Below are 69,634 nucleotides of genomic sequence, written 5' to 3'. Positions count from 1 at the left end.
AAGACGGAGTAAAATTCTGGCAGAAAGAAATATTATAGAAATCATAACCGTATACCACAAACAAAGCAGTCTGTCCACGTAAACGTATTCCATTTTATAAACTATCGGGCAACTGACCAAGGAGAATAGGCAAACCAGCATAAATCTACCGAACTGCCTTCGGCTGAATCTGGCATCCTCTTTGTGTCTCGGGATCAGATCACATCCAATCAACATAATCGGAGGATGATTTTGCTCCTCTTTGGGGCTTCTTATACCTGTTATTCTCGAACTTCGCTTTTGAAAGGAGGGAATCCAGAACTGCTGCTTCAGCAAGATCGTAAGGCACCATCAACACACTGGGCACGAAATCCACATGGGTGAGGGATAGATAGAGGGGAAAAAAGATCAGGATCTAAACCAGGAGACAGTGATATGTTGATAACACAGTCCTACTTTTTTATATCATATTTTCTTGCTGCTACCGCCTCCGTTTCAAATGATAGTTCACTTTAGCTTTGTGCTAAATCAAACTTCTCTTATTTTGACTAAGTTCATAGAAAAATACGTCAACATCTACAAGATCAAATTAGTTTTTTTCTTTCAAATTCTCCATAATGTCAGTGCAATTATTTGAACTAATCCAATAAATGATCAAACCTCTAAGTTTGACTTACAATGGCATAATTTGCAACAGGGGGTAATATAATTGTATCGTGTACAGCTCTAAAATGTAGTGCTTGCACCCAATCAGGATATAGCTCCTGAACTCCCACAACCTCAGTTTCGCTTATAAATCCTGTCTACTCACCCTGTTCAATTAACAAGTTCCTAAACTAATGGACAGCTCTATTATAAAATATTTTATGCTGCCATGAATGTGACACCTTTCACTGGTTTTAATTTAGTGTAACATGAATTTTTTTGGAAGCTGTAACATGAATTGTATGATTGGTTAATAGGGTGTTTAGTTTAAGGAATGAAGTAGTCTGTCATCTTCTCATTTCTTACTTTTTTGTTTGGTTTACATAATGAAATGAGTTGATCCCATCACCACCTTATTCCTCACAAACTAATATCCATTACTAGTATAAGAATGAACTCATGATGCACCATCTCATGTAGTTGAGGTGGTTCTTCACCATAAATCAGCTCTTTACCATCATGCTAACTGACAAAAAAGTAGCTCATGACAAAGGATACGTACCTAGCAAGAACATCCTCCAAAATAGTGCGTTGGCAAGGCGTCACATAGTATATGCACTTTCTTGGACACTGCCCAACAGCGAGCTGAACAAGATCATCTTCTCCATTACCTGCAAATGAAAGGGTTGAACTTTTCATTAGAAAAGGTAAAGGTATGGACATACTTGTAAATTAACTGCTTAATGGAACTGATATGTGGGCTTCTACCCAATTAAGCCAAGTGGTTGTGGTGGACCTACCTTGAGATATTGCACGAGCTGTACCAGTATCATCTGAAAATGAAAATACATGAGGTGCCCTTTTAACACAAGAATATGGACATCCTGCAGTAGCCATCAACAGTTGTAATTTGCCGGATAAAGTTGACAAAATATGTCCACACGATTTGTGGTGAACAACTACATGGAAGGCCTATGTCCCTAATGTATAGACTATAAAGTCTATAAAAACTAGGAAACTGAACGAGCTCGGTTGCATCAAAGGAAGGAACACAATCCTATGTGTAATGTGTTCTGCTTGTAAAATAAGGAGTACAGCATTGTTCAACAGAAATAGTGTGCCAAGAATTAAATTAGAGCAACATGGTGATTAACCTCTTATAGTTAGGGAGATTAGACAATTGATAAACTGATGTGAAACTTTAGTTTTCTGGTGCCAATTCTGACAATAATACCTAATTCAAAGTTTGGCAGCAAACCTTATTTTTATAACAAAACTATGGTCAACAACAAGGCCGATTGACAAAACCCTCATCCTTAACCACTGAAGCAATACAAGAACAAGTACCAGTGCCAATGCATAGAAGTTCATTGACAAATATGTCACGAGCTTCACACTCAGGTTCATCAAATGGGTCAACATTGTTCCTGCACAAAGCACAATATTGTAACATAAGCATATGAGTAGGATTTTCTTGATGCTATTGAAACAAAGATCCCTATTATCTTATTTTTTGATGCACCTCTCAGGCCTAAAAAAGCATGCACAAATGCAGAAATTACAGTGTCATAATGAAATTGAAAAGTGGATACAACAACAACAAAGCCTTTTATCCCAATCAGGCTAGAGTTAATATCCCAATAAAACCCACAAGTCAAGGTTCGGACACACGGATAGCTGTTTCAAGACTAAATCTTAGGGTATATCCTATCGTTTGAAGTCTCCTTTTACTGCTTCTTTATATGTCAGCTTCGGTCTTCCTCTCTTCTCATTAATATCACGCCTTAGGATCCACTACACACATGCGTCTCTAGAGATTTATGTTGGAGATGTCAAAACCATCTCAACCGATGTTGGACACGCTATTCTTCAATTGGTGCTAATCCTAGCATATCATATATATCGTTATTCTATACTTGATCCCTTCTTGTATAGCCATAAATCCAACGCAATATACACATTTCTGCAACACTTATCTTTAAACATGTCATATTTTTGTAGGTCAACATTCTGCACCATACAACATAGCAGGTCTAATTGCCATCTTATAAAACTTGCCTTTTAACTTCTATGATACCCTCTTGTCATATAGAACGCCAGATCATTGATGCCACTTTATCCACCCTGATTTGATTCTATGTAACATTTTCATCAATATCACTATCTCTTTGTAGCATTGATCCTGAATACCTAAAGGTGTCATCAATAGCTTTGATTCTAATGGAGATGAAACCCAAAAGAAAAAGTGAATAAAGAGCATAAAATCCTCGGTAGGTTTAGATTTTTTTTTCTCGAAAAGCGTAGGAGAGCTACGCTTTATAAATATATTAGAAGAGAGGAAGAGGTCTGAAGAAGACCCAAAAATTACAAAAAACCTTCCCATTAGAAAGGCCAGAAACAAGTGTACAAGAAACTATCCATCTGTTCACTAATAATCAGCGACAACGCTCAGCACCTCCCCTAAACATTTGACATTGGCGCCACCAAGAAGGAGAGCCCTTTGGCACCGGCCAATTGCCATTTGTGTCTTTCCTCCTCAGCAGATCTGAGCAGAAGGGTGAAGTCTGGAGTGGCTCCATCAAACACCACCCTATTCCGGTGCTTCCAAACCATCCAGGCTCCCAATATGATGAGGGAATTCAGGCCCTTCTTAATCATCCTAGGAACAATGTCTGAAGATATCTCCCACCAGTCCAAGAAGGAGGTAGCATCCGGTTGAGGGGCTAGACTATGAAGTCCAAATCTTCTTAGCATAGTATACCAGAAAACTCTTGTGAATACATAGGACACCAGCAGGTGGTTGATGGATTCAGGATGTTGGTCACAGAGGGGACAGCAGCAGGATGATTCATGCCTCTTTTCGCCAATCTGTCTGCAGTCCAACATTTGTTATGAGCCACCAGCCACATAAAAAGCCGACATTTGGAGGGGCCCAAGTTCTCCAATTCTTTTGTGATGACCAAAGGAGCTAGAGCCTAAGAAGAGGCCATTATAGGCAGCTTTTGCTGAGTATTTGCCATCAGAGGCCCTGGTGAAGATGTGTCTATCTTCCCTATTCGGCTGCAGACACAAGCTAGAAAGAGAATCCCATAGATATAAATAATCTACCAGGGCTCCCATTGTCAGAGCGCCCTTAATATATGAAATCCACCTTCTGTTTATCATGGCCTCTTGAACAGTTCTCTTGTTAATTATTCTTTTAAGGATTGTGGCCAACAGTCCTGGAGCAATGGTCACTGAGAAAACATACTGATCCTATCAAGCCTTGGGCAGAGCTCCCAATTCAAGTCCCTCCTAAAGCCAAATCCTTCTTCTCTGCAGTCATGGTCACTGAGATTGGCAATGGTTCCAACACTCTGTTCTGGACATATAGGTGGATAAACTGTAGAACAGTAGGTTTAGATTTTGGAATAGATGAGTTGGTAACTAAGCCCACTGGTTAATTCCAGATTTTCCCCTTAAAAATATAACTGCCAAATTGTTGACTGGATCAAACCAAAATATATTTTTTCAACACAAGCAATAATTGTACTTAACGTGATGCATATTATGTTTTACCTCATCCTCTTCTTATAAAGGGGTGTCAATGGCTACTTATATGGTGCAAATTATGATTACATAATGGATCTTTCACTGCATACCATCTGCAATCCCTAAAAAGACGACAGACCCAGTGCTGGCAGCTTTCATATGAGTGAGGTCTGACGAAGTAATAATCCAGACAAACCTTACCCCTGCATTTTTGCAGAGAGGTTGCTTCTAACCTAGGACCTTTGGCTCAATGGAAAAGCTTTTCACCAGTATGTCAGACATGTCCTTCCAAGTATTCTCACCATCTACAAAACCTATAATTATAAATCAAGACGTTCTTATTCTTTTTCTCATATACTCTCCTCTGGCAACCCCATTGCTAGTGAGATATTATCTACTATTTGACCAACTAGGTTTTGAATCAAAATGTTTCAGAATTTGACTGTATTGGTAGTCGTGGTTATCACAGCGCCACGGCGAGGTCGGGCACCAGCTGGACGCCTAGGCGCCTAAGCGAGCACCTAGGCGCCAATTAGACATCAACACTCCAGCAGAACAACACAAGGTCAGTAGTTAGTAACCAATAGCAATTTAGAGATTAAGAATATGAGTTCGTAATTCATAGCAAACAAATATAGGTGATAAATCCACATTGACCATAGCAATCAAACAAACTAAAAGTTTAATGACATAATCAAACAAACAAAGTCAATTACTCAAACATGAATAGAATACCATGGTAACTGGCTATTACAACCTAATCTATCACTGAAAATCCATACCAAAGGAGCAGAGTGCCATTTCTATCATAGTTATCTATACAAACAAGTGTATAAAAAGGCTCATTGCATGATATGTCCAGAATACAAGTTGATCGGAATATTCTCTACCTTTCAAACATCATTTCTTGGTTGCCAGATAACATCTGTGTGTGAAACAAAACAGTGTGACTGATAATGGTATATAACAAGAAGGTGAAAAAACTAAGGAAACACTCCCTCCAGTAAAATTCAACCAACCTTTTAGGTTACACTACATGGAGTCAGATTTCTAAAGTTCCTTCACAATTCTGAAACCTTTAAGGCCACACTCGCACTGTGAATTGTAATTGTTTGGTGATGTTTGATTGTGGTTATTATGATAGCATCCATATGCACTTGTACAAAACACAAGTATAGTACACAGAGTTACCTGATAGGCCTCGATCACTCGCCTCATTATTAAATCTGCATTTTCTGGGTCCTTGCAAACATCAGGATGGAATTCCTTAACCTGTACAGAGCTCCCAATATTGTTAGACCAGAAAATAGCACACAGGTTTGGCTTACCAAAAGCTCACCCCCCCCCCCCCCCCCCCCCACACACACACACAGAGAGAGACACGCAAACAGCTTATAACACAAGAGAATGTTACTTGTTCTTATGGAAATGTTTGTTCCAAACAAGAAATATACAAAAATAAGGAGAAGAGATCATAATGCAGTAGGTTAGAAAATCGGTGAGTTCCTTCCATACCGTGCCACTCGGTGTCTTCTTCCCCTCGTCACGAAGTAACCAACACCCAAAAATGGTGGTTTCACAATCCATGATTAAAGGAGATCATGGAGGTACGCCAAGTTGTTTAGATACACTAGCAAGTACCAATCGACTACTGTAATTTCTAGGATACCTCAAGAGCAAAAATTATGCAGCAGCATAAATCTCCCCATAAACAAGTGAGCGCTACACTACCCGGGCGCGAAAGGCGGCCTTGAGTTCGGCGGCGGAGTAGCCGGCGGCGGCGTCGAGGCCGAGGATCTGGAACGGCGTGGCGCGCGGATCCAGTATCTTCCCCGGCTCTCCTTCGAGGCCTCCACCGAGCGCCGAGACGCGCGGGTGGCGGAGGGACGTGCTGCGCCGCGTAGACGGCGGTGGCAGTGTCCCCGAGCCGAACGGAGCCGCGTGGGCGCGCGAGGGGAAGGACGATGCGACGGCGATCATTGCATCGCTGTAGGTTCTGATTGGCTCCCGCAGTTTCGCCGCTCGCGTGGCTGGGTGCCTGTGTGGGGTGTCCGGGTGTGGCGATCGTCGACCGTCGCTGCGGTGCCGCCTAGTGCGTGGCCGCGCGGGCGTCGGCGGGTGCGTGCGGTGCAAATGTAACGTCACCCTTATTATCGGACTAGTTAGGTGTCTATGCGTTGCTACGGCACATAAAATATTAAGAGGGATCTGTTGTTGCTCGTCCGGGTTGATGACAGGTTAACAATGTTGTTAGGCATTATCATCGGACATCGAGATATGGATAGGAGGATCCGAGACATGAGGAGCGTGACTACATGAGGTTCTACACTGAACTAAACAAGAGCTTAGCGGCTCTCATCTTGAGAAACATGATGGACGTGTACATCTTGCGAAACACGATGGAGATCCCCTTGCATGGACCACAAAGATAACATTAAATAGTACAATTTTCGTGGGTTGCGACGGTACATAAATTATTCAATAAAATGATATTGCACACCAATTACATAAAAATGAATAAATATCTGATAATTTCTGTCAATAACCAATGCATTGTTACTCCCAACTTTACATCGGCTATTTAAACTTATCTCACTATTTAATTTTATATGGTTTATTTTGATAAGATTAGGTGCCAACGAGGGAGGGAAGGGACAGCGACAGCACAACTCGGGAGGAGGGAGGTGTCTCTAAGTGGCCCGATGGAGGTGTTGCGTGGGATGCTCGAGCTAATTGTGTCGGTCCAAAGAGCCAAACTTGTTGTCCATGCAAGACAAACAGGAGCAGGAAAAATAGGTCACAAATGTTGCTTCTGTCATATTGCTCATCCAAGACCTACTTTTAATATTGACAAAGTACAAGGCTTATGTACCCTAAGTCTTTTTTCTCGGATGCAATAACTAATGCATACTAATCAAAATTCTCTAGCAAAGCTGCAGATCGGAAATTGAGCTTCTCCAATTGTCTATGTTGATGGGATAGTCTATGCAAACCATTCAAGTCTATGGAAGCACACTGCACACATAAATATTCTAAAAAAACACTTCCTGACGAAAATTTGAGGATATTCTTGTACTCGCTTTTGTAAAGACAGTAAATAACAAGTAGTTAAGAATAGTACCAGCAAAGACCAATTTATTCATTTGCATCTTCTAAAAACAGATAGATCAGCGCGGACAAGAAACATTTATAGAGAAAGGTCAGCCAAATCGAATGATTTGAAACCGTCTTGTACCATGAATCAGCCCTCTTCTTCTTGTGCACCTCATCCAGTTTTGGGCCAAAGACTGTCGCGTTCTCCTTGTGCTAACCTGCAAATAACTGTTCCTTGGTCCAAACTCCTGCATCTAAGCTAGCAACATATGTGGCTCCAAGTGTTGTGGTCTCTATGTCAGGTAGTCTGGCATAGGGCTGTCTAATAAATCAACCTGCAGGCAGGAAGTAACCAAGCTATCGTCAGTCATCCAATGCATTATATAAATATTTTGTACTACTTGAAGCTAACAGCCTACTGTTGTTAACATGCATAATTTTTCACGCAAGATTGACTGTGTTCTGAGTTGGTCTTAATAAGAGAGAAGCAAGGAGAGTTAGCATCTCAACTTCGCCCATTTCCAACAAGCCAAAAACACTAAATGAAAGCATGGCCTTTTGGAGCAAAAATAACATGTATTGAAAGCACGGTAGTATAATTGGTCATAAATTTAATTATGAAAATATATGGATAAGTCATCTTTCATCTACGACATGCATGAATTCAACAACAAGAACCTAGGTGTTGGATCAATAATTCACCAGTAAAAACTATCAAAATAAAAATACGGAGACTAAGGATAATTATGGTTCATATGCAGCTTGCTAGTAGCAAGAAACCATGTTTTACCTTCTCAAATGGCTTAAGAGTAGCTTCATTTATTGGAAATAATTGTAGCTTCTGCTTCACGGGTGCATGTGAATCTACTTCCTTCATATGATTTATGCTAATGCCTGCAAATGCATATTAAAAATATCAGGATAATAGACTTGTATCTGTTACTGTTAACTTCAACGAGTGTGTTGAACAAAGTTCACCAAATACAAAAACTAAAATCCAGCTGCTAGAATCCATACCAACAACAGTAGGAAGTCTTTCTGATGATAAAAGTCAGTGTCCTTGCATCAACATTACATAAAATTCTCGAGTTAATCGTGTCGTGCTCAAGCTCCTCAGTTGCATCAGCAACTAAAGAAACACCAACCATAGGTGGCATTGATTGCAACAAACTGGTAATTAGCCTTATACTAATATCACATTTCTACTAAGTACTAACACTTAATCCAAAATCTTGATGATTAAAAAAACTCATGTTTCAATGAAACGACTCCCATCCTAAAGTGGTGTATAGTAGTTCAAATGAAAATAGAGCCTTTGCAAGCATCACCATACCTATAATGGACTAAGATTAACTGAAACTATCTATCCATTTTGTGAACTTTTGGAAGCAGAAGAGCAAGCAAATAATCTTGCTAGCAAAGATCCAAATTCAGAAAGAACATTTAGTCACTGATGGCCACTCCAAAAAAAATTTGTGGAATTACCAAAAAATGTACCGATTAGAGGACCACTCCACTCTAGATTGTACAAATCAAGGAGGACTTACCGGACAGATTCATTGACCTCTGAATGATCAACCAATGTATTAAGAAATAGAAATACTTACCCTTCATTGATCAGATTCATTGACCTGGCAGGAAATTGTTGTACACAAATTTATATTTAATAGATGTCATCTAAGTAGAAAGCAAAAGATATTTGCTATTATAGAGCCTTGTCGGTATCGGTGTCGGTGTCGAGCTTGTACCAAAATAATGTTTCACCTCCTCCGTCGTTGCAACATAGGTCGGAAACATTCCTAACAAACAGCTATGTAAGTGCTCTAAACAATCCATAATAAGTATGCATATATTGCCATTTTGTAATTCAGCTCCCTCGTTGAGGAAAACTTGATGTCCAGCCATTCTAATCCACATTTGTAAGATCACTAATAAAAATAATAAAAATATGCATGTTTTAATGAACATATGAACCAGCCATAATCTCATTGTTGGCAATGCAAATTGCCTATTTCGATTGATCAGAAGAGGGTACCTATATTTCGATTGATCAGAAGAGGGCAATGCAAATTGCCTATTTCGATTGATCAGAAGAGGGTACCTGTATAACAAGAAACAGACATGCATGTTTTAATGAACATAAGCAAACGGGCACATAAGATCACTAATGAAAATAATAAAAATAACGAGGTAAGCAAACGGGCACATACCTACTGACTATTAGGAATAAAACATATATTGCTAACAAGGTGTATTTATGTTGTAATTCAGCTTACATAGTCGTGAGCGCCTTTTTCTAAACTTATGTATGATACAATCTATAATTCACCAGTATGCATATATAGGAATGTCGAGCTGCATACTTATCAATAATTCAGTCAGAAATTTTCAAAAAAACACTAAGGACCCTTGTCGGTGTCGAGCTTCACCTCCTCCGCCGCTCGTTCCTGCCTCCCCCCGCCCACCATGCTCTATTGTTCTTGCCTTGTTAGTACATAGATTGTATCATACATAAGTTTAGAAAAAGGGTTTTTATACTTGTCCTTTTACAGATCATGACTTGGACCCTAAGATATTCTATAGTTATTCATGATTTGTTATAGTTTGAAAATTGTCTCCAGATTGTCATGATTCTGCAAATTATCAGTAAATTTTGTAATGTTATAGCTTGGACCTTTTCTTTGGTACTTCTTGGACTCACAGTTCAGAATTAAATCTAAAGAATTATGGTAGAAATTGTCATGCCACAGACTGCACAGTTACAGAAATTGTCAAAAGGAAGGCATCAGGTGAAGGTCGAGGTCAGGGATTTTATTAGGAAGGTTATGTAAAAGACTCACACGTGCCCTTCTATGGGACCAAAAAATAATATGACAAAGTTACTAAAAATGTAACAAAGGCAAACAAAATGAGTACTCACCAGGGACAGGATCCGGCGTCTTCTGCTCCTCCTTGGGGACTTGGACGTGAAAAGGCATTCCCTTGTACTGAATCAGGTCAGGCTGCTTCGGTTCATACCGCTCCCCATCAGGCAGAGAAATGTAGAACCCCAGGACATCTCCTTCCCCGTACCCTTCATCAGCGTACTTGTCCCTCCAAGCCTTAGTCACCTTGGCGCCATCGACGTCACGGTACCCAAACCCATAGGCGTCGAAGCCGACGGGCGTCTGGAGGTCAGCCTTGTTGGTGGCCCATCCAAGGCGGGTGTGGCCGGTGGGGCCGAGGTGCACGACCTTGACCTCGAAGTACCACGCCCCTGCCGCAACGCCGCGGGTCGCGCGCACCATGCGGAAGCCCTTGGTGCTGGCCGCGGTGAGGCGGTCCTCCGAGAGCTCGATGCGCTCGGACTTGAAGACGCGGGAGAGAAGCACAGGCTGGTCGGGCGCGTCGTCGGAGCGCTCGGCGGCGAGGCGGGTCGCGGGGACGAGGAGGAACTCCTCCTCGCCGCCGGCGTTGGGCCTGGGGTTGGAGCCTCTGGCGGCACCGGATCGAGAGGATGGGGCGAGGAGAGAGCATGGATTGAGGCGATTCTGGGGAGAGAGCGAAGACGGGGGCGTGCGCGGCGCTCGCGCGGCGTGGTGGCGGCGAGATTAGCAGGGTGGGGGGAACGGGCGGAGCCGTGGTGAGGGTGTGGACGCCCTCCTTATCATCTTAAGGAGTAGTAGAGATAGATCAGATAGAAAATGGATAAATTTTGAACTATCGTTACAAGGTGCGGTTTTTTAAATAGAAGATACAACTAGAGATATAATAGAGTGCGTCTAAATCTTAGTCCCTCTACCAAATTAGTGAATTCATATTTATTAACATTCATTTCAATATAGACATAAAAACTAATAGCTAAAATGACTAATATTTTAGAACAGAGAGAGTATATCTTATTTACTAAATTCTTTAATAAAATTCTCTAAGATATAACTTATTTATATAAGTTGTATTAGTAAAGTTGTGTCTTGCTTAAAGCTGGAGTTGTGTCTTCATAAAGACATACTGTCGAGGACCATAATTAGGGGTACCCTCAAGACTCCTAAATCTCAGCTGGTAACGCCCATCAGCACAAAGCCGCAAAGGCCTGGTGGGTGCGACTAAGTCAAGGATCGGTCCATTCGAGGGACACGATCACGCCTCACCCGAGCCCAGCCTCGGGCAAGGGCAGCCGACCCCGGAGGATCTACGTCTCGCCCGAGGCCCCCCTCCAGCAACGGACACACCTTCGGCTCGCCCGAGGCCCAGTCTTCACCAAGAAGCAACCTAGGCCAAATCGCCACGCCAACCGACCAAATCGCAGGGGCATTTAATGCAAAGGTAGCCTGACACCTTTATCCTGACGCACGCCCCCCAGTCGACAGAGTCGAAGTGACCACAGTCACTTCGCCGCTCCACTGACCGGTCTGACAAGAGGACAGCGCCGCCTGCGCCGCACCGACTGCTGAGCCACTCGACAGAGTGAGGCTAACAGCGGCCAAGTCCGGCCCTAGGCGCCATAGGAAACTCCGCTTCGCCCGACCCCAGGGCTCGGACTCGGGGTCAGCCCCGAAAGACGACGAACTCCGCTCCGCCCGACCCCAGGGCTCGGACTCGGGCTCAGCCCCGGAAGACGACGAACTCCGCTTCGCCCGACCCTAGGGCTCGGACTCGGGCTCAGCCCCGGAAGACGACGAACTCCGCTCCGCCCGACCCCAGGGCTCGGACTCGGGCTCAGCCCCGGAAGACGACGAACTCCGCTTCGCCCGACCCCAGGGCTCGGACTCAGGCTTAGCCCCGAAGGACGACGAACTCCGCTTCGCCCGACCCCAGGGCTCGGACTCAGCCCTGGCATCAGCCGACGGTCTACGCCTCGTCTGACCCGGGGGCTCGGACTCGACCTCGGAGGAGCCTCCACCTCGCCCAAACTAGGGCACGGACCGACCACGTCAACAGGAGGCGCCATCATTACCCTGCCCCAAGCTGACTCAGGCTACGGGGAACAAGACTGGCGTCCCATCTGGCTCACTCCGCCAAACAAGTAATGATGGCGCCTCGCACGCTCTATGACGGTGGCGGCTCTCAGCCCCCCTTACAGAAGCAAGAGGACGTCAGCAAGGACTCGACAGCCCCGACAGTTGTCCTTCCGCCGGGCTCCAGCGCTCCTCCGACGGCCACGACACCACACGAACCGGGTGCCAAAACCTCTCTGGCTGCCACGACGGCATGTACTTAGGGCGCTAGCTCTCCTCCGCTAGACACGTTAGCACACTGCTACACCCCCCATTGTACACCTGGATCCTTTCCTTGCGCCTATAAAAGGAAGGACCAGGGCCCTCTTACGAGGGTTGGTCGCGCGGAGAAGGACGGGACGGCGCTCGCGTGAGGCCGCTCGCTCCCTCCCGCGTGGACGCTTGTAACCCCCTACTGCAAGCGCACCCGACCTGGGCGCAGGACAAATATGAAGGCCGTGGGATTCCACCTCTCACGCCCGTCTCCCTCCGGCTGCCTCCCCCCTTCGCGCTCCGTCTCGCGCCGACCCATCTGGGCTGGGGCACGCGGCGATAATTTACTCGTCGGTCCAGGGACCCCCCGGGTTCGAAACGCCGATAGTTGGCGCGCCAGGTAGGGGCCTGCTGCGTGTTGACGAACAGCTTCCCGTCAAGCTCCAGATGGGCAGTCTCCAGCAACCTTTCCAGCCCGGGACGGTGCTCCGTTTCGGGAGTCTTGAGTTCATGTCCCTCGGCGGCAGCTACGACATGATACTCCTTCCCCCGTCGTGCGACAGCGACAATGTCGGCCGACAGCCCGCCCGTCGGTGGCGGAATCGACGACGTCTTCCCCGCGTGGTGGAAGAACAACATTCGAGCTCGCCCCGTCCCCTCCCCCACCGACGGAGGAGGAGGCGGGGCAACCAAGGCCAAAGCAGGAGGCGGCACCTCGTCGGCTACCGAGCGAGTCGACGGCGCCGGCGCCCCAATGGGGGGCACGTCGAGCATCAACCTCGCGTCTGAGACGAAGACAAGCGCCGTCTCCCCGCGACACGCCAATCCCAACCAAACGGACGACGCCAGCACGCTCGCGAAGGACTTGCTGAGCGTCACCCTCGTACCTGAGACGACGGTGCAGTCAGTCCCAGACGTGACTTCGTCACCGCCCGTCGACCAAGAGGTACCAACCGATTTCCATCTCACGCCTTTTGGATTCAGCCTCGACCCGCCAAGCGACTTCGCTTTGGTGGACGCTCTCGTAGAGGTGAGTCCAAACCCTCTGGGGTATCGTATGCGGTCACCCTGGGACCGGCTGATGGCCGTCTCGACCTATGGGCCCTCGGGGTCCGAGGAAGATGACGAGCCCGACTTCTGTTGGGATTTCTCCGGACTTGGTAACCCCAGTGCCATGCGGGACTTTATGACCGTGTGCGACTACTGCCTTTCCGACTGTTCTGACGGTAGCCACAGCCTCGACGACGAGGACTGCGGCCCAAGTCGTGAATGTTTCCACGTCGATCTAGGGGGTCCCAACAAAGGCAACCATCTTGGTATGCCGGAGAACGGTGATCTCCCTAGGCATGTGCCTCGCGTTGACATCCTACGGGAGCTAGCTGTGGTCCCCGTCCCGGCGGGGGGTCATGACCCACAGCTTGAGCAAATCCGCGAGATGCAGGTCAGGCTCGACGAGGGAGCAGGAACACTTGAGCCGATCCGCCGGGACATCGGGCAGGAGTGGGCGGGCCAACCTCCGGCCGGAGAAGTGCGTCACCTACCCCAGGGTAACCAGCACCGCATCGCCGACGATGTCAGGGTAAGGCCGCCACCGACTTCCAGTGGAGTCGGCCAGAACCTGGCTGCAGCGTATCCAGGGAGGCCGCCACCGACTTCCAGTGGAGCCATCAACCACCGAGGGGCGGCGTATCCAGGGAGAGCTCAAGAATCTCTTGGAGGACGCCGCGGTCCGACGGGCCGAAAGCTCCACCTCCCGAAGGCAGGGGTACCCCTCAGAACATCGCGCCGCGACTTCCCGGTTCATGCGGGAAGCCTCGGTCCACACCGGGCGCACGCGCAACACAGCGCTTGTGGCCCCAGGTCGCCTCGGCAACGAGCACCATCACCGCAACCGTCGGGCCCACCTCGACGAGAGGGTGCGCCGAGGCTATCACCCCAGGCGCGGGGGACGCTACGACAGCGGGGAGGATCGGAGACCCTCGCCCGAACCACCCGGTCTGCAGGCTTTCAGCCGCGCCATACGACGGGCGCCGTTCTCGACCCGGTTCCGAACCCCGACTACTATCACAAAGTACTCAGGGGAGACGAGACCGGAACTATGGCTCGCGGACTACCGGCTGGCCTGCCAACTAGGTGGAACGGACGATGACAACCTCATCATCTACAACCTCCCCCTGTTCCTCTCCGACACCGCACGCGCCTGGCTGGAGCACCTGCCTCCGGGGCAGATCTCCAACTGGGACGACCTGGTCCAAGCCTTCGCCGGCAATTTCCAGGGCACGTACGTGCGCCCTGGGAACTCCTGGGATCTCCGAAGCTGCCGATAGCAGCCGGGAGAGTCTCTCTGTGACTACATCCGACGATTCTCGAAGCAGCGCACCGAGCTGCCCAACATCACCGATTCAGATGTCATCGGCGCGTTCCACGCCGGCACCACCTGCCGCGACCTGGTGAGCAAGCTGGGTCGCAAGACCCCCACCAGGGCGAGCGAGCTGATGGACATCGCCACCAAGTTTGCCTCTGGCCAGGAGGCGGTTGAGGCCATCTTCCGAAAGGACAAGCAGCCCTAGGGCCACCCACCGGAAGATGCCCCCGAGGCGTCAGCTCAACGCGGCGCCAAGAAGAAAGGCAAGAAGAAGTCGCAAGCGAAGCGCGACGCCGCCGACACGGACCTTGTCGCCGCTGCCGAGTACAAGAACCCTCGGAAACCCCCCGGAGGTGCCAACCTCTTCGACAAGATGCTTAAGGAGCCGTGCCCCTATCATCAGGGGCCCGTTAAGCACACCCTTGAGGAGTGTGCCATGCTTTGGCGCCACTTTCACAAGGCCTGGCCACCCGCGGAGGGTGGCAGGGCTCGCGACGACGATAAGAAGGAAGATCACCAGGCAGGAGAGTTCCCCGAGGTCCGCGACTGCTTCATGATCTACAGTGGGCAAGCGGCGAACGCCTCGGCTCGGCACCGCAAGCAAGAGCGTCGGGAGGTCTGTTCGGTAAAGGTGGCGGCGCCAGTCTACCTAGACTGGTCCGACAATCCCATCACCTTCGACCAAGCCGACCACCTCGACCGCGTGTCGAGCCCGGGAAAATACCCGCTCGTTGTCGACCCCGTCATCAGCGACGTCAGGCTTACCAAGGTCCTCATGGACGGAGGCAGCAACCTCAACATCATCTACGCCGAGACCCTCGGGCTCCTGCGTGTTGATCTGTCCTCGGTCTGGGCAGGCGTCGCGCCTTTCCACGGGATCATCCCCGGGAAGCGTGCCCAGCCCCTCGGACAACTTGATCTTCCCGTCTGCTTTGGGACGCCCTCCAACTTCCGAAGGGAGACCCTCACGTTCGAGGTGGTCGGGTTCCGAGGAACCTACCACGCAGTACTGGGGAGGCCATGCTACGCGAAGTTCATGGCCGTCCCCAACTACACCTACCTCAAGCTCAAGATGCCGGGCCCCAACGGGGTCATCACCGTCGGCCCCACGTACCGACACACGTTCGAATGCGACGTGGAGTGCGTGGAGTACGCCGAGGCCCTCGCCAAATCCGAGGCCCTCATCGCCGACCTGGAGAGCCTCTCTAAGGAGGTGCCAGACGTGAAACGCCACGCCGGCAACTTCGAGCCAGCGGAGACGGTTAAGTCCGTCCCCCTCGACCCCAGCAGCGATGCCTCCAAGCAGATCCGTATCGGCTCCGAGCTCGGTCCCAAATAGGAAGCAGTGCTCGTCGACTTTCTCCGCGCAAACGCTGACGTTTTCGCGTGGAGTCCCTCGGACATGCCCGACATACCGAGGGATGTCGCCGAGCACTCGCTGGATGTCCGAGCTGGAGCCCGACCCGTGAAGCAGCCTCTGCGCCGATTCGACGAAGAAAAGCGCAGAGCCATAGGCGAGGAGATCCACAAGCTAATGGCGGCAGGGTTCATCAAAGAGGTATTCCATCCCGAATGGCTTGCCAACCGTGTGCTCGTGAGAAAGAAAGGAGGGAAATGGCGGATGTGTGTAGACTACACTGGTCTAAACAAATCATGTCCGAAAGTTCCCTACCCTCTGCCTCGCATCGACTAAATCGTGGATTCCACTGCTGGGTGCGAAACCCTGTCTTTCCTCGATGCCTACTCAGGGTATCACCAAATTAGGATGAAAGAGTCCGACCAGCTCGCGACTTCTTTCATCACACCTTTCGGCATGTACTACTATGTCACCATGCCGTTTGGTTTGAGGAATGCGGGTGCGACGTACCAACGGTGCATGAACCATGTGTTCGGCGAACACATTGGCCGAACGGTCGAGGCTTACGTCGATGACATCGTAGTCAAGACGAGGAAAGCCTCCGACCTCCTTTCCGACCTTGAAGTGACATTCCGATGTCTCAAGGCGAAAGGCGTGAAGCTCAATCTCGAGAAGTGTGTCTTCGGGGTTCCCCGAGGCATGCTCTTGGGGTTCATCGTCTCCGAGCGGGGCATCGAGGCCAACCCGGAGAAGATCGCAGCCATCACCAGCATGGGGCCCATCAAGGACTTGAAAGGCGTACAGAGAGTCATGGGATGCCTTGCGGCTCTGAGCCGCTTCATCTCGCGCCTCGGCGAAAGAGGCCTGCCTCTGTACCGCCTCTTAAGGAAGGTCGAGTGCTTCACTTTGACCCCTGAGGCCGAGGAAGCCCTCGGGAACCTGAAGGCGCTCCTCACAAACGCGCCCATCTTGGTGCCCCCGCTGCCGGATAAGCCCTCTTGATCTACGTCGCCGTGACCACTCAGGTGGTTAGCGCCGCGATTGTGGTTGAGAGACAAGAAGAGGGGCATACATTGCCCGTCTAGAGGCAAGTCTACTTCATCAGTGAGGTACTGTCCGAGACCAAGATCCGCTACCCACAAATTCAGAAGCTGCTGTACGCAGTGATCCTGACGCGGCAGAAGTTGCGACACTACTTCGAGTCTCATCCGGTAACTGTGGTGTCATCCTTCCCCCTGGGGGAGATCATCCAGTGCCGAGAGGCCTCAGGTAGAATTGCAAAGTGGGCGATGGAAATCATGGGCGAAACGATCTCGTTCGGCCCTCGGAAGGCCATCAAGTCCCAGGTCTTGGCGGACTTCGTGGCTGAATGGGTCGACATCTAGCTCCCAACAGCTCCGATCCAACCGGAACTCTGGAACATGTTCTTCGATGGGTCGTTGATGAAGACAGGAGCGGGCGTAGGCCTGCTCTTCATCTCGCCCCTCGGGAAGCACCTGCGCTACGTGCTACGCCTCCACTTCCCGGCATCCAACAATGTGGCCGAGTATGAGGCTCTGGTCAATGGGTTGCGCATCGCCATCGAGCTAGGGGTCCGACGCCTCGACGCTCGCGGTGACTCGCACCTCGTCATCGACCAAGTCATGAAGAACTCCCACTGCCGCAACCTGAAGATGGAAGCCTACTGCGATGAGGTTCGGCGCCTGGAAGACAAGTTCTACGGGCTCGAACTCAACCACACCGCCCGACGCTACAACGAGACTGTGGACGAGCTGGCTAAAATAGCCTCGGGGCGAACAACGGTTCCCCCGGACGTCTTCTTCCGAGACCTGCACCGACCCTCTGCCAAGATCGACGACACGCCCGAGCCCGAGGCACCCTCGGCCCAGTCCGAGGCACCCTCGGCTCGGCCCAAGGTACCCTCGGCCCCCGAGGGTGAGGCGCTGCGCGTCAAGGAGGAGCGGAGCGGGGTCACGCCTGATCGAAACTGGCAGACCCCGTACCTGCAATATCTCCACCGAGGAGAGCTACCCCTCGACCAAGACGAAGCTCGGCGGTTGGTGCGGCGCGCCAAGTCGTTCGTCTTGCTGGGAGACGGGAAGGAGCTCTACCACCGCAGCCCCTCAGGCATCCTCCAGCGATGCATTTCCATCACCGAAGGTCAGGAGCTCCTACAAGAGATACACTCGAGGGCTTGTGGCCATCACGCAGCACCTCGAGCCCTTGTTGGAAACACCTTCCGACAAGGTTTCTACTGGCCGACGGCGGTGGCCGACGCCACTAGAATTGTCCGCACCTGCGAAGGGTGTCAGTTCTACGCAAGGCAGACCCACCTGCCTGCTCAGGCCCTGCAGACGATACCCATCACCTGACCTTTTGCTGTGTGGGGTCTGGACCTCGTCGGCCCCTTGCAGAAGGCACCCGGGGGCTACACGCACCTGTTGGTCGCCATCGACAAATTATCCAAGTGGATCGAGGTCCGACCCCTAAACAGCATCAGGTCCGAACAGGCGGTGGCGTTCTTCACCAACATCATCCATCGCTTTGGGGTCCCAAACTCCATCATCACCGACAACGGCACCCAGTTCACCGGCAGAAAGTTCATGGACTTCTGCGAGGATCACCACATCCGGGTGGACTGGGCCGCCGTGGCTCACCCCATGGCGAATGGGCAGGTAGAGCGTGCCAACGGCATGATTCTACAAGGACTCAGACCTCATATCTACAATGACCTCAACAAGTTCGGCAAGTGATGGATGAAGGAACTCCCCTCGGTGGTCTGGAGTCTGAGGACAACACCGAGCCGAGCCACGGCCTTCACGCCGTTCTTTCTAGTCTATGGGGCCAAGGTCATCTTGCCCACAGACTTAGAATACGGTTCCTCGAGGACGAGGGCCTACACCGACCAAAGCAGCCAAGCTGATCGAGAAGACTCACTGGACCAGCTGGAAGAGGCTCGGGACGTGGCCTTACTACACTCGGCGTGGTACCAGCAGTCCCTGCGACGCTACCACGCCCGAGGGGTTCGGTCCCGAGACCTCCAGGTGGGCGACCTGGTGCTTCGGCTGCGACAAGATGCCCGAGGGCGGCACAAGCTCACGCCTCCCTAGGAGGGGCCGTTCGTCATCGCCAAAGTTCTGAAGCCCGGAACGTACAAGGTGGCCAACAGTCAAGGCGAGGTCTACAGCAACGCTTGGAACATCCAACAGCTACGTCGCTTCTACCCTTAAGATGCTTTCAAGTCGTTCATATGCCTCGTTCCCACGCAAAGTTTAGTCATCAAGGAAGGGTCAACCTTGCCTCGGCAAAGCCCGACCCTCCCTCGGGGGCTAAAAGGGGGGAACCCCCTCTGCGCCAAAATTTTCAATCAAAAAGGCTTCCGCGTTCCCCCGGCTATGTCGGTAGCAGGACCCCAAGAAGCGAACGCGGGTGCATGTAAGTGGCAAGGCTGACCGAGCCGAGGGACTCCTACGCCTCTAGGTTACGGATACCTCACTCGTCACCTACCACGAAAAATGACTCCTACTTGTGCAAGCCACCCTGCTACTGACGAACGGGGCCGGACACGCAAAATGAAAGGAAAAGGGGCACGACTTTATACTACGATAATAAAGTGTTCGAGCCTCAGCGGCCGCAAAAGACACACGTGCATTCAAAGGAAACTGCTCCGGCAGAATTAGGCGTCGCCCGGGGAAGGAGCCGCGCCTTCGGCTTCGTCCCCGCCTTCGGCGAAGTCCACCCCGGCTTCGGACGACGGCGCAGGCGGGAGGATCTCTGCCTCGAAGGTGGTCGCCAGCACTGCACTCGGGCCCGCGGCGGCCGCGTGAGCCTCTGGACTTCAGCCAGGGCGGCTTCCTCTTCGTCAGGAAGGCAATACCCCTCGCTGACCCGCTCCAGATCCACGACGTAGTGGGAAGCAAGCACGACGAAGGCCCGCCTGACGCCGTGGTGTAGCGCCTCGCAGAGTCTGCCGCGCACGTGGTCACCCAAGGCCTGCAGGCGACTTTGAGGGGAGCTTCCTAAGGGGACGTCGCCGAAGCCAAAGACCCGGCAGAAGTCCGAGATGGCCTCGGACATGGCCGCGTGGTTGGCCTCCCTCTGCTCGGCCGCCTCGGCAAGCGCCCTGGTGGACTCATCAAGGGCAGACTCGAGCTCTGCGAACGGCCAGAGCGCAAGGCCTCAAACACAAGAGGAGGAAACAAGCTGGAACGAAAACCGAAAACAGCCAGGACATACCACCGGCTCGGGCACACTGCTCCGAGGCTGCGGCTAGGTCTGCTGCAAGGGCTCCGGCCCGGCTTTCAGCCTCGGCAGCCCGGCCCTGAGATTGATCTCGCTCATCGACGACCTGGTCGAACTCCGACTGCCGTCGCTGCACCTCTGCGCGTGCCGCTGTTGCCTCTGCTCTCAGATCGGCGCAGAGCAACCGAAGGTCCGTCACCTCGGCGCCCTGCTGGGAGAGGCGCGCAGTAGCCCCGGCGAGCAAGGTCCTCAGGGATCGCAGCGAGCCCTAGACATCAACCTCGTGGCGAATGAACGACGACTTGGCGGCGCTCAGATCCGTCAGATCCTGAGGGAAGGAAGCGGGGCGTCACAAAGGACGCCTTGATCACAAAAAAAGTATGCCTGAAATCATTACCTGGAGGATCATGGGGACGTCTCTGCAAAAGACCTCCAAGGATGACCGGAGCGACCCCACTGTTGCTTCGGCACACTCACGGAGCTCGTCCCAAGACTGCTCCTCCCGCTCATCGTCAAGAACGAAGAAGGGATCCGAAGCCTCACGGGTCCGGAACCGAAGCAACTGGCGCCGCCCCTCGGAGCTCCGCCGCGCAGGGACAAGGCTGCTGCTTGGTGGGACGGGCCGCGTTTCCACGCCCCCCTCCTCCGAGACACCAAGCGCCGACGCCTCGGCCATCTCAGCGTCGGCGGCGACAGGTCGCTCCCCGACCGGGACGGCAGCAGCTTCAGCAGCAGCTGGCGCCAGCGCCGGCGGCATGTGTGGTGGGCCCGAAGCCACGTCCGCGCCAGCCGCCTCCCCCAGCGCGACGACCACCTCGACAGAAGAGCCAGCCTCGGGAACTCGCTCCACGGCGACTGGCGCCGCCTGAGCCCCCCACTGTGGGGCGCCTTGCGAGAAGGTCAGCTGAACGGCGAGGCCCGGCGCGGCACCGGCTGCGGAAGCCGACGCCGTCTTAAGGACTTTCCGGGGAGCCAGATCGGTCAGGCCATGGCTTCGCTTGCTAAGGAGGAAAGGAAAGTCGCGGTCGGGACGTACAAATGAGGAGCCAGGACGAAGACGTTCTAAGGTACTTACCCGCTCCGGGCCATGATCAACCGTGCCTGAGGAGAGGTTTCTCGGATCTCGACCCCCGAAGGTACCGCCGAGGTCCGCCTCGCCGCCAGCTTCGGTACCATCCTCGCCTTGGGCACCTTGGACGCCCGGGAGACGGACTGCCCAAGCGCTGCCACGGTGACCTGAGGGTCGCTCTCCTGCGCTGCCGGCGTGGGCGACGGCTCTCGGGGAACAGGCGCCTCGGCCTGACTCCCCGGGGTCACCTCAACTTCCCCAGCCGAGGGGTCGAGTACCCCCTCGGTCTGCCCCCGCTCTCCGGGCTGGGACCTCGGCGTCTCGACCCCGGGAACTGACGGCGCCAGCCCGCTCGGGGGCTGGCTTGACGACTCCTGGCCTAGCCTCAAACCCGGGCTGAGGCCAAGGCGGGCAGCCATGTCGTCATCCTCGTCATCGTCTTCATCATCGTCGTCGTCGTCAGGCGTTTCCGGCGACGGCTCCCTCGGGAGTCCATCCCTCTCCTGCCGACGACGGAGCTTTTCCAAGGCGTCTCGGGCCCGCGCCCGCTCGCGGGACCGAGCCTTCTTCGCGTCCTTTTTCTTCTTCTCCTCCTCCACGGCAACCCGCCGCGCCGCTCGGTCCACCGCGTCCTCCGGGACCCGTGGCCGGGAAGGCTTGTGACACCCTACCTCCTGGAGACAGATGAAAAGTCTCGACCGTAAGGACCAAGGGCAATCTGACGCAAGGAGAAAGAAGGAGCGGACACTCACTAGGGACACACACCCGTGGTCGGGGCACATCAAGGGCTGAGAGAAGGCGCTGGCGTCCGGTTTCCCCAACGCGACGACCACCCGCCCGTGGAGAACGTCGATGGGAAGGGGATCCGAGGACATCCGCGAGCCCTCCAAGTCAGCCTCCAGCATCATCTCCCAAAGCGGCAACCGCCGCTCCGCCAAGGGAAGCACCCTCCGGCGATGAATGGCGGCAATCACTCCCGCGGCGGTGAGCCCTCCTTTCCGCAATGCCTCCAAGGCCTTGAGAAGGGGCTCGAGATTCTTCTGTCTGTCGTGCGGGGTCCCGTAGCGCCAAGCATCGGCGGCGACGGTGACCACTCGCTGAGAAAACGACGGGAGCCTCTCGTCGTCATTCCGGAGATAGAACCACCGACGCTGCCACCCTTTATTCGAGGACGCAAGGACGACGGGAATATACTGCGACGCTCGCGACTGCCTCAGCTGGAGGATGCAGCCGCCGGCCCGCACTGCTGCGCGGACCCTTCTCTCCCCCGTCAGCGAAGCAAAAAGCTCCGCGGAGAAGAAATGAGTCCACAAGTCCCAGTGGGGGTCGATCCCCAAGTATCCTTCGCACACCGCTATGAAGATGGTGGCTTGCGAGATGGAGTTGGGGCTGAGGTTGTGCAACTCCACCCCGTAGTTATGCAGGATCGCCCGCATGAAGCGGCTTACCGGCACACCGAATCCCCGCTCGTGGAAGGAGACGAAGCTCACGACGTACCCCGGCGGCGGGGACGGGGCGGCTCCGCTCGGGGGGGGGGGAATCCACTCCGGCTGCCTCTCATCAGAGAGAGGGCGAAGTAAACCCTCAGCAACGATGTCCTCCAGGTCATCCGCCGTGACCGTGGAGAAAGGCCATGGGTCGCGCGGCGAGACAATGGTCACCCGGTCGGCCATCACCGAGCAGAAGGGGTGGCGGCGGAAAGGACTGGGTGGGTGGTTTCCTTTTCTCTGGCTAAAACTCTCAGGTTGCGAAAACCTAAGAAGGAAGCAAGAAGCAGTGCAAAGAACCGTCACCAGACCCTCCCCCGGGTATATAAAGACCAAGGCGAGACCCGTTCAACGCGTCACCCGAACCCGCCGCGGGATTCAAAGACTCAAAGCGAAACGACCGTTCCTCGAACGGCTCGCGCACGCGCAACGGTCGCCTCGCGAACCACTCGCCCCGTCGCATTAACTCCGCGGCGGGACAGGCGGCGCCTCAGGCAGGAGAAGCAAGCGACGCTTCGCCTTCGCCATAATGACCGCGTCAAAAAAGGTACGCCACGTCATTCGATTTCGTATCCTTTTCCTTTTCCTCTTTCTCTCTCTTACAACAGGGACCGGGAAAGGGGGATACCCCGAAAAGGATCCTTCTCCGTGAAGGAAACAGGCCCCGAGCCTCCCTACTGATCAGAGGTTCAAAGGCTGGCCCCTCGGAGGGGTTTAACAGCCGCCTCAGAGCACTTGGGTTCCGCGCCCACTACTGGTCAGAGGTTCGAAGGCCGGCCCCTCGGAAGGGTTCAACGGCCGCCTCAGGCCGCTCGGGCTCCGCGCCCACTACTGATTAGGGGTTCGTAGGCTGGCCCTCGAAGGGTTCACAGCCGCCTCAGACACAGAGCGAGGGATGACCCTGGGTACGTTCGATACATAACCAAGGCTCGGGCTACGCTCCCGAGGTACCCTAGTACATTTCCGAGACCAGTGGGAACGATCTTGTAACGGAATCCCATCAGAGGGAGGCATCGAGCCCTCGGACCCCGTCGAAAGGGGACCGGGTCCGGCAGATCACCCGCAGGTACTTTTGGAGCGTGCCTCCGGGCCTCTAGCCGACCCCTAACAAATGGGGCATGGGCGTCCACTCGGATTACCCATCAGCAGCTCACCGAAAATGCCATGTTCGGCGTCCTCCGAGGGCAACATGGCGCTTTCCCCCCCTCCTCCTTGCGGAAAGGCGACGCAGGGGCGTATGTAAAAAAGTCGAGTCTGTCCTTGATCGTCCTCTCGCCCTGTGCAGAGGCTCGGGGGCTGCTCTCGCAAACCCGGCTCCGGCCAAACCATTGACAGCGTCAACATACCAGCCCGAGAACTTGGGACCCGACCGTGCACCCGGGCTACGGCCAGCTCGCATGAGGGAACGACCAGACCAGCCGAAGCATTGCGCGAGGCATTAAGACCTCGGAGGAGTCAAACCACTCCTACGAGGCCTCGGGGGCTACACCCGGCGGGTGCGCTCGTGCGCACCCACCGGAACAAAACGCAACCGAGAAAGGCTGGTCCCCTTGCAAAAAAGTGCGACAAAAGCCTCCAAGCGAGTATTAACACTCCCTTCGAGGCTCGGGGGCTACTGTCGGGGACCATAATTAGGGGTACCCTCAAGACTCCTAAATCTCAGTTGGTAACCCCCATCAGCACAAAGCTGCAAAGGCCTGATGGGTGCGACTAAGTCAAGGATCGGTCCATTCGAGGGACACGATCACGCCTCACCCGAGCCCAGCCTCGGGCAAGGGCAGCCGACCCCGGAGGATCTACGTCTCGCCCGAGGCCCCCCTCCAGCAACGGACACACCTTCGGCTCGCCCGAGGCCCAGTCTTCACCAAGAAGCAACCTAGGCCAAATCGCCACGCCAACCGACCAAATCGTAGGGGCATTTAATGCAAAGGTGGCCTGACACCTTTATCCTGACGCACGCCCCCCCAGTCGACAAAGCCGAAGTGACCACAGTCACTTCGCCGCTCCACTGACCGGTCTGACAAGAGGACAGCGCCGCCTGCGCCGCACCGACTGCTGAGCCACTCGACAGAGTGAGGCTGACAGCGGCCAAGTACAGCCCTAGGCGCCATGGGAAACTCCGCTTCGCCCGACCCCAGGGCTCGGACTCGGGCTCAGCCCCGGAAGACGACGAACTCCGCTTCGCCCGACCCCAGGGCTCGGACTCGGGCTCAGCCCCGGAAGACGACGAACTCCGCTCCGCCCGACCCCAGGGCTCAGACTCGGGCTCAGCCCCGGAAGACGACGAACTCCGCTTCGCCCGACCCCAGGGCTCGGACTCGGGCTCAGCCCCGAAGGACGACGAACTCCGCTTCGCCCGACCCCAGGGCTCGGACTCAGCCCTGCCATCAGCCGACGGTCTACGCCTCGTCCGACCCGGGGGCTCGGACTCGACCTCGACCTTGGAAGACAGACTCGATCTCGACCTCGGAGGAGCCTCCACCTCGCCCAAACTAGGGCACGGACCAACCACGTCAACAGGAGGCGCCATCATTACCCTGCCCCAAGCTGACTCAGGCTACGGGGAACAAGACCAGCGTCCCATCTGGCTCACTCTGCCAGACAAGTAATGATGGTGCCCCGCACGCTCTATGACGATGGCGGCTCTCAGCCCCCTTACGGAAGCAAGAGGACGTCAGCAAGGACTCGACAGCCCCGACAGCTGTCCTTCCGCCGGGCTCCAGCGCTCCTCCGACGGCCACGACACCACACGAACCGGGTGCCAAAACCTCTCCGGCTGCCATGACGGCATGTACTTAGGGCGCTAGCTCTCCTCCGCTAGACACGTTAGCACACTGCTACACCCCCCATTGTACACCTGGATCCTTTCCTTGCGCCTATAAAAAGAAGGACCAGGGCCCTCTTATGAGGGTTGGCCGCGCGGAGAAGGACGGGACGGCGCTCGCGTGAGGCCACTCGCTCCCTCCCGCGTGGACGCTTGTAACCCCCTACTGCAAGCGCACCCGACCTGGGCGCGGGACAAACACGAAGGTCGCGGGATTCCACCTCTCACGCTCGTCTCCCTCCGGCTGCCTCCCCCCTTCGCGCTCCGTCTCGCGCCGACCCATCTGGGCTGGGGCACGCGGCGATAATTTACTCGTCGGTCCAGGGACCCCCCGGGTTCGAAACGCCGACACATAGTGTCTTTGTTTTTTTACATTTAACCCCTAAACAAAATACAGTGTATCAAGATGTATTGCACATGCTCTAAAGGGATCTATATATTTAGAGACATTAAGGACAATTTAATAAGGATATATAGGGGCACAGCGGCTGAGAGTCTTCGTCGTGTCCTTCTCCGGCAAAACAAGTATGCTCGCCTCTTCCCTTCACTTCCTTCTATACAAAACCTTGGGAGTGGGGAGGCAAGGGATGGGGGTCCTTGGTTTGCTGCCTATGGTACCCGTTCGATGGCTCAACATCGCCTGTCTACATGACATTTCCCTTACCACAGTGTCGACTCGGTATGCTTCTACCACTTTTACGTACATGTCATCCATCCTTCTGTCGTTGCAAAAAATATTGTGTTATTTCTCTATTGTTTTGGGTATTACTTTTTTAGTTGTGCTAAGGATTGAACATGATTTGGGTGTGTTAATACTTTATTTATTGTCTGCACATAGTTTATGTTCTTCTGATTATGGCTCATGGATTTTGTAAAATATGTGTTAGGATTTGGAGATTCATGCGGGCACTACCACTGGGTGCTCGTCCCTTATGTTCTTAGCTCTTGCATGTATTATGTCGTTTCTGAGACTACATTGACGTAATGGACTCGATGGTGTTTGAGGTTGTTGAATTGGATGTGGCAGTAATGATTTGTCATGCTAACGGTAAAATGAAAAGTTATTTGTTGGTTTTAAACGTTAGTAGTCGCTAGGAAGTACCATAATTTGTATGGAGTGCATCCAATTTTTATTGATGTCCGACTTTAGCAACCACTCAATATTTTGATCTATCTTTTTTATATAAGTTTGAGTTCATGTGACTTATTTTAGAAACTTGAGCTCACAAACTTTCTCTTGTCACATAGTTTATGTTCTTCTGATTATGGCTCATGGATTTTGTAAAATATGTGTTAGGATTTGGAGATTCATGTGGGCACTACCACTGGGTGCTCGTCCCTTATGTTCTTAGCTCTTGCATGTATTATGTTGTTTCTGAGACTACATTGACGTAATGGACTCCATGGTGTTTGAGGTTGTTGAATTGGATGGAGCAGTAATGATTTGTCACGCTAACGGTAGAATGAAAGGTTATTTGTTGGTTTTAAACGTTAGTAGTCGCTAGGAAGTACCACAATTTGTATGGAGCGCATCCAATTTTTATTGATGTCCGACTTTAGCAACCACTCAATATTTTTGTCGGCGGTTCGAGACCGGGGGGTCCCTGGACCGACGAGTAAATTGTCGCCGCGTGCCCCAGCCCAGATGGGTCGGCGCGAGACGGAGCACGAAGGGGGGAGGCAGCCGGAGGGAGACAGGCGTGAGAGGTGGAAATCCCGCGGCCTTCGTGTTTGTCCCGCGCCCAGGTCGGGTGCGCTTGCAGTAGGGGGTTACAAGCGTCCACGCGGGAGGGAGCGAGCGGCCTCACGCGAGCGCCTGCCCCGTCCTTTCCCCGCGCGGCCAACCCTCTGTAAGAGGGCCCTGGTCCTTCCTTTTATAGGCGCAAGGAGAGGATCCAGGTGTACAATGGGGGGTGTAGCAGTGTGCTAACGTGTCTAGCGGTGGAGAGCTAGCGCCCTAAGTACATGCCATCGTGGCAGCCGGAGAGGTTTTGGCACCCAGTTCGTGTGGTGTCGTGGCCGTCGGAGGAGCGCTGGAGCCTGGCAGAAGGACAGCTGTCGGGGCTGTCGAGTCCTTGCCGACGTCCTCTTGCTTCTGTAAGGGGGCTGAGAGCCGCCGTCGTCATAGAGCGTGCGGGGCGCCATCATTACTTGTCTGGCGGAGCGAGCCAGATGGGACGCCGGTCTTGTTCCCCGTAGCCTGAGTCAGCTTGGGGTAGGGTAATGATGGCGCCTCCTGTTGACGTGGTCGGTCCGTGCCCTGGTTTGGGCGACGTGGAGGCTCCTCCGAGGTCGAGGTCGAGTCTGTCTTCCGAGGCCGAGGTCGAGTCCGAGCCCCCGGGTCGGGCGAGGCGGAGACCGTCGGCTGAGGCCAGGGCTGAGTCCGAGCCCTGGGGTCGAGCGGAGCGCAGTTTGTCGTCTTCCGGGGCTGAGCCCGAGTCCGAGCCCTGGGGTCGGGCGGAGCGGAGTTCGTCGTCTTCCGGGGCTGAGCCCGAGTCCGAGCCCTAGGGTCGGGCGGAGCGGAGTTCGTCGTCTTCCGGGGCTGAGCCCGAGTCCGAGCCCTGGGGTCGGGCGGAGCGGAGTTCGTCGTCTTCCGGGGCTGAGCCCGAGTCCGAGCCCTGGGGTCGGGCGGAGCAGAGTTTTCTATGGCGCCTGAGGCTGGGCCTGGCTACTGTCAGCCTCACTCTGTCGAGTGGCACAACAGTCAGAGCGGCGCAGGCGATGCTGTCCCCTTGTCAGACCGGTGAGTGGAGCGGCGAAGTGACTGCGGTCACTTCGGCTCTGTCGACTGGAGGGCGCGCGTCAGGATAAAGGTGTCAGGCCACCTTTGCATTAAATGCCCCTGCGATTTGGTCGGTTGGCGTGGCAATTTGGCTAAGGTTGCTTCTTGGTGAAGACTGGGCCTTGGGCGAGCCGAAGGTGTGTTCATTGCTGGAGGGGGCCTCGGGCGAGACGTAGATCCTCCGGGGTCGGCTGCCCTTGCCCGAGGCTGGGCTCGGGCGAGGTGTGATCGCGTCCCTCGAATGGACCGATCCTTGACTTAGTCGCACCCATCAGGCCTTTGCAGCTTTGTGCTGATGGGGGTTACCAGATGAGATTTAGGAGCCTTGAGGGTACCCCTAATTATGGTCCCTGACAGTAGCCCCCGAGCCTCGAAGGGAGTGTTAATACTCGCTTGGAGGCTTTTGTCGCACTTTTTTGCAAGGGGACCAGCCTTTCTCGGTTGCGTTTTGTTCCAGTGGGTGCGCGCGAGCGCACCCACCGGGTGTAGCCCCCGAGGCCTCGGAGGAGTGGTTCGACTCCTCCGAGGTCTTAATGCCTCGCGCAATGCTTCGGCTAGTCTGGTTGTTCCCTCATGCGAGCTGGCCATAGCCCGGGTGCACGGTCGGGTCCCAAGTTCTCGGGCTGGTATGTTGACGCTGTCAACGGTTTGGCCGGAGCCGGGTTCGCGAGAGCAGCCCCTGAGCCTCTGCACAGGGCGAGAGGACGGTCAAGGACAGACTCGACTTTTTTACATACGCCCCTGCGTCGCCTTTCCGCAAGGAGGGGGGAAGCGCCATGTTGCCCTCGGAGGGCGCTGAACATGGTGTCTCCGGTGAGCTGCTGGCGGGTAATCCGAGTGGACGCCCGTGCCCCATTTGTTAGTGGTCGGCTAGAGTCCCGGAGGCGCGCTCAAAAGTACCTGCGGGTGATCTGCCGGACCCGGTCCCCTGTCGACGGGGTCCGAGGGCTCGATGCCTCCCTCTAATGGGATTCTGTTACAAGATCATTTCCGCTGGTCTCGGAAATGTCCTAGGGTACTTCGGGAGCGTAGCCCGAGTCTTGGTTATGTATCGAACGTACCCAGGGTCATCCCTCGCTCTGTGTCTGAGGCGGCTGTGAACCCTTCGAGGGCCAGCCTACGAACCCCAGATCAGTAGTGGGCACGGAGCCCGAGTGGCCTGAGGTGGCCGTTGAACCCTTCCGAGGGGCCGGCCTTCGAACCTCTGACCAGTAGTGGGCGCAGAACCCAAGCGCTCTGAGGCGGCTGTTGAACCCCTCCGAGGGGCCAGCCTTCGAACCTCTGATCAGTAGTGAGGCTCGGGGCCTGTTTCCTTCACGGAGAAGGATCCTTTTCGAGGTATCCCCCTTTCCCGGTCCCTGTTGTAAGAGAGAGAAAGAGGAAAAAGGAAAAGGATACGAAATCGAATGACGTGGCGTACCTTTTTTGACGTGGTCATTATGGCGAAGGCGAAGCGTCGCTCGCTTCCCCTGCCAGAGGCGCCGCCTGTCCCACCGCGGAGTCAATGCGACGGGGTGAGTGGTTCGCGAGGCGGCCATTGCGCGTGTGCGAGCCGTTCGAGGAACGAAACACGGGCACGCGGTCTTCACGCCGTGAGAGAGGGTTCTCTCGCTGCCCCTGGATGGGCGTGAGCTTGGCTGACGACCTGACCGCTGCTCCTGCCCGCCTGCCACCGCCATTACTACCGGCCCATTTTTGGCCGTATTGACCGTCGCGCCTGGCTGGCACTGCTGGGTCGTACGCAGGGTTGCCTCAAGTCGTGGTACTGGTTCCACAGTCGAGGAGGCGTGGTAGTGGTGCGACCGGCGGTGCAGTCGCTCGCACGTAGCAACCGACGCGCCGGTTGCATGACGCGTGGGCCTAGGCCTCCATGCTGGGTGCGTTGGAAGTCGGAGGGGTGTGCCCACTTGGCGCGGTTGCATGCCGCCTGCATGGCTGCCCGCCCTTTCACCCGCTGGTCTGGGCGAAAGTGGTGGAACGCTTGTAACCGCTGGGCGGTTGCATGCACCGCGCACGGTGGTTTGGCTTCTTCTACCCTGGGCCAGTTTGCATGACGCGTGGGACCCAGCCCCCGCGCCGTAGGGGGAGGAACTTGGAGGGTGTTGGAGAAGACTCAGCCCACGACGGCTGGGGACGCAAGTAGGGAGAGTCGCCTTTAAAAGGAGGGTGACCCCCTTGGAAAGTGACCATGTCTTCGTGCTCCCTTATGCATCGTGTCTTTCCACCTTCCGAACCCCCGGATGGGGGACACCCGCGATCCTTCCGCCTTGTCGTTGGAGGAACGCAACTCCGTGGAAGTTGGTACCTTTCAGCCATCGTTCGGCTTCAAGGATTTTCATCAGTCAGCCCGGCTGCATCCCCTCGCCGGTGGTCACCCAAGACGGTGACCACCAGCCCCTGGGTGGGGAGAAGCAAGCTGGGCTGCGATCTTGGTCCCGCCCTCAGCTTCAAGGATGTTCATCATCCTCGCTGGGGCGGAGGCCGGGCTGAGCCAGAGCCCTACCTCCCGCGCGGGTTCGTGGGTCAGCCTCTCCTTCAGCATTCGAGGGAGAGGGCGCTCACTGGCCCTGCGAGAGGGGCGGACTTCGACAACGCGGGGCTGGTCGATGGCGGGCGTCGTCAGCTTCAGCGCGTTGGGCTCGCCGGCTTGGCTCCTGGTGCCCCCTCCTGCCGCAAGGGCGGTTGTCGCGCCGCACGCACGGGAGGACCGCCCAAGACGTCGCGCGCTGCTAGGGCGGCGTTCGTGTTTTGGGGCTGTCCTGACTTTGCACCAGTATGGCGCATCCGCGCGGGGGTCAGTACTCCACTCGTCCAGGAGGATTTGAGTGGGGATCTGCCGGAGGGCTGACGGCCCCTGTCATCGGTGCCGAGGTGGGGCAGCTCGAGAAGTCCCCGTCGCCGACGGGATCACCGCCACCATCCGCGCTTCGGGCCTCTGGCTCTTTGTACTTGTCCTTGCCCCTCGAGCGTCGGCGTGGGCAAGGGCAAGGTTGCAGCGGCGTCCGCCCTGAGGCCATCGCTGCTGCAGTTCGGACACCCGTAGCGGGGGTCGTTGTCGCTGCTGCTGGAGCGGGCGACGGTGAGCCGTCCGTCGGTCTTCTGTTGCTCCGCAGGCCCCCCAATCGTGTGGGGTTGTTCGTACCTGTGGAGGTGGAACCGGGGTTCCGTTTGTAATGGCACCTTGGATGCCGATCTTTTGTTCATTGTGGCTGTCAGGGCCTGAACATGTATGTATTTTTGGCGCGGAGCCATGTTTTTTTTCCTCATTTTCGAGCACTAAGACTCGCCTGTTGGTTATCTGAACCGCTTCACCAAGCGCGAGTCACCCCATGCAAAGGTGACGAGTGAGGTATCCGTATCCCGGAGGCGTAGGAGTCACTCGGCCCGGTCGGCCTTGCTGCCCGAGGCTTCTCTTGCTTAGTTAAAGGAACCCCTTGGCCGCTCTTTGATGAGCCGAAGCCAGGGGTAGCGGTGTCAGCACGGACAAAGGCAGAGTTGGATCGAAAAGAAGACTTGGTCGGCCAGAGCCTGGCCGGGTCGTCCACTGGCGGGACCGACGCCGAAATTGAGTTGCCGAGGCCTCGGCCCGGGCTGATGTCTTCGGGGGACAGCTGGTCGAGGCCTCGGGGTGACCGGCCGAGCCGTCTGCTCGAGCCGGATTCCTGGAGAAGACCCTGGCGGCGATGGCCTAGGCGTGGTGATGATGTCGTCCTTCAGAGTGGAGATCCTCGGACCGCATCGCCGTCCGAGGCTAGGTCGGACCTCGCCGAAGGTGTAGTTGACGCCGAGGGTGCTGATGCTCCCTTCAACTGTCAAGATCCGAGCCTGTAGGATCGGATTATCTTGTAGCATGTGTTTTCTGCGGCCGGCGGGGCCCAAACACACCATCGTCGTGTTGTAAAGTTGCGCTTCTTTTCCTCTTGTTTCGAGTATCTGGACTTTTTTTGTCGGTAACAGAATTGTCTGTGCGAGCGAGAGTTGCTTTTCACGGAAGGTGATGAGTGAGGTATCCGTATCCCGGAGGCGTAGGAATCCCTCGGCTCAGTCGGCCTTGCCGCTTACGCGCACTCTTGCCCATCCATAGGGTTATATCACCGACGCAGTCGAGAAGGCCCGAAGAATCGCTTCGGCAGAGGAGCTTTCGAGCGTGAAGACTTGTTCGGTCCGCGGAATCACTTATCCGAACGCGAGTTACATATCGCAGAAGGTGATGAGTGAGGTATCCGTATCCCAGAGGCGTAGGAGTCCCTCGGCTCGACCAGCCTTGGCTGCTTACGTGTACTCCGTCATTTTCAGGATCCACTTTCGAAGTAGTCGAAAAGCACGAAAGACATTCTGGCAGAAAGGATCTTTTTTCGAGGAAAATTTCGACGCAGAGGGGGTTCCCCCCTTTTAACCCCCGAGGGAGGGTCGGGCTTTGCCGAGGCAAGGCTGACCCTTCCTTGATGACTAAACTTTGCGTGGGAACAACAAGGCGGAAGGATCGCGGGTGTCCCCCATCCGGGGGCTCGGAAGGTGGAAAGACACGATGCATAAGGGAGCGCGAAGACATGGTCGCCTTTCAAGGGGGTCACCCTCCTTTTAAAAGCGACTCTCCCTACTTGCGTCCCCAGCCGTCGTGGGCTGAGTCTTCTCCAACACGCTCCAAGGTCCTCCCCCTACGGCGCGGGGGCTGGGTCCCACGCGTCATGCAAACTGGCCCAGGGCAGAAGAAGCCAAACCGTCGTGCGCGGTGCATGCAACCGCCCAGCTGTTGCAAGCGTTCCACCACTTTCGCCCAGACCAGCGGATGAAAGGGCGGGCAGCCATGCAGGCGGCATGCAACCGCGCCAAGTGGGCGCACCCCTCCGACTTCCAACGCACCCAGCATGGAGGCCTAGGCCCACGCGTCATGCAACCGGCGCGCCGGTTGCTACGTGCGAGCGACTGCAAAGCCGGTCGCACCACTACCACGCCTCCTCGACTACGGAACCAGTACCGCAACTCGAGGCAACCCTGCGTACGACCCAACAATGCCAGCCAAGCGCGACGGTCAATACGGCCAAAAATGGGCCGGTAGTAATGGCGGTGGCAGCCGGGCAGGAGCAGCGGTCACGTCGTCAGCCAAGCTCACGTCCCATCCAGGGGCAGCGAGAGAACCCTCTCTCACGGCGTGAAGACGGCGCGCCCGTGTTCCGTTCCTCGAACGGCTCGCGCACGCGCAACGGCCGCCTCGCGAACCACTCGCCCCGTCGCATTAACTCCGCGGTGGGACAGGCGACGCCTCTGGCAGGGGAAGCGAGCGACGCTTCGCCTTCGCCATAATGACCGCATCAAAAAAGGTATGCCACGTCATTCGATTTCGTATCCTTTTCCTTTTTCCTCTTTCTCTCTCTTACAACAGGGACCGGGAAAGGGGGATACCCCGAAAAGGATCCTTCTCCATGAAGGAAACAGGCCCCGAGCATCACTACTGATCAGAGGTTCGAAGGCTGGCCCCTCGGAGGGGTTCAACAGCCGCCTCAGAGCGCTTGGGTTCTGCGCCCACTACTGGTCAGAGGTTCGAAGGCCGGCCCCTCGGAAGGGTTCAACGGCCGCCTCAGGCCACTCGGGCTCCGCACCCACTACTGATCAGGGGTTCGTAGGCTGGCCCTCGAAGGGTTCACAGCCGCCTCAGACACAGAGCGAGGGATGACCCTGGGTACGTTCGATACATAACCAAGGCTCGGGCTACGCTCCCGAGGTACCCTAGGACATTTCCGAGACCAGCGGGAACGATCTTGTAACGGAATCCCATCAGAGGGAGGCATCGAGCCCTCGGACCCCGTCGACAGGGGACCGGGTCCGGCAGATCACCCGCAGGTACTTTTGAGCGCGCCTCCGGGCCTCTAGCCGACCCTAACAAATGGGGCACGTGTGTCCACTCGGATTACCCGCCAGCAGCTCACCGGAGACACCATGTTCGGCGCCCTCCAAGGGCAACATGGCGCTTTCCCCCCCTCCTCCTCCTTGCGGAAAGGCGACGCAGTGGCGTATGTAAAAAAGTCGAGTCTGTCCTTGACCGTCCTCTCGCCCTGTGCAGAGGCTCGGGGGCTGCTCTCGCGAACCCGGCTCCAGCCAAACCGTTGACAGCGTCAACATACCAGCCCGAGAACTTGGGACCCGACCGTGCACCCGGGCTACGACCAGCTCGCATGAGGGAACAACCAGACCAGCCGAAGCATTGCGCAAGGCATTAAGACCTCGGAGGAGTCGAACCACTCATCCGAGGCCTCGGGGGCTACACCCGGCGGGTGCGCTCGCGCGCACCCACCGGAACAAAACGCAACCGAGAAAGGCTGGTCCCCTTGCAAAAAAGTGCGACAAAAGCCTCCAAGCGAGTATTAACACTCCCTTCGAGGCTCGAGGGCTACTGTCGGGGACCATAATTAGGGGTACCCTCAAGGCTCCTAAATCTCAGCTGGTAACCCCCATCAGCACAAAGCTGCAAAGGCCTGATGGGTGCGACTAAGTCAAGGATCGGTCCATTCGAGGGACGCGATCACACCTCGCCCGAGCCCAGCCTCGGGCAAGGGCAGCCGACCCCGGAGGATCTACGTCTCGCCCGAGGCCCCCCTCCAGCAACGGACACACCTTCGGCTCGCCCAAGGCCCAGTCTTCACCAAGAAGCAACCTTGGCCAAATCGCCACGCCAACCGACCAAATCGCAGGGGCATTTAATGCAAAGGTGGCCTGACACCTTTATCCTGATGCGTGCCCTCAGGTCGACAGAGCCGAAGTGACCGCAGTCACTTCGCCGCTCCACTTACTGGTCTGACAAGGGGACAGCACCGCCTGCACCACTCTGACTGTTGTGCCACTCGACAGAGTGAGGCTGACAGTAGCCAGGCCCAGCCTCAGGTGCCATAGGAAACTCCGCTCCGCCCGACCCCAGGGCTCGGACTCGGGCTCAGCCCCGGAAGACGAAGAACTCCGCTCCGCCCGACCCTAGGGCTCGGACTCGGGCTCAGCCCTGGAAGACGACGAACTCTGCTCCGCCGACCCTAGGGCTCGGACTCGGGTTCAGCCCCGGAAGACGACGAACTCCGCTCCGCCCGACCCCAGGGCTCGGACTCGGGCTCAGCACCAGAAGACGACGAACTTCGCTCCGCCCGACCCCAGGGCTCGGACTCGGGCTCAGCCCCGGAAGACGACGAACTCCGCTTCGCCCGACCCCAGGGCTCGGACTCAGCCCTGGCCTCAGCCGACAGTCTCTGCCTCGCCCGACCCGGGGGCTCGGACTCGACCTCGGCCTCGGAAGACAGACTCGACCTTGACCTCGGAGGAGCCTTCACGTCGCCCAAACCAGGGCACGGACCGACCACGTCAACTGGAGGCGCCATCATTACCCTACCCCAAGCTGACTCAGGCTACGGGGAACAAGACCGGCGTCCCATCTGGCTCGCTCCGCCAGACAAGTAATGATGGCGCGCCGCACGCTCTATGACGACGGCGGCTCTCAGCCCCCTTACGGAAGCAAGAGGACGTCAGCAAGGACTCGACAGCCCCGACAGCTGTCCTTCCGCCAGGCTCCAGCGCTCCTCCGACGGCCACGACACCACACGAACCGGGTGCCAAAACCTCTCCGGCTGCCACGATGGCATGTACTTAGGGCGCTAGCTCTCCACCGCTAGACACGTTAGCACACTACTACACCCCCCATTATACACCTGGATCCTCTCCTTGCGCCTATAAAAGGAAGGACTAGGGCCCTCTTACAGAGGGTTGGCCGCGCGGGGAAAGGACGGGGCAGGCGCTCGCGTGAGGCCGCTCGCTCCCTCCCGCGTGGACGCTTGTAACCCCCTACTGCAAGCGCACCCGACCTGGTCGCGGGACAAACACGAAGGTCGCGGGATTTCCACCTCTCACGCCCGTCTCCCTCCGGCTGCCTCCCCCCTTCGCGCTCCGTCTCGCGCCGACCCATCTGGGCTGGGGCACGCGGCGACAATTCACTCGTCGGTCCAGGGACCCCCCGGTCTCGAAACTCCTTGGCCGAGCCGAGGGTGCCTCGGGCTGAGCCGAGGGTGCCTCGGGCTGAGCCGAGGGTGCCTCGGGCTGAGCCGAGGGTGCCTCGGGCTGAGCCGAGGGTACCTCGGACTGAGCCGAGGGTGCCTCAGGTTGGGCCGAGGGTGCCTCGGGCCGAGCCGAGGGTACCTCGGGCCGAGCCGAGGGTGCCTCAGGCTCGGCCAAGGCCTTCTCGGGCTCGGGCGTGTCGTCGGTCTTGACGGAGGGTTGATGCAGGTCTCGGGAGAAGACGTGCAGGGGAACCGTTGTTCGCCCCGAGACTATTTTAGCCAGCTCGTCCGTAGTCTCGTTGCAGCGTCGGGCGATGTGGTTGAGCTCAAGCCCGTAGAACTTGTCTTCCAGGCACCGAACCTCATCGCAGTAGGCTTCCATCTTCGGGTCGCGACAGTGGGAGTTCTTCATGACTTGGTCGATGACGAGTTGCGAGTCACCGTGAGCGTCGAGGCGTCGGACCCCTAGCTCGGTGGCGATGCGCAACCCGTTGACCAGAGCCTCGTACTCAGCCACATTGTTGGACGCGGGGAAGTGGAGGCGTAGCACGTAGCGTAGGTGCTTCCCGAGGGGCGAGATGAAGAGCAGGCCTGCGTCTGCTCCTGTCTTCATCAGCGACCCGTCGAAGAACATGGTCCAGAGTTCCGGTTGGATCGGAACTGTTGGGAGCTGGGTGTCGACCCATTCAGCCACGAAGTCCGCTAAGACCTGGGACTTGATGGCCTTCCGAGGGGCGAACGAGATCGCTTCGCCCATGATTTCCACCGCCCACTTTGCAATTCTACCCGAGGCCTCTCGGCACTGGATGATCTCCCCCAGGGGGAAGGATGACACCACAGTTACCGGATGAGACTCGAAGTAGTGTCGCAACTTCCGCTGCGTCAGGATCACCGCGTATAACAGCTTCTGAATTTGTGGGTAGCGGATCTTGGTCTCGGACAGTACCTTGCTGATGAAGTAGACTGGCCTCTGGACGGGCAATGCATACCCCTCTTCTTGTCTCTCAACCACAATCGCGGTGCTAACCACCTGAGTGGTCGCGGCGACGTAGATCAAGAGGGCTTCTCCGGTAGCGGGGGGCACCAAGATGGGCGCGTTTGTAAGGAGCGCCTTCAGGTTCCCGAGGGCTTCCTCGGCCTCAGGGGTCCAAGTGAAGCACTCGGCCTTCCTTAAGAGGCGGTACAGAGGCAGGCCTCTTTCGCCGAGGCGCGAGATGAAGCGGCTCAGAGCTGCAAGGCATCCCGTGACTCTCTGTACGCCTTTCAAGTCCTTGATGGGCCCCATGCTGGTGATGGCCGCGATCTTCTCCGGGTTGGCCTCGATGCCCCGCTCAGAGACGATGAACCCCAAGAGCATGCCTCGGGGAACCCCGAAGACACACTTCTCGGGATTAAGCTTCACGCCTTTCGCCTTGAGACATCAGAATGTCACTTCAAGGTCGGAAAGGAGGTCGGAGGCTTTCCTCGTCTTGACTACGATGTCATCGACGTAGGCCTCGACCGTCTAGCCAATGTGTTCGCCAAACACATGGTTCATGCACCGTTGGTACGTCGCACCCGCATTCCTCAAGCCGAACGGCATGGTGACATAGCAGTACATGCCGAAGGGTGTGATGAAAGAAGTCGCGAGCTGGTCGGACTCTTTCATCCTGATTTGGTGATACCCAGAGTAGGCATCGAGGAAAGACAGGGTTTCGCACCCAGCGGTGGAGTCCACAATTTGGTCGATGCGAGGCAGAGGGTAGGGAACCTTCGGACATGCTTTGTTTAGACTAGTGTAGTCTACACACATCCGCCATTTCCCTCCTTTCTTTCTCACAAGCACAGGGTTGGCAAGCCATTCGGGATGGAATACCTCTTTGATGAACCCTGCCGCCATTAGCTTGTGGATCTCCTCGCCTATGGCTCTGCGCTTTTCTTCGTCGAATCGGCACAGAGGCTGCTTCACGGGTCGGGCTCCAGCTCGGATATCCAGCGAGTGCTCGACGACATCCCTCGGTATGCCGGGCATGTCCGAGGGACTCCACGCGAAAACGTCGGTGTTCGCACGGAGAAAGTCGACGAGCACTGCTTCCTATTTGGGATCGAGCTCGGAGCCGATCCAGATCTGCTTGGAGGCGTCGCTGCTGGGGTCGAGGGGGACGGACTTAACCGTCTCCGCTGGCTCGAAGTTGCCGGCGTGGCGCTTCACGACTGGCACCTCCTTAGAGAGGCTCTCCAGGTCGGCTAAGAGGGCCTCGGATTCGGCGAGGGCCTCGGCGTACTCCACGCACTCCACGTCGCATTCGAACGCGTGTCGGTACGTGGGGCCGACGGTGATGACCCCGTTGGGGCCCGACATCTTGAGCTTGAGGTAGGTGTAGTTGGGGACGACCATGAACTTCGCGTAGCATGGCCTCCCCAGTACTGCGTGGTAGGTTCCTCGGAACCCGACCACCTCGAACGTGAGGGTCTCCCTTCGGAAGTTGGAGGGTGTCCCAAAGCAGACGGGAAGATCGAGTTGTCCGAGGGGCTGGACGCGCTTCTCAGGGATGATCCCGTGGAAAGGCGCAGCGCCTGCCCGAACCGAGGACAGATCAACACGCAGGAGCCCGAGGGTCTCGGCGTAGATGATGTTGAGGTTGCTGCCTCCGTCCATGAGGACCTTGGTGAGCCTGATGTCGCCGATGACGGGGTCGACAACGAGCGGGTATTTTCCCGGGCTCGGCACGCGGTCGGGGTGGTCGGCTTGGTCGAAGGTGATGGGCTTGTCGGACCAGTCTAGGTAGACTGGCGCCGCCACCTTTACCGAACAGACCTCCCGACGCTCTTGCTTGCGGTGCCGAGCCGAGGCTTTTGCCGCTTGCCCACCGTAGATCATGAAGCAGTCGCAGACCTCGGGGAACTCTCCTGCCTGGTGATCTTCCTTCTTATCGTCGTCGCGAGCCCTGCCACCCTCCGCGGGTGGCCCGACCCTGTGGAAGTGGCGTCGAAGCATAGCGCACTCAAGGGTGTGCTTAACGGGCTCCTGATGATAGGGGCACGAATCCTTGAGCATCTTGTCGAAAAGGTTGGCACCTCCGGGGGGTTTCTGAGGGTTCTTGTTCTCGGCGGCGGCGACAAGGTCCGCGTCGGCGGCGTCGCGTTTTGCTTGCGACTTCTTCTTGCCTTTCTTCTTGGCGCCGCGCTAAGTTGATGCCTCGGGGGCATCCTCCGGTGGGCGGCCCTGGGGCTGCTTGTCCTTTCGGAAGATAGCCTCAACCGCCTCCTCGCCAGAGGCGAACTTGGTGGCGATGTCCATCAGCTCGCTCGCCCTGGTGGGGGTCTTGCGACCCAGCTTGCTCACCAGGTCGCGGCAGGTGGTGCCGGCGAGGAATGCGCCGATGACATCTGGATCGGTGATGTTGGGCAGCTCGGTGCGCTGCTTCGAGAATCGTCGGATGTAGTCCCGGAGAGACTCTCCCGGCTGCTGTCGGCAGCTTCGGAGGTCCCAGGAGTTTCCAGGGCGTACGTACGTGCCCTGGAAATTGCCGGCGAAGGCTTGGACCAGGTCGTCCCAGTTGGAGATCTGCCCCGGAGGCAAGTGTTCCAACCAGGCACGAGCGGTGTCAGAGAGGAACAGGGGGAGGTTGCGGATGATGAGGTTGTCATCGTCCGTTCCACCCAGTTGGCAGGCCAGCCGGTAGTCCGCGAGCCACAATTCCGGTCTCGTCTCCCCCGAGTACTTTGTGATAGTAGTCGGGGTTCGGAACCGGGTCGGGAACGGCGCCCGTCGTATGGCGCGGCTGAAAGCCTGCGGACCGGGTGGTTCGGGCGAGGGACTCTGATCCTCCCCACTGTCGTAGCGTCCCCCACGCCTGGGGTGGTAGCCTCGGTGCACCCTCTCGTCGAGGTGGGCCCGACGGTTGCGGTGATGGTGCTCGTTGCCGAGGCGACCCGGGGCCGCAGGCGCTGTGTTGCGCGTGCGCCCGGTGTGGACCGAGGCTTCCCGCATGAATCGGGAAGTCGCAGCGCGATGTTCCGAGGGGCACCCCTGCCTTCGGGAGGCGTAGCTTTCGGCCCGTCGGACCGCGGCATCCTCCAGGAGATTCTTGAGCTCTCCCTGGATTCGCCGCCCCTCGATGGTTGACGGCTCCGGCATCACGCGGAGGAGCATTGCCGCTGCAGCCAGGTTCTGGCCGACTCCACTGGAAGCGGGTGGCGGCCTCATCCTGACATTGTCGGCGATGCAGTGCTGGAAGCCCTAGGGCAGATGATGCACTTCTCCGGCCGGAGGTTGGCCCGCCCATTCCTGCTCGATGTCCCGACGGATCGGCTCAAGTGTTCCTGCTCCCTCGTCGAGCCTGGCCGGCACCCCGCGGATTTGCTCGAGCTGTGGGTCATGACCCCCGGTCGGAACGGGGACCATAGCTAGCTCCCGTAGGATGTCAACGCGAGGCACAGGCCTAGGGATATCACCGTTCTCCGGCATACCAAGATGGTTGCCTTCGGAGGGACCCCCTAGATCGACGTGGAAACATTCGCGACTTGGGCCACAGCCCTCGTCGCCGAGGCTGCGGCTACCGTTGGAACAGTCGGAAAGGCAGTAGTCACACGCGGTCATAAAGTCCCGCATGGCACTGGGGTCACCAAGTCCGGAGAAATCCCAACAGAAGTCGGGCTCGTCGTCTTCCTCGGACCCCGAGGGCCCGTAGGTCGAGACGACCGTCAGCCGATCCCAGGGTGACCGCACACGATACCCCAGAGGGTTTAGACTCGCCTCTACGAGAGCGTCCGCCAAAGCGAAGTCGCTTGGCGGGTCGAGGCTGAATCCAAAAGGTGTGAGATGGGAATCGGTTGGTACCTTTTGGTCGACGGGCGGTGACGAAGTCACGTCAGGGACTGACTGCACCGTCGTCTCAGGTACGAGGGTGACGCCCAGCAAGTCCTTCGCGAGCATGCTGGCGTCGTCCGTTTGCTTGGGATTGGCGCGTTGCGGGGAGACGGCGCTCGTCTTCGTCTCAGACGCGAGGTCGATGCTCGACGTGCCCCCCGTTGGGGCGCCGGCGCCGTCGACTCGCTCGACAGCCGACGAGGTGCCGCCTCCTGCTTGGCCTTGGTTGCCCCGCCTCCTCCTCCGTCGGCGGGGGAGGGGACGGGGTGAGCTCGAATGTTGTTCTTCCACCATGCGGGGAAGACGTCGTCCATTCCGCCGCCGGCGGGCGGGCTGTCGGCCGCCATTGTCGTTGTCGTACAACGGGGGAAGGAGTATCATGTCGTAGCTGCCGTCGAGGGACATGAACTCAAGACTCCCGAAACGGAGCACCGTCCCGGGCTGGAAAGGTTGCTGGAGACTGCCCATCTGGAGCTTGACGGGAAGCTGTTCGTCAACACGCAGCAGGCCACTACCTGGCGCGCCAACTGTCGGCGTTTCGAGACCGGGGGGTCCCTGGACCGACGAGTAAATTGTCGCCGCGTGCCCCAGCCCAGATGGGTCGGCGCGAGACAGAGCGCGAAGGGGGGAGGCAGCCGGAGGGAGACGGGCGTGAGAGGTGGAAATCCCGCGGCCTTCGTGTTTGTCCCGCGCCCAGGTCGGGTGCGCTTGCAGTAGGGGGTTACAAGCGTCCACGCGGGAGGGAGCGAGCGACCTCACGCGAGCGCCTGCCCCGTCCTTTCCCCGCACGGCCAACCCTCTGTAAGAGGGCACTGGTCCTTCCTTTTATAGGCGCAAGGAGAGGATCCAGGTGTACAATGGGGGGGTGTAGCAGTGTGCTAACGTGTCTATCGGTGGAGAGCTAGCGCCCTAAGTACATGCCATCGTGGCAGCCGGAGAGGTTTTGGCACCCGGTTCGTGTGGTGTCGTGGCCGTCGGAGGAGCGCTGGAGCCTGGCGGAAGGACAGCTGTCGGGGCTGTCGAGTCCTTGTCGACGTCCTCTTGCTTCCGTAAGGGGGCTGAGAGCCGCCGTCGTCATAGAGCGTGCGGGGCGCCATCATTACTTGTCTGGCGGAGCGAGCCAGATGGGACGCCGGTCTTGTTCCCCGTAGCCTGAGTCAGCTTGGGGTAGGGTAATGATGGCGCCTCCTGTTGACGTGGTCGGTCCGTGCCCTGGTTTGGGCGACGTGGAGGCTCCTCCGAGGTCGAGGTCGAGTCCGAGCCCCCGGGTCGGGCGAGGCGGAGACCGTCGGCTGAGGCCAGGGCTGAGTCCGAGCCCTGGGGTCGGGCGGAGCGGAGTTCGTCGTCTTCCGGGGCTGAGCCCGAGTCCGAGCCCTGGGGTCAGGCGGAGCGGAGTTCGTCGTCTTCCGGGGCTGAGCCCGAGTCCGAGCCCTGGGGTCGGGCGGAGCGGAGTTCGTCGTCTTCCGGGGCTGAGCCCGAGTCCGAGCCCTAGGGTCGGGCGGAGCGGAGTTTCCTATGGCGCCTGAGGCCGGGCCTGGCTACTGTCAGCCTCACTCTGTCGAGTGGCACAACAGTCAGAGCGGCGCAGGCGGCGCTGTCCCCTTGTCAGACCGGTCAGTGGAGCGGCGAAGTGACTACGGTCACTTCGGCTCTGTCGACTAGAGGGCGCGCGTCAGGATAAAGGTGTCAGGCCACCTTTGCATTAAATGCCCCTGCGATTTGGTCGGTTGGCGTGGCGATTTGGCCAAGGTTGCTTCTTGGTGAAGACTGGGCCTTGGGCGAGCCGAAGGTGTGTCCGTTGCTGGAGAGGGGCCTCGGGCGAGACGTAGATCCTCCGGGGTCGGCTGCCCTTGCCCGAGGCTGGGCTCGGGCGAGGTGTGATCGCGTCCCTCGAATGGACCGATCCTTGACTTAGTCGCACCCATCAGGCCTTTGCAGCTTTGTGTTGATGGGGGTTACCAGCTGAGATTTAGGAGCCTTGAGGGTACCCCTAATTATGGTCCCCGACAATTTTGATCTATCTTTTCTATAAGTTTGAGTTTATGTGACTTATTTTAGAAACTTGAGCTCACAAACTTTCTCTCGTTTGGTCTCTGTATGGAATTATGTCATTCTATAATCTATGTTCGTTCAGTCAGTCGTTGTGAACTCTCTTCTAATCGTTCATTTCATTGTCCGTATTATACCAAAACATATTGGATGGAGTAAACAACAACATAAGTTAGTAAAATAAAAAATATTATACGGAGAGCGGAGACAATCAATAAAAAAATATCGAAATCTTTTTGTGGATAGTTTACGTGAATATTATTGTGAGTCGTCGCAACCCACCACCACCCGACTAGTTTCTACTATATACTTAAAGCATCAGTTTCAACGGTCGTCCTGCGTCATTTTTTTTACAAAAAGTCTCTATATTTTTTCCAAATCAACTCAGCGTAAAATATTAAAAATAATGTAGCAAGTGGGGTTTGAACCCCCACCCTGATAGAGGTGGAAGACATAAGGCAAAGTTGTATAACTAGTGGAACATCATACTCAAGTGTTTATAACATTGAATATAAATTGTACATATGTATATATGATTTTTTTGTAAAAAAAATAATCGTGCTGGGCTGGGCCAGCACTACGGGCCGAGGCTACGACCCAAGCACCGCATGACGCTCAACCGGGTTGGCCCAAGCACTTGTTAAATGGGTTGTGCATCAGACCGACTCACCGGACATGACTCATTTGGCCATCTATACCTGCGCACGATAATGATGGTCCTCGCCTCAGTTGCCACCACCTCGTTCTTCATTCTACTTCTTTTCTCCCCTCATGCCTCAACCTCCGCGCCACTCCATTCTCGGCAGAGGGCGTAGGAGCAAGCGCCTCATCCCCGTATTCGTCCGACACCAGCCCCGACACCGACTCGCGCAGTGGCTATTGCACGTCCACGAGGACGTTTCACATCATGTGCGCACCATCGTTTTCGTCGTCGTCAGACGTCCCGTTCGTCTTCTCGGCCTTTGCCCTGTTCTTCCTCCCCAACCTGCTGCCCCCGCCCATGGTCGCAACCATGAGCCGACTGACGCTCATCGACGCGGGTACGGGGCGAGTCGGTCATGCTTCTGACCTTTTTTCGTGTGTGCCGTTGAGGAGGACATGGTGGCGCCTCCCACGCTTAGGTTATCCTAGCGATGAGGAGTTCAAGTCTGAGATATTGGACAACTAAGACCCGTAGCGTGACAGCAGTCGGCATATGTTACGGAGTTGGTGGTGGTGTTGCGTCGCTTCAGCGGGTCCATGGTTGAGAAGACACTCGCATTCTCTGCGTCCTTCTTGGACTGACGCCTGATGCGGGTGCTTCTTGGTTTGAAGCTGCTCCGGCTGGGCTTCTTTCTCCGCTTGCGTGCTCTCTCCATATATATCTAGCGGTATACCACCTATGTCACCTCCAGATGCCCTAGGTCTTCGTCGTGTCCTTCTCCAGCAACGAACAGGTATACTCGTCTCTTTTTCCCCCTCTTGCTCTACGAAACCTTGAAAGTGAGAGAGACAAGAGATGATAGTCTCTGATTTATTGCCTATGGTACCCGTCCGTTCAAAAAAATATTATGCGAAGAATGGAGACAACTAATAAAAAATCTTGAGATCTTTTTGATGGATAATTTACGTGAGTATTGTTGTCAGCCGTGCGTTGCCGCGGGTAACCGAAAATGGCGAGTTGACAACCCACTTACCAGAATTCCAAATTTGTCGCTAAAAATGTGGTTTATGTCATAAAGCACTACTGTCTTCATCAGCTAGAGAGCCGCCCCCCGAGCCGAGCGTTCCCCTCGTTGCCGCGGGCCGGCCGGAGGTAGGATTCCTTCAAATTCCCGCTGCGTGCGACGGCACGCCGGCGGTCGCCGCTATGTCCCCCTCTCTCGTGCTGGTGCACTCACTCCCGCTCCCTTCTCGCCGCGCGCTCCCCATCCAGCTGCCCCGCCGCCTCGCCCCCAAACACCCGTCCCAGTGGTCGCTCCGCACGCCTCGACGTCTCGCTGTCTTTGCCAGGGCTTCGGCGTCCGTTGTGGTGTCGCCGCACGGCGAGGGAGGTGGTGGCACGGCGGCGGGGCGGAAGAGCACGGGGTATAGGAACCGGTTCCTGGACCTGGCGCGGCTGGGGGCCGTGGCGGAGGGCGCGGCGGAGGCCTTCTTCCGCAGCGAGATCCGGCGGCGGCTGGCCGTCACTGCCGCGCTCATCGTGCTCAGCCGCGTGGGGTACTTCATCCCGCTCCCCGGGTTCGACCGCCGCCTCATCCCAGACTCTTACCTCAGCTTCTCCGCGCTCCCTGCAGGTCTATTCCATTCCTCCCTCGGATTACACGGTGGCGAGCTGTGCATGGGTTTTTGTTTGGGATTCTCATAGCATGTAGTTCTACCTTTGTGCAGATGACCTTGGCGATTTCTCCTCAGAATTGAAGCTTTCTTTTTTCCAGCTGGGGATCAGTCATCAAATTTCAGCATCTATTGTCATGCAGGTTTGGTAATTCTTATCCTTTGGTCCATGATGAGCTTATATTTGCCAGTGACAAATTCTTGCATATTTTTTAGTTACTTCTTAATTTGTTCAATGAACAAAGGAAAATTTGTGAGCTGCATTTTTGTTAGAAAAGGGTAGTTTTATTCTGATATCTACTTAAGTTATGCACAACCAAAATTTATTTTTGAACTCAGGCTCTGGCTTATAAAAGCAAGCTCTTAAAAAGCTCATAAGATGTAAAAAAGGCAGCAACCTAAGCAGTAAGCCTATTTGAAGATTGCCACCGATGTTTGGCGAAGGTCTACATTGCTGTTGTCTCCAGGATATGACTAGGCCACTCGTTGGTCATATTTTTTCCCCTCAAAGATGGACCAGAAACATGTCCAATGAGTAGCCCTAAAAACAACCTGTAAATAAGAAGATAGTATATTTTTGTCAAAAACCAACTCATTCAGCAGAACCAAATAGATCAAATGATTGTGTGTTCGGACACAAACCTGAAAGGTTGCGAATTGCGATCTACTTGTTGAAGTCAAGGAACAAAAAATCAACAGGGTTTCTTGGTGGGCATACCAAAAGCAATTTAAAAACCCTCCAAACAAAGTGTGCTACATGTAATTGGAAAAAAAAAGATGCTGAATAGTTTTTTTGTTGTTGCAAAAGTAACAACTATCATCACCTCTCCAACTGCGCTTACAAGGTTATCTTTAGTTAAAATTACGTCCTTCAGAAACAACCAAATATGCGGTAACTTCAACTTCCATATTGCTTTATAGACAGGCATTGCAAGTTGGATCATTGGGGAGAATGGGGACACAACCTTTCAGTTAGATGCCTCTTTTGATGACACCAATAGGCGCTTTATGCGTAGGATCCAAGAATCTAAGGTTAGAGAGACATTGAAAAGGATGAAAGGGGGTTAGACGATGGGACCTGATGGTATCCCAGTTGAGGTATAGAGATATATCAGGGGCATAGCTTAGTATGGCTAACTAAGTTGTTCAACCATATATTTTGGCCGAACATGATGCTTGACGAGTGGAGAAGTGTATCGGTACTGATATACAAGAATAAGGGAGATAATTAAAGTTGTACTAATTATCGGGGAATTAAGTTGATGAGCCATACTATGACGACCAGGGTGTGCCTCTCTGGTCACCACCACCATTAACACCATTGATGTTGTTGTCGCGGTGATGACAACGGTTGCTGGAGCTAGAGGAGCCACCTGGTTGCTATTGTGGCTGCTTTGGCACTGTAGGGGAGGAGGCGGCGCTAGGCTGCCGCTACTGTGCTGGTAAGACAAGGGATGTGGTAGAAGCCGAGGTAGAGACCTCCTTGGCCATGGTGAGCTCCTCGAGTGGAAGGTCGTTGTGGACGGTCTGAAATGACGAGAATGATGTGATGCACATGATGAAGGTCTTCATGTGCTCGAACCATTTGTTGAGACCGCAAAAGAGAGGTTGAGGACGATCGTATGGTCGAGCATGACTTCGCCAAAGTCCCATAGGGCGTCAGCTATGCCCTTCATCTTGTGGCAGTAGTTGCTGATGGAGGGATTGCCTTGGATGAAGGTGTGCACAACCGCGTCTAGGTGTAGGGCGCAAGTCTTCTTGTTGCCTAGGAAGTGGTCCTCGGTGATGAGCCAGACGTTCTGTGTTGTCACATACGCGAACCATGTTTTGCAGCTTGATGGTGATGGTGCCGAGGAGCCAAGATCGTACAACGTTGTCCATGCACCGGCATACAGGGGTGGAGGCATCGGGGATGTCGAAGTGGACGTGGTTATCGAGGGTGTAGCGCTCCAAGGTGAGGAGGACAAGATCGCACCACTAGGGGTTGTTGGTGGAGGGCGTCCAGGACGTCTGAGACGAGCGAATAGATGTTCTAGACGCGACAATCTGCGTGTAGAGAGATTGTATGTGGAGGCTGGCGACGATGGAGGCTTCATGGATCGCAACGGCCTCGACACCAGAGAAGGAGGCGATGGGGGGCTACACAACTTGAGAGCGACAACGACCATACTCTAGGGCAATGGTGGCAGTCGCACACTCTAGGGCTTCGAAGACTGCTTGTTCTTTCTCTAGGGCTTCAACTGCGACGAGGCCACAGGCACGGGCGACGGCTTTGGCGACCAAATAGGCCCTCTCCTCAGTGATGACAATGTCCTTGGCGCGCTACGCAGCCTCCTCTTGGACACAAGCAGCGATGAGCTTGACCTCACTGGGGGCTGGCGGTGTCGGTGATATGGTGGAGATGAGACGTCAATGAGAGAGAAGACGAGGGTGGAGCATGACAGCTAGGACCACAAGATCATGACCGCCTTCTGATACCATGATAGAAAGACTAGAGATATATTGTAGGAGATATGATGTAACACATATGTAGGCAAGGATAGCTGAGGGTTTATAAAAACAAAACCAATCAACGAAGATCCTTGCCTATTAGAGATCGATCTATCTATCAACGAAGATCTTACCTAATAGTAATTGATATATCTTTCTATCCTAGCCATATAGGCAGGATTCTAACCCAATCAATGGATATCCTTGCCTAATAGAGATTGATCTATTTATCAGTGGAGATTCTTGCCTAATAGAGATCGATCTATCTATCCTAGCCACATAGGAAGGATTCTAACACATGCATCCTTTAAGTTACACCACAAGTTTGGATCTACTCATGTAAGTTTACCAATCAATATGTTCACTTTTATGGACCTAGTTGGAACACCACAAGTTTAAGCCTCTTTTTATGGCACTTGTTTTTTTCATAAAAATGCATATGGTTATTTTGGCACAACTGTTACAATAACTGGTCTCTTTTTAATTTCTATTGAAAAAAACTTAACAAAAGCTATCTGTTTTAGGTTCTCTGTCATGTTCTTCCATCACTTGAAAAGCTCCGCAAGGAAGGATTAGATGGCCATGAGAAGTTAAAAGGCTATATGTGTGTCTAGTTGTCTATCTATCTTGAACCGTGAGACATATTTTTTTTCTTGGAAATTATTTTTCTTTTGACATACCGTTTCATCTAGTTTGAATCCTTTCTTTTGTGTGTAGATGGTGGCTTTCTTTGTGGTTTGCAACTGTGGCTGCTTTTACTGTGTCATGCTTTTCCCTGCAGTATTCAGTATATGCTGCAAGTTACAGGTAAACTATCTTTTTGTTGCAAATTTATTTTCTATAAAGTACTTCCCCACAAGGATGTCGACATGCACCACCATCAGCTCGCTGTTTTGTTCCTTTGTTTTTCATGCTGATGCCTTATCATCTGTAAGGGCAATAAGTAATTTGAGGGACCAAAGTTGCTATTAATCCTAATTTGTTTGAACATTAGGAAGTATGAATACTCATTTAGTATGTTTACAGCTCTATTTTTATTTCTTTTGTTACAGGGTCAAGCATGTAATTATAACAAGTCTTCTGCTTGTTCTTGGTGCAATGTCAATGACATGGATTTGTGACACCATTACAGAATTTGGATTTGGTAATGCTTTACCTCATGCATATTTGTAATTTATTGTTACCTGTCCATGCTCTGAATGTCTTGTGTCTTGTATGAACTTCTACACATGTTATGTCATATATTGATGCTGGTCATAATTAATTGTTTAGAAGAACCTTGATGTGCTATATTTGTCTCAAGACCAATTAAGACCCGGGTTGGAAGAGCTCCGCTCCCTGATTCTTCAGGTCTGCTCCTTGATTCTCCGATAGAGTGATTCCATTGGATTCCTAGGAGGGACCAGAGTGGGAAGCTGATGAGAATCAATTCTCTGCTGATCTCCACCAGAATACAATAGGGAGCAGGGTGAAGTGGGCTTTTTTAGCTCTCAACTCCCAGTATAAATAGAGAAGTGATTCCCTCCTGATCCCACCTGAATCAGTTGGCATTTTGAGCCTTTGACTGGTTGGGAGAATGGGAGTGATTCTCTTCGGAAAAGCTGAAACTGGAGCTCTCCTAAACTACCCCTAAACTGAAGTATTGTGATATATCTTTTTCCCATTTTTGAGCAATTTTGTTTGAAATTTGGGCATAGAAGACTGACCTGGACAGACCATGGGCTTCTGGTTGCAGTACCTCTTAAGGTCCAGGTCCTTTTTGATGTTGCAGTGGATGCCATTGTTGGAAAAGGGGAACAGATTCTGTTCTAGACCGACAGGCGGCTAGATGGTCACACCATGGCTGAAATAGCACCTAATTTGGTCAAAACAGTCACAAAACGAACAGCCAACCAATGGACGGTCAAAAGCAACCCTGAACAGAAGTTGGGTTGGTGACATAAAAGGAGCTCTCACAGTAGAGTTTCTGATTGAGTGCCTTCATATTTGGGATACTATGGACGGTTTACTCTTGCAACCAGATGTGCAGAACCGTTATACTAGGAAATTATCCCAGGATGCATGGCCAACAGGTTGGCTAAAAGAGGTCTCCCTCATCTGGATGCTTGTCCCTTTTGTGATCAGGTTGAGAAAGCCATGCATCACTTGCTGGTTGAATGTGTTTTCACTTGCTAAGTGTGGGCCTTGATATTCCAGAAGCTTGGCCTGTTGTATCTGGTGCCTGATCCAATTGAGTCACTTCTCTGGATGTTGGAGGAAAACTAATGCAGCAGCCCCAAAGGAAATCAGAAAGGGTTTGAACACTTTGATAATCTTGGTAGCTTGGGAGATCTGGAAGTTTCGTCATTGGTTAGTGCGTCCACTCTAACAGTAATGATTGTGTCTTCCTGAACATAAGGCCAAACGTTCATGAGGTTATCAGTGCTGTGTGCATGAAGGGTGGACTTTGGTGCATGGCCGGGGTCTCCAAGCTCACACAGCTTTTATCCAGGTGGACCAGGTCGCTCCACTCTGGAGCTTAAGCCCTGGGAGTTGCTGATCGTATTTTAGTTAGTTTGTGGCGCGTTGATGTGCTGGTCTCTTTAGGGTGTGTCCGTGTGTGTGTGTCCTGGTGCTTGGGTTGGGTCTCCCAGACCTGTGTATTTTTTTTCTACTATAATGAAATGACATGCAGTCCTGCATGGTTCGAGATTTTTTTTTTGTTTGCAAATCTATATTGTGGAAGGGCTCATGGATGTTTTAGTGTATGGAGAGTTTCTCATTCCTGAAAGGATAAACTAAATAAATAACTGCCGTTGTTCTTTTTGGTGGTTGGTCTTTGTGTTCCAACTACTTGATCTAGTGGTACTGGGTTCTTAAGAAAAAACAGACATCTCTTTGAGTTAGGAGTTTCATTGGCTTGATGACGAGTTCAACATGAAAACAGATGATAATGTTATTATCAATGCGGCTATCTTGTTCTACTTGGTTAGCACTTTCATGTTCATTGTTTTTTCTATATTTTTATTTGTAGGACATGGCTCATCTTTGATTATCTGTGTGGGAATTTTGACTGGCTACACAGATACACTACACAAGATGATAACTCAGTTTTCAGGTTAGCTGTCTGAACTTGAGCTTGTAACTTTCTGTAATGCTTTTTTAATATGACTTTGTTTGGTGTTCATTTTGTCTTGCCTTGTTTCTTTCTAGTGTTCTGGAACATGTTTTTAAGGAATTATCCTGAAACCACACTGTTATACCTTCAACTTTGGCCTGTACCTTCTTTATGTGCACGTTGCGAGTTTTAGTTTGTGTTATTTTCTTTGAAACAGGGAATTTTTCCTATTGTTGGCCTTACATCTTGGGAGTAGCTGGAATTTTTATGATACTCACCATGGGGGCTGTGTTGGTGACTGAAGGATGCAGGAAGATAAAGCTTCAGTACTATGGATTCAAATTAGCATCTGGTGCAGGGTAGAATTCTTTTTTTCCCCTTTTGTAATTTATTTCATATATGTTATCTGTATGAATAGTTTTACACTTTACTGTTTCGCCTTTCTTTGAATTTGCAATGACCTTCAGCTAACAGTAGAACATAATTAGTATTTCACTAGTTATAAATAATTTAATGTTAATCTGTTTCTTATTCTTTGTACTGCATTTTTTCAGATAAATTAAATACCTGAACCATCCATTCCACCCTTCTTTTGTAGGAATGAAAGCAGCCCAGTTACAGAGGTTGAGCCATATATCCCCTTCAACATCAATCCAACTGGAATGCAGCCCTTGCTTACAACCTCATACTTACTAGCTTTTCCAAGTATCATGGCCAGGTAAAACCATGATGTGTTTCTTTTCTGTATTTTCACTTCCCCTAACAATGTAATTTGGAATATCTGCAGTATTTTTGCCTCACCCTTTTGGGAAAACTTGAGGGAAATTTTGAATCCAAAGACTTCAACTGGTGGTAGTCCCTGGGTTTATTACTTGACATATGCTTTCCTTGTCTTCATCTTCAATATTTTTGATATTGTAAGTACATGTCTCATCTTAATAACCATGTGTACTTAAAAACTTGTGATATCTGCAAAATTTCGCTTCTTGCTTCTAATTTCCGCCACTTCACCAGTGGTTTTGTTAATCTACTTGCTTTTTCTAATCTTAAATAGTTTACATCTTATCTATCTACCTGCTTTTGCTAATCTCATGTTTCAATAGCATGGAACAGCCAATCCTTTTTCTTATGTTACTATTGCTTGGGATTTGAATATTCCCTTGGTTCCATTGTTGTTCTACTTTATGTATGTATCTAATGCCTACATCCTTCCATATATATATATATATTTCCCATAGTTCTCCATAAGCATTATCAGCATGCTCAAGGAAATGCCACCTGTTCACAAAGATTGAGCTCACATGTTTAGTTTTAAGATACTTTCTTTCCCGGATAAAAAAATGTACATTATATTATCTTGTGATTAAGGTTTTTAATCTCTTATGATTGCCAGTTATCTGTATGACTAGTGTAATTGTGAAACAAAGTACAATTCACAATTTCACATATATGGAACACTGCAGGACAATGCACATGGCAAAAATTATAATGATCTCAGTCCTATAGTGTCGTAGTTGGACTCTCAAGTTCTTAAAAATTTTCAGTAACTGATAGTTTATTGGGATGCATGCTTATTTGCACATATTTTATCTGCATTTTTTTTTGCTCCAGGCTAACTTACCCAAAGAGATATCTGATTACCTGAATAAGATGTGTGCGAGGGTACCAAGGATAAAGCCTGGAAGAGCAACAGTAGACTATCTTACAAAGATACAAACATCAACACGTTTCTGGGGTAGGTGTCCAGTGTCCTTGAAGAAAGTTCACCACATTGTTAATTTTTTTGTTAAGATTTATCCTTCTTCTGCACTTTGTGCCTTGCTTTTCTAAGCAAAAAATAATCTCTTATATACCAGGAGGTCTACTGCTAAGCTTGCTTGCAACTTCCTCTTTATTGCTTGACCGATATCTCAGGCAAATAAATGAAGGGTTGTCAATAGGATTCACATCAGTCTTGATTATTGTGAGTACATCTTGGGCACACTCTTAGGGCTAGTTTGGCAACTCCATTTTTCCAAGGTATTTTCATTTTTCCAAGGGAAATTAAAATCCCTTGGAAAATGGGGTTGCCAAACTAGCCCTTAATGTATCTTTTTACCGTGAAAATTAGTTGTTGAACTGCAGCTATTATGCCCGTCTTTATCAGCCTTTTTGCGGTGGTCCTGGACCAGAACTTGCCATCTTGGCAATGTCAACTGATTCTAAAGTTCTGAATGATCCATACATGACTATGTGGCTTCAATTCTAATGTCCTTACAGAAGAATTTGGAATCCATGGTTTTCCATATTTTTGTTTCATATAATGTGAAGGTCAACATTCTGGAATCATGCAAACTGTCCTTGCTATCAATTGTTGCATTAGCACTAAAGAAACTGGAATGCATCCACTTAGGCATTTAAGAGAAAGTTTGGATTTGTAACTGCCCGCAAAGTTTACATGTATTTAGTGTAGTAACGAATTACATGAAAAATAATGATTTCAGGTGGGCTCAATTATTGAGCTTAGAAGATCATATCAAGCGTACAATGTGATGCCAGCACTGAGCAAAGTTTTGAGGAGATATGGTGCTTAAGAGTATGTAAGCTGATACGTTGGTGATGATGGCACCATCCACTAGGTACTTCAACTTTTTCCGCCAAGGTTTATCGATAGTTTAAATACCCATAGTTTCCACTTTAGTCTTTAGCAGCAGCATGAATTGGGAACTTTTATGTGGTTACAGCTCGTGGTGTTGCAAGGTCGATTGGTCTTTAGAAACAGCATGGATATGATGAGAAGTTTACCGCTCAAGCTTCTGTTAGATTAAAAGGTGGAAGGAACATGGCTTTACAATCACATCGGACTTTATCGACAAGGTGAACTGAGGAAGCAACAAACATGCCCAACAACATGGCTGTGTGTATTTGTTGGAAGTGATCTAAAATCTTCCATGTCCTAATCGCCATACTGGATCACATAGCTAATCTGTTGGGTTCTATAAATTCTCCACCGTTCAAATGCTCCGAAAGGAAGGGCCTTTGGATAAGTTTCTCTTTTTTTCCCTTTTTTTGTTTGGGTGTGCACACATTGTTGGACGGGCTGTAGTTGAATGAGTAGAGTGTACGCCTCGGGCTGAAGATGAGTCGGATTCAACGACGAACATTTTTGTTGTGCCCGCGAATGGCCAATATTTCGCTTTCATGTACAACTCTGATCGGATGGAGATTGCTTTTTTTTATGCGGGTAGTTAGTCAATGGTGTACGGCTTAACAGTCGCGGAAGCACATTCACGTCGTCTTCGTTTAGGTCACATTGCAGATCGAACATCGTATACCAACCTGGCTATAGTTCATAATGGGAGTTTTATATGATATGAGTTCGATTTCTATTTAGGGGCTGTTTGGAGCTAAAACAAAAAGACTAAAATTTAGTCACTTAGAGATCTAAAAATCCAAAGAGCTAAAAGTCACTAAAATGAAAAAAAATTCTATTAATTTATAGTCACTTTTAACGCTTTCTGTTTGGATCTTTAGCTTTTAAGTGACTAAACTTTCACTTTTACTTTAGCTCCTTGATTTTATATGATATGAGTTTTATTTGAATACATATGGTTTTAATTTTGATGAGAGGAAGTGAGCTTTATCTGGATGAAATTCTCTTGGCATGGTTTTTATTTAAGAGTCGCGAAATTTAATATCTATAAATTATAGAATAAAATTTTTCGTTGAGAGAAGGTTGCACCTATATTATATTTTATATGGCATGATAGCCTTGTAAACGCCATAAAACTCAGAGCGACCTGGTTCGGTGACCTGAACATTCAAGGCAAACCGTGTCGAACGAACGGCTGTCATCGTTGCTGCTACAACATTTTCAGGTCGTCGACTACAACGTTGTCACAACCCCGTCGTTGCCGTGGCCAACCGCGTGTCCATAGCACCGGTCGACGGTTCCAACTTCCTCTCCTGTCCTCGCCATCGACGACGCAACTGCACCGTCGTTGCCGTGGCCGCGCGCCGAGCACGAGCAGGGCAGCAGCCGCTTAGCTCACCCCCTCCGTGGTCATCGCGGCCACCGTCAGGCATCAGCCAACGCGCAACCTTGTGGGAAAGGCACCCGGACCGTGAAAGACAATCCGCTCGCTGCCCCGTCCTTCCTTCCCCTTCTTTCTGCTCGCCCGTCGCGTCAGACGACTCCACCGCCCGCGACGACGCGCTCCGCCTGCCTGCCCCCCAGACGCGCCTAAGTAAAACCTCCTCCCCCTGCGCAAGCGTCAGTCGAATCTCCGGGCCCCGCTTTCCCTTCTCGGCGACTAGTCGGCGCCGCGCGGCTCCATGGGCGCATCTTCCAGCCGCCGCCGCCGGGACGACTACTACCCGCCGCCGCACCACTACCCCCCACCGCCGCCGCCGCACCACCACCACCACCCGCCTCCCCCTCCACCGCCGCACCACCGTCCTCCCCCTCCGCCGCCGCCCTCCTCGTACTACTACCACCCCCACCCGCCGCCCCCGCACGCGTACCACGGCCCATGGCACCCCGCGCCCGCGCCGCCGCCGCAGCAGCCGCAGCCGACCGCGCTGACGGGGCCTCCGCCCGAGTTCGTGGAGCACCAGCAGGCGCAGAAGGTGAAGAACTACGTTAATCTGCACAAGGACACCATCAGGCTCGTGCCCGACGGCGCTGACCCCGAGCGCCGCCTCGTCGCCTTCACTTTTGACGCGATAACCGACGGCAGGTGAGGTCGGGTTATGCTGGTGTTGCTATGTGTCTTATAACACTGTAATGGTAGTGTTTGATTTATTTGGCCGACCTGAATTATGTAGCTACTGCTTACTGGAATTTGAGGTATAATTTGCTCTATGCAGGTGGCTAATGATCAATACTCGAACTTAGCAAGTTTTGCATACTGTTTTTAGACCAAAGCTCGTCACCTACCTTTCATAGAAAGTCCGGTAGTGAGATTGGTGATCCAGCAGGTTGGAAATAGAATACCAAAAGTGGAGCTATGTGAAGAGGGACATGCTTTCATTTAGCAAATTCTAGGGGGTTCATTACAATTGGAGACTTATTTTTTATATAATGCTTCAAGCTCATAGATCAGTAATATGTTTTCCATTTCCATAATAAATTACTGAGAGAGAAAAGCAGATGAATAGTTAAGGGCTGTTCGTTTCACCGTTAATCCTTGTGGATTGGGTGGTATTGGTATTAAGCCGGTTTAAATCCATAGCAAGTCAAAATCCACCTCAATCCATTCCAATCCACATGGATATGGATTTAGAATAACCGAACAAGGCCAAAGTGTGACTAGAGTACACTCAGAAGTTTAATGGCTTACCCAGAATGCTATGTGGGAAGAACAAGAATAGTTTAAATTTTATCTCAGGTTTATCATATGTTTGAACCAAAGGAATCTGATGATGCAAGGCGTTATTCCTAGCTTGAAAATCTTTGCAATCTGAACTACAGATCACATAACCACCGCATTTTGATTATATTTATACTGCAACCAGAGCTTAAAGTCCTATTGTTACTGCTTAGCAGGTTTTTTAGTTATATTTGCTGCTAGATCTTGTTTTCAGTTACATTTTTGAAATTTTGTTAGAAAAAACAAATTTGGGATTGGGCATGTAGCTGGTCGGCTACCAGCTTCGAGGGATTGTTTAGAAGACTACTGGAAAATGTTTCCTTAAAAAAAGCACACACCATTTCTCTTTCGAACTAGTGCAGCATGGCTGCATGGGTGGAACCTTTTGCAATTCTTATAAAAATGACATTTTACTAGAAAATTCCAAGGGCTCAAATGCTGAACAATGTCTGCCTACTCACCTAGACGGTAGATGCTATAAATAGCTATATTTAAAGAGTATCCATGCTTCTTTACTAACGCTAGCTGCTGAGCACGAAGCTGCATCTGTCAGGTACTGCATAAAATTGTTTAAGTCTACATTTTAGTAGTCCTAATTAGCTTAACCAGTTGTGCTTAAAGCCTAAACTTTTAGGCAGAAGGGGCATTTGGCAGTTCAAAAAAAAATTCCATGCATGCAACACCGGCCTACATTTTTTTTTTGAGGAAACAACGTCAATCTCCATTGCAGGATGGCTGCCTAGTCATGCTAGTTGTCATCCAAAAACCGCATAGTTCTTTTAGGTTGTCGAGGGCTTTCTTTGACTGTCTAGCTCAGCACCCCCCCCCCACCCCCACATCGTAGAACATTGCTCTCCTATTAATATGAATGTTTAATTACCATTTAACATCAGTTGACACTTGAACTTGTCCATATCTTTTGCAGTGTGACTATATATTACTTTGCCACGGAAGGAAAGGACTGTAGTTTTTCTTCAGTATACCCAGAATTACAGACGCCAACAAAGATACCCTTCGAGAAAGGGTTGGCCCAAAGGTTTATCCAGCCCTCTGGATCTGGTGTTGACTTGGGATTCTTTTCTCTTGATGAGCTTTCGAGTTCATCAGGGGAAGTATTCCCACTTGTTGTTTATGCAGAAGCATATCCATCTCCAGAGGAAGGTGGCCCGTCAGTAAACGCCACTCGTGCACAGATTACTCTTGCTGTTTTGGAGAAGCACAACAACGACCTTCAAGTCAAAGTTATGAAGCAAATCTTGTGGATTGATGGCGTGAGGTATGAGCTACAGGAAATTTTTGGTCTTGTCAACTCCACTGAAGCGGATGTTGCTGATGCTGATGCCGATGACACGGGGAAGGAATGTGTTATCTGCTTGTCAGAACCAAGAGACACTGCTGTTATGCCTTGTAGACATTTGGTAAGTACATGATTTGCTGTATGTGCCTTTTCTCTTCTAGAGCTACCTTTTGTTACCTTAGGTTTTGTCTGATTGTTCCTTTCTTATCCAGTGTTTATGCAGTGAATGTGCAAAAACTCTACGGTTTCAATCAAATAAATGCCCCATATGCAGACAGCCTGTTGAAAAACTAATGGAGATCAAAGTTAGAAGTCCTGGGCCATAAAGGAGAGTTTGCTGATATCGTTGCTGCTGCACTATGTTATGTAATTGTCCATAATCCTGTATCAACATCGATCTTGAAGTGTATAGTTCTGTTGATGGTTGTGAACTTGTGATGATGTGGTCTAGAAATGAACTGTGAAGACCTTTGTTTGGCATTTGATCTCTTGGGTTTTCTTGTTATAATACTCCTTCAGTCCCAAAAGAGTGTTGTTTATGCTATGAATCTGGACAAATATTTGTCCAGATTTATAGCCAAAATGACAATCTTTTGGAGACGGAGTCTGAAAACTACCTTGTCATAGTTTTGTGCCTTGACAAAGCTATTTGCGCGCGTTTCCCCCCCCCCCCCCCCCCCCCCCCCCCCCCCCCCCCCCCCCCTGGTCAATTGTCATCTTTACACTTTGCTCGACACAGACGTCTCTCCATGTTCTACGCCCGTGTTGTTGTCCTTCACATTTTACTTGTACCGTGATGTTGCAATTTCTTTCCTTTTCAGGGAAGTATCTCGGTGATGTTTGTGTCCACTATCTATCTGGTAGTAAAATCCTAGTAGTTGCATGATGTGTTTTTCCACATTTATGACTGAAACATTTTGTGTACTGCTTTATATGTCAACCCTGGCACAACTCAGTTGACATGTGGTAGACCACCAATCTGGAGTCTGGGAGTTCAAGTGGTATGCTGTGTTTCAGGTAAATTTGAACTAAAACATTGCTATTGTGTATAGGTCAACTGCTGCACTGAAGTGTTAGGCTAGTGGACTGAAAAGTGTGTATTGTTCACTACTGCTCCTGAACCCAGCTTAAATATGATCCTTCCATTGACCTGTTGCATTTGTATATAATTTTTGTAATGAACTTGATAGTTGATAGGCTATGTGCCATCTAGACAACTACTTGACGTTTTGAGTGCAGCAAGTAGCCCCACCCACAGACCCACCCCTGATACGTACTATAATTTTTTTTCATAAAAAAAATATATGAATGAAACTGGTGGTCTGCTCCCGTAGTCCAGATTCTTGTGGTATTAGCACTGAAGATAAAGAACATGAAAGATCCACTTGGAGTTATCATTTAATGTGCCATACATATTTGCCCTGGATCATATTACTTTGCCGTGAAGTTTTGCCTATCTCTTTGTGAGGCACAATGGATGTTGATTTTTTTTTAATCATTCAGTGGATCAATACCTATACTAGTTCAGTACCACTAAAGTTTTGGCATAATTAATGTTCTTTTTCATCATATACCCCTGTCTACGTGGAAAACCGTAAATGCATGATTATAACTTAATCGTCCCAACATCTTTATTCTTAGCTTCGTTTGTTTGTACTTTGTTTTTCATTTGCTGAACGTATTGAAGTTTGGATAGTGAGCTGAGATGGTGTGTGGGAGGAGGGTTGTTCATGCAGAAGTATTAAGTTAGCCTATCTTTGGAACCGTAGTACGTAAACAAGGCTAAGAATGAGTATTCACTGGATATGGTGTAACCTGCATCCACAACTTTTGTACGGGAAACTCTCCATCGGCCGGCACACAAAAAAAAATCTGCACAATCCTCGGCGAGGCAACAGTCTGAAATGAAATTCTGCCGCTGCCGACCGGGCCGACGACGAGACACGCTGAGAGGAACACCACGAACCGCACTGGATAGGCTAGCCGGAGCAGGAGCGCGCGGATGGGTTGCGCGGCCGTCACTCGGCGGCACGCACCTGTCACTGACAGCTCTTCCTGTTAGACGACACCGGTGGTCCGTACGCGCAACGGAACGCATGTTACCGCCCTGACGCTGTGCCGACGGCGACGGGGTCCCCCCCGTCCCCGTCGCGGGTCACGGTCAGGTAGCCGCGCAGCCATCCTGCACTCCTGTCCTGCTACTTGTACCTCGTCGGCACCCGCCCGCCCGCCCGCCGCAGCGGCAGCGGATGGATGCCGTATACAACAAGCGGGGCCCCCCCGGCGCGCGCGTCGGCTGTCCAACCAGCAGCCACACAACGGCTCGCTCGCTGGTCGAAGTGGTCACCGGCCGGCTGGTGAAGCGGGTGTGGCCACATCGGATGCTGTCCTCCCCGTCCCCGGCTAGTGGGACTGGAGGAGCTGGTTGGTCGACGTGGAGCGCGCGGCGCCTCTGCCTGCCGGTCCCGGCTCGCTCCAGTTAGTTTTACTCATCCACCTATCGGAATCCATCCCGTTCCGGATAGGAGCAGCCAAACCAACCGATCCGAGCGCGCGCGGGGCGGCAGGCGGAGCCGAAGCCGAAGCCGAAGCCGAGCAGGCACAGCCCGTGACGGCAACCAGGCGCCCGTGAGGCGACAGGTGCCCGCAGCGACTCTGGCCTAAGACTCGTCATCGCTGCCTGCCTGCCTGCCTCCGGTGATTCCGTTCCATGCAGTAGCCATTTAGGTAGTACAGGCACCAATAATTAGCACCACCTCGGTCGCCAATCAGCGTGCATCGCGCTCGATTAGTAGTACTTGCTTATACTGACGGCATGGATGATGGACGTGACACAGCGCCATTTTTGTTCCGCAACAGTTGATCGTGTCAGCGCGTGGCCTACGAGAACATGCGCCTGACGTCCTGATGTCCAGAGGTGGGTCCCACGTCCTCCCAGCGGCAGCCGCGGTGCCCGATCCGGACGCCTCTCCGTGCGGCCACCACCCTGGCGGCCACCGGGCCATGTGGGCAGCGGAGATCCCGGGGCCCGGATCGCGGGATCCACGACGGCTGGCTGCCTGCGCCTGCACTCGCTTCGGTGGCCGACTCCGCGCCGGAGCAGCCTCATCCGATTTTTTTTCGCCTGATCTGCTCGAGCTCGGCAAAGGGATAATGCCGGACCCAGGCCACCCACCCCGTCCCTCTCGCTTCGACAGGACATCCATTGCGAGTCGTTAATGCCTTGCACTCATGCCGGTGTGGTGTGGTATGTGTACGCGCGCTTATGGTTTGCTTCCCACCGAAGGCTGATACTAAATTGAAATGGTTCATCATGCCATCCCATTCCGGCCATGCACTCATTCTCATGTTAAGTACTACAACAATAACCATCCACGAAAACGTTAATATATATGTATATTTAAAACAAAAAATTATTAGCAAGAATTTACATATACAAAGAACTGAAAGAAGCTTTCATTCTATCTCTCTACAACTACGAGCAACCAAGCCATCGTCATCCTTCCTCTCGCCGCGCACGTGATGCTGACACACGGACCTTACAACCTTTTCGTCCCCGTATGTGTGAACATCATGGAGGTTGTTGACGCCTTTTCGGAGCGCCAAATATCCAAGAAGAACCGGCGGCGGTGCTCTCTGGTCAGGCGCGGACGGTCCGCGGCTTGGGGCCGGACGGTCCGCGACCTGGCACAGGGGCTAGGGTTTCCTGCCTGACGGCCGGACGGTCCACGCGTGCGCAGGGGCGGCGGAAGATCGCCGACGGCGCCTGGATCTCGCTCCCGGGAGGGACCCCGTCGGGGAGGAGAGATCCTAGGTGGTGTATAGGCTCGGGCCGGCCGACCTAGACTCCTCTAATCGACGTAGAGCCGAAGAGAGACGAAGAATTTGGGGATCGAGAGGCTAAACCTAAACTAGACTAGAACTACTCCTAGGATAAAATGCGAAATAGAAGTTGTATTGATTCGATTGTTGATGATTACAAATCGGCCGTAGACCTCTCTATTTATAGAGGAGGGGGGCTGGACCCTTTACACAACTGATTCCGAGCTAATTCCGCGAATATAGCTAACAACCGTGCACAAAACTCGGAACCCTAATCTGTTCTGCGCACGCGCGAACCGTCCGGCCCACAGGCGCGGACTGTCCGAACCGCGGACCGTCCGGCCTCAGGGCCGGACCGTCCGCCAGCTCTTTTTTGGTTCAAACATATGCCCCCCTGCCTTTTGGTGGAGCTGGGCGAACCAAAAGCAACTAACTCGATGTGATCACATCGGTTCTCTTAGGCATCTTGCCACATACTAGGATGGTACTGTTTGAGGAAACGCCCATTCAAAGCCTTTGGTAAATCATTGCCTTGTAATGTTTGTAGCAAATAGGCGTTACCAGACATTACCTGTTTTACTTTATAAGGACCCTCCCAGCTTGGCGACCATTTCCCAAACTTCCGGTCTTTATTCCTTAGAGGCAAGATGGTCTTCCACACCAGATCCCCTACTTGAAATGACTTTGCTTTGACCTTCTTATTGTAGGCCCTGGCTACCATAATCTTGTCCTTTTCTATTGCTCCCAAAGCTATCATCCTCTTGTCGGTCACCTCATCAATATTATCCATCATTGAATTATAATAATCAGTGACAGTTAGATCATTTTGTCTGGCGAACCTGACAACATTCAAACTTATTTCCACAGGCAATACTGCTTCCTGCCCATAGACAAGCTCAAAAGGAGATACTTTAGTAGCACTATGTTTAGATATTCTATGAGCCCATAAAGCTTTGGACAAAATCTTATGCCAATGTTTAGGATTATCAGATATCTTCTTCTTTATCAAATTAATCAATGTCCTATTACTAGACTCGGCCTGTCCATTGGCCTGAGCATAATATGGAGATGAATTAAGTAGCTTAATTCTGTACAATTCAGCAAATTCACGTACCTCCTTTGACATAAAAGAAGTCCCTTGATCTGTAGTCAAGGTCTGGGGAATGCCGAATTTATGAATAATATGCTCAGTTATGAACTCAATTACCTCCTTGTGCGTCATGTTTTTCAGAGCAACGACTTCAGTCCATTTGGTAAAGTAGTCAGTGGCAACTAACACGAACCGATGCCCCTTTGATGATGAAGGATGAATTTCTCCAATAAAGTCTAATCCTCATCCTCTGAAAGGCCAAGGCTTGATGATAGGATGTAATTCGGCTGCAAGGACCAACTGTAGGTCACCGATTTTTTTATACACTTGGCAACCCTTGTAGTACTTGAAACAATCAGCTATCATGTTAGGCCAATAAAAACCAGATCTTCGCAACAGCCATTTCATCTTTGGAGCCGATTGATGGGTACCACAAATTCCTTCATGCACTTCGGCCATGGCTAATATAGCATCATCTGAGCCCAAGCACTTAAGCAGGACATCATTGACCGTTCGGCGGTAAAGTTCATCACTTATCAAAACATACTTGAAAGTTGTTCGCCGAATGTTCTTATCTGTCCTGATATTTGGATTTCGTAAATAATTAAGTATAGGTGTCCTCCAATCACTTGCATCGGCTTCATTGTCAGCCGAATCGATTAAGAGAACATTTCTGGTAACCCCGGACGGTCCGGCGTCATCACGCGAACGGTCCGCGACCTGGGAATTTGGCTCTGCACTGGTTATCAGATTTTCAGTTTTGTGAAATTTCCCTCTCTTTATCCGATAACCTGATGCATCTTGTGCCAAATCGTTAGCTCTATGATTCTCAACTTTAGAGATATGCCGAATACTGAATTCGTCAAAAGAATGAATTATGCTCCAACATTTCTCAAGGTAACTATTTAAAGTACCATCAAAACATTGATATTCTTCTAACACTTGTTGGACAACCAGCTGAGAATCACCAAATACCTTCACATGTTTTACTCCCATACCATTTAAAAGTTCTAAGCCGAATAGGAGGGCCTCATATTCAGCTTGATTATTAGTGCAATAAGTTTTCAATCGGCTAGAGAAGTCAAAGGAGACATTACTTGGTGAAACAAGCACAATGCCAATTCCTTGCCCTTCATTGCAAACCGATCCATCAAAATATAAAGTCCAAGGAGTAATATTGAGGTATGACGTGTCTAGTTCATGAATATCATTAACCCGATGTTCTACAATGAAATCCGCTATGACTTGGCCTTTCATAGATTTCAATGGTTCATAGGCCAAGTCATATTCTATGAGTGCATAAGCCCACTTACCAATTCTACCACTCATAATTGGGTTATGCAACATGTATTTGATCACATCGGCTTGACCAGAAACAGTGCAATGACTAGACAATAAATAACATCTACATTTGGTGCATGCAAAAAACAAGCATAAACATAACTTTTCAATAAAAGTGTACCTTGTTTCAGCATCCACCAACCTTCGGCTTAAATATGTCACCACATGCTCCTTCCCCTCAGTTTCTTGTGTCAGAACAGCCCCAATGACCTTATCCTCAGCTGCAATGTATAATCGGAATGGTACTCCTGCTCGTGGTGCTTTTAATACGGGAGCCGAAGATAAGTATTTTTTGATGAGATCAAATGCTTCTTGTTGTTCTGCCCCCAAGCGAATTCGGCATCATTCTTAAGCCGAAGAATAAGGGTGAACGCATCAATCTTCCCGGCTAGATTAGAAATAAACCTTCGTAAATAATTCACCTTGCCGAGAAACCTCTGTACCTCTACCTTACAGGTCGGAGGTCCCACATTCCGAATAGACTTGATTCGGTCAGGGTCTATCTCTATACCATGTTCATGTATAACAAATCCTAAAAACTTACCAGCCGACACTCCAAAAGCACATTTACGTTGGTTCATTTTCAAACCATAGTGACGCATTTTATCAAAGGCTTTGCACAAATCAGCTATATGAGAACTAAACTCAACCGATTTGACTACAATATCATCAATGTAAACTTCCACAGTGTTTCCTAACAATTCATGGAAGATCAAATTCATAGCCCTCTGATAAGTAGCACCAGCATTTTTTAGACCAAATGTCATGACAACCCACTCAAATAAACCAATGAAGCCTGGACATATAAAGGCTGTTTTAGACGCATCTTCTTCGGCCATGAAAATCTGATTATATCCGGCATTACCATCAAGGAAGCTAATAATTCTATTTCCTGATGCATTATTGATTAATGCGTCGACTATGGGCATGGGATATTCGTCTTTAGGAGTTGCTCTATTTAAATTGCGAAAATCAATGCATACTCTAAGTTTACCTGACTCCTTCTTCTCCACCGGCACAATATTGGAGACCCACTCTGCGTATCTCCAAGGTCTGATAAAATCAGCTTCTAGCAGCCAGTGGATTTCGTCCTTGATGCGTGGGAGAAGGTCTGGACGAAATGTTCTAGCTCTTTGCTTGAAAGGTCTGAAACCAGATTTAATAGGCAGCCGATGCTCTACGATCTCTCGGCTTAATCCAGGCATCTCAGTATAATTCCAAGCAAAGCAATCTGAATATTCCTTCAATAGACCGATCATCTCATCTCTAGGATCGGTCCCCAGGGTCTTGTTTATAAAAGTCGGCCTTGGAGTTTTACCATCTTCTATGTCAATTTCCTCCAAAGGATCGGCCGATGTAAACCCCTGTCCTAGTTTATCAAGATCTCTGAATTCCTCTATTATGTTCCCCACAGAGGAATTAGAAGATATTTGTGTGACGCCGGACTCTCCGGTCTCGGGGACCGGATCATCCGTAATACTGTCCTTTTGCTGTGATATATGTTCGGTCTTAAAGTCCGAACCTTTTTGTGAAAGACCAGACCATCCGGCCTTGGAAGCCGAACTGTCCGTGGCCAGAGACTCATGAATTTTGTGTGTATTCATCATTTAAACTTTATTTAGGATTTAGCCGATTCTCCATCGGCTCTAGCATTACAGGAATGAAGCCTTTCTTATCTATACTTATGAATTGATAATCAGAAAAATCTACTCCTGTGAGACATGTAGCAGTCTCATAAGTCCAGAGTACAGGGGCATCGGCCACAGCGATGCAGGCCGATACATCAGCATATACTTGTTCTATGTCATCGCCTACCCATTGTATTAGCATTTGATGTAATGTAGAAGGTATACATTGATTGGCGTGAATCCAATCTCTGCCTAGAATTAAACTGTAATTTCCTTCTACATCAGCGACGAAGAATGCAGCAGCAAGGGTCTTAGTCCCGATGGTTAATTCAACGGACGTGACTCCCCTGGCTTTGATCGAACTATCAGTTCCAACACCGCTGAGGGTCATGTTGGTCTTGACAAGTTCGTCATCTTGTTTACCTAATTTTCTGTATAATGAATAAGGCATTAGATTTACAGCCGCCCCTCCGTCTACCAACATCTTAGCAATCGGTATCCCATCAATGTGACCGCGCACGAAGAGCGGCTTTAAATGATTTACCGATTCCTTTGGTTTAGTAAAGGCGGCTTCTTTAGGACCAAAATCAAACTGGGCAACAACAGGTTCATCGTCGCCGATAATAGTACAATCGGCAGAAAATGTAATAATATTTACATCCATACCTGGGCGTTCTGGAGAAGCCTCGTAGTCGACTAGGTCTTCTCCCAGCAGGTCGTCCTCTTCCATCGATGTTGTCGTGTCGTTGGAGGTCTCCTGGTGAACGGCGGACGGTTCGCACGCGGGGGCCAGACGGTCCGCGCCTGGTGCAGGTTGTCCAGAGGCTTCCTGGTGAACGGCGGACGGTCCGTGCGCGGGGGCCGGACGGTCCGCGCCTGGTGCAGGTTGACTTTCTATTTCTGTGGCCGTTTGTTTTTTCTCAACGGCCTTCGGTCTCCATTTCTTTTGCGGTGGCGGGTATAGTGGATGTGTGTCATTAAATGTCTTTTCCGCCTCCTTCTCCTGGCTCTCCTTTGCCCTTAGGCGCTGTAATTTTCTCTTTTGGGATCGTGTCAATCCTGCTGGGCACCATCGAGGCATGGAGTATTTTGGATCGGCTGTTTTGATGGTAGCCGTATCCTTTTCGGTTGTGTTGGCCGATTCGCCGAAAATCATCGGTCCTTTATTGTCTCCCTCTATGACAACATCTGCGGTGCCTATTTTGATGATGTCCTTTTTTGTTGTTCTTTGAGTTGCTATAGGCATATGCCCCCCTGCCGGATTGGTCGGCCTAGGAGGCTGAGTAGTCCGACAATCTTGTTGGGCCTATGCCTGGTGACCGGATTCAGCAGCGCTCAATCGGTCTTGCACTGGCGGCGCCAACCTATCAAAAACGGATGTTTGGGGTGCCCCCCAGGCGGGGTACTGTGGCATCCCAAATGGATATGGTGGCATGCCCCACATTTGATTTGGGACATATGGTGGAGGTTAGTATGTGTATGGATATGGCATAGATGGATAAGGAGGTGGAGGGGTCCATGTCGGCATGTTAGGTCTCAATTGTACAATAGGACCTTTCATTTCTTCCGATTGGTGAGGTGGTCCAATCGGCCTGACCTGACGTTGCTCATGAATGGGTGAGCGGGGTCGCTTCGGTGGCCGGTCACTGGGGCCGGCCTTCTTTTCACATATTTAGACAACAATTGATCGAAAGTCGGGCCAGGCTTGATCAGCCGACCAGCTGCTTTAAATGTATTTGTTTTCCACGTACCTATCTCTGGTCGTCGTGGTTTGAAGGTACGTGGTCGCTGCGAGTCCTGAGCATGGCCGGACCGTCCGCCAGAGTCCTCCGGACCGTCCGGAGAAGCGTCGGACCGTCCGCGTCGGGACGGCGGACTGTCCGTGATGCGCAGCACGGGTTCCCACAACTGTCTCCCTGTCTGCGCTTGCCCCCAGTGCTAGAGGCTGTGATGGTCACCTTCAGGGTCTCCCCTCCATCGGGAGTCTTCTCGGCCACCACTTTCCTGCAAGAAACTTTACAATCCCCATCGGCCTTTTTAGCATTGCCGATGATTGTTTCCTTGCCTTTGCCTTTATCGGCTGTATTTGGCCGAACCAGGACTTTCTTGCCCTCGAAGTCAATCATGTTCATTGGAAAGGGCTCTGTATCCACCTGCATTTCCTGAAATTTCAATCGTCCTTCGTTAATGGCCGATTGAATCTGTCGCCGAAATACATTACAATCATTAGTGGCATGAGAAAATGAGTTATGCCACTTGCAGTACACACGACGTTTTAGCTCGTCGGCGGATGGAACAGTGTGATTTATTTTAATATTGCCATTTTTGAGTAACTTATCAAATATTTTATCACATTTACCAACATTAAATGTAAACTTTACCTCCTCTTGCCATTTCTTTTGAACCGGCTGTAAGGAAGCACAAGCCGAAGATTTAGCCTGCTTTGACCAAACCATTTCAGCAGCGTACACTTCTACTGATTCGTCATCTGAGCTACTTTGGTCGCATTCTACTATGTGTACGTTGTGACACATTGTTTTAGCAGTTTCTTTGCTCCGGCTTTCGCAAGCCAAAGCTCTCTAGTGTAACTGTGCTAGTGTAAAAAATTGGATGCCTTCTAATCTTTCTTTTAAATAATATCACAGACCATTAAAGGCTAATCCTACTAGCTGTTTCTCTGCTAAATGAATTTGAAAGCATCGGTTTCTTGTATCTCGGAATCTCCGGATGTAATCATTAACCGATTCATCTTTTGTCTGTCGCAACGACACTAAATCTACCAAATCTAACTCATAGTCACCGGAGAAAAAATGATCATGAAACTTTTGTTCTAGATCCCCCCATGATGAAATGGAATTAGGAGGTAAAGTGACATACCATGCAAACGCGGTTCCTGTTAGCGATAATGAAAATAAACGTACGCGAAATGCCTCTGTGTCGGCCAATTCTCCCAATTGTGCTAAGAACTGGCCTATATGTTCGCGTGTGTTTTTCCCTTGATCACCCGAAAATTTTGCGAATTCGGGTATTCTAGTTCCCTGTGGGTACGGGTGGTGATCAAATCGGCTGTCATAAGGTTTCCGATATGATTGCCCCCCAGGGATCATGCTTACTCCGAGCTTATCTCGGAACGCCCCGGCTATTTCTTCCCTTACTATATCAATGGCAGCCGGTGCAAGACCACCGGCTCTCTGGTCAAACATAGGTGGGGTTGGTTGCATGTTAGCATGTTGTCGTTCCCCCCATTGGTTTGAACTACGTGGTGCATTTCCATTTGCCCTATATGGCTCATAGGTTTGATCGTTTCTTTCCGGCCTTCTAGGTGGGGCCGGAAAGCTTTCCTGGGCTCTGGATCCTGAATTAATGGGCTGGTGCATTGCATAGTGTGATGAGAAGTGTTGCTGGGACGGGTGAGGATTCAGGTGATAATCCTCCTCAAAAGACTCATGCGCGGACTGTCCGGACATTGGCCCGGACCGTCCGTGATTATGTGTGGACCGTCCGTCGTTGTACGCGGACGATCCGACTGGGTAGTTTAGATTCTGTGTCGTATGTGGTGGTTCGGGCGCATATCTAGGTAACTCATTAAAAATCGGCCCGACTGTTGTTGGTCCGGACGGTCTGCGCTCACGTGCGGACAGTCCGGGCATGCGCAGATCGGCTGATTTGCTACCGATTTGCGGTTGCTCAGGGTATGTGTCCATC

General features: G+C 52.3%; 4 protein-coding genes across 10 annotated transcripts in view; 2 read left to right on the top strand and 2 right to left on the bottom strand.

Moving 5' to 3' along the window:
* LOC100283236 (dnaJ domain containing protein) overlaps positions 1–6,273 on the bottom strand; it is a 6,378-nt gene extending 105 nt beyond the window's left edge. Inside the window, exons 1-7 of one of the 4 annotated variants that reach the window (XM_020538983.1) lie at positions 5,887–6,273; positions 5,347–5,427; positions 5,046–5,080; positions 1,972–2,051; positions 1,425–1,508; positions 1,187–1,295; positions 1–303 (exon numbers count right to left, since the gene is read on the bottom strand). The exon at positions 1–303 is cut by the window's left edge and continues 105 nt beyond it. In XM_020538983.1, coding sequence (XP_020394572.1) covers positions 261–303; positions 1,187–1,295; positions 1,425–1,508; positions 1,972–2,051; positions 5,046–5,080; positions 5,347–5,427; positions 5,887–6,135 — 681 coding nt within the window. In that variant the 5' untranslated portion in view covers positions 6,136–6,273 and the 3' untranslated portion in view covers positions 1–260. Of the gene's footprint in view, positions 339–1,186; positions 1,296–1,424; positions 1,509–1,971; positions 2,052–5,045; positions 5,081–5,346; positions 5,428–5,886 lie in introns of all 4 variants that reach the window. The other 3 variants (XM_020538982.1, XM_035959615.1, NM_001156138.1) reach the window with 3 other exon arrangements.
* Positions 6,274–9,088: 2,815 nt separating this feature from the next.
* On the bottom strand, positions 9,089–44,529 carry LOC103631512 (protein TRAUCO). The gene is made up of 3 exons (XM_020540134.2): positions 44,483–44,529; positions 10,169–10,722; positions 9,089–9,349 (listed from the first exon to the last, which is right to left on the bottom strand). Exons 1-3 carry the CDS (start codon positions 44,527–44,529, stop codon positions 9,336–9,338), a joined length of 615 nt encoding a protein of 204 aa, XP_020395723.1. The 3' UTR covers positions 9,089–9,335.
* Positions 44,530–45,234: 705 nt separating this feature from the next.
* Positions 45,235–54,630, top strand: LOC100272509 (Preprotein translocase subunit SCY2 chloroplastic). 4 transcript variants are annotated; one of them, XM_035959417.1, is made up of 13 exons: positions 45,235–45,696; positions 45,774–45,956; positions 48,828–48,907; positions 49,021–49,110; positions 49,356–49,447; positions 51,317–51,400; positions 51,618–51,759; positions 51,999–52,118; positions 52,188–52,317; positions 53,012–53,135; positions 53,257–53,363; positions 53,884–54,018; positions 54,124–54,630. In XM_035959417.1, the coding sequence occupies exons 2-12, from the start codon at positions 45,951–45,953 to the stop codon at positions 53,971–53,973; spliced, it is 1,065 nt and encodes a 354-aa protein (XP_035815310.1). In that variant the 5' UTR covers positions 45,235–45,696; positions 45,774–45,950; the 3' UTR covers positions 53,974–54,018; positions 54,124–54,630. The 4 variants fall into 4 exon arrangements, with proteins under 4 accessions (XP_035815310.1, XP_035815311.1, NP_001140450.1 ...); XM_035959418.1 differs by having other exon boundaries at positions 48,828–48,937; NM_001146978.2 differs by having other exon boundaries at positions 45,253–45,773; positions 45,868–45,956; positions 48,828–48,937; positions 54,124–54,586.
* A 604-nt stretch (positions 54,631–55,234) lies between these two features.
* Positions 55,235–58,535, top strand: LOC103630329 (probable E3 ubiquitin-protein ligase LUL3). Its single transcript, XM_020539557.3, has 3 exons — positions 55,235–56,118; positions 57,677–58,169; positions 58,261–58,535. Exons 1-3 carry the CDS (start codon positions 55,715–55,717, stop codon positions 58,372–58,374), a joined length of 1,011 nt encoding a protein of 336 aa, XP_020395146.1. The 5' UTR covers positions 55,235–55,714; the 3' UTR covers positions 58,375–58,535.
* The last annotated feature ends 11,099 nt before the right edge of the window (positions 58,536–69,634 follow it).

This window comes from Zea mays, chromosome 6, assembly GCF_902167145.1.
Source record: "Zea mays cultivar B73 chromosome 6, Zm-B73-REFERENCE-NAM-5.0, whole genome shotgun sequence".
Taxonomy (NCBI): Eukaryota; Viridiplantae; Streptophyta; class Magnoliopsida; order Poales; family Poaceae; genus Zea; species Zea mays.
This window is presented reverse-complemented; position numbering and strand designations above follow the sequence as displayed.

Excerpts from the sequence above, each read along its gene's own strand:
- LOC100272509 (NM_001359733.1), top strand. The coding sequence starts at position 45,347 with ATGTCCCCCTCTCTCGTGCTGGTGCACTCACTCCCGCTCCCTTCTCGC. Across the intron at positions 51,401-51,617 it reads GATGATAACTCAGTTTTCAG|GGAATTTTTCCTATTGTTGG; the intron begins GTTAGCTGTCTG and ends TCTTTGAAACAG. Across the intron at positions 53,136-53,256 it reads AACATCAACACGTTTCTGGG|GAGGTCTACTGCTAAGCTTG; the intron begins GTAGGTGTCCAG and ends CTTATATACCAG.
- LOC103631512 (XM_020540134.2), bottom strand. The coding sequence starts at position 44,529 with ATGAGCGTCAGTCGGCTCATGGTTGCGACCATGGGCGGGGGCAGCAG. Across the intron at positions 10,723-44,482 it reads ACCATGGGCGGGGGCAGCAG|AGGCTCCAACCCCAGGCCCA; the intron begins GTTGGGGAGGAA and ends CGGTGCCGCCAG.
- LOC103630329 (XM_020539557.3), top strand. The coding sequence starts at position 55,715 with ATGGGCGCATCTTCCAGCCGCCGCCGCCGGGACGACTACTACCCGCCG. Across the intron at positions 56,119-57,676 it reads GACGCGATAACCGACGGCAG|TGTGACTATATATTACTTTG; the intron begins GTGAGGTCGGGT and ends TATCTTTTGCAG. Across the intron at positions 58,170-58,260 it reads TTATGCCTTGTAGACATTTG|TGTTTATGCAGTGAATGTGC; the intron begins GTAAGTACATGA and ends TTTCTTATCCAG.